The sequence below is a fragment of the Polyodon spathula genome, chromosome 16, assembly GCF_017654505.1.
Source record: "Polyodon spathula isolate WHYD16114869_AA chromosome 16, ASM1765450v1, whole genome shotgun sequence".
Classification (NCBI taxonomy): Eukaryota; Metazoa; Chordata; class Actinopteri; order Acipenseriformes; family Polyodontidae; genus Polyodon; species Polyodon spathula.
The window spans coordinates 29100263-29172351 of NC_054549.1; positions in this window are offsets into that span (position 1 = coordinate 29100263).

A 72089-nucleotide genomic window follows, 5' to 3' on the forward strand; every position below is an offset into this window, starting at 1 on the left:
CTAGCCCTGCATATATGAAAAAATAACCATTAAAACACCACGTCATTACTAGAAGTGGCAACACAGTGCATTTGGAATATATCTTGTACAGTAGGACTGATCTGTGAGTGTACTGATACGATACTGAGTATATTGTTGGTTCTACCTTTTGGGAATGCATTGGCATGCCAAACTATGAATATGCTAGTATAAGCGTCTATTTCACCACCATTTCCCCTTTGTACAAACCATTACATTGCTATTGTGCTTTGCCATTGAAAATCATTTGGTAAAGGAGTCTAAGACTGTGACTCTGGCTTTACAGTATTGCTAGTGACATCTTTATGTTACAGTTGACAGAGGCTATGCCATTATGGTGCTCAAGCAAGCAGCATCTTAAGCGTTGTTCCTTTTTTAAATTCTGAATGAAAACGTGGTATATTCATATGTTTCGATAAATGGTCATCTGTACTCCATTTTGGCACATTACAGAGAGAACTTGACTACATCTTCTCTGAGAGAATTTTTTTAAGTTAATGTTGCTCATTTTTTACTTTACCCTCCACAGGAAAAAAATAGGAAGCACATTGTCTACTTTTGTGGCTTTTTTAATGACAACCTTGTGTAAGCAATCGTATTGCGTTGCATTGAAATAGTAAAACCGGTAGTACATTTAATTTAAAAATTCTTACAGATGCTTTTTCCTGGGTCCTTAAAAGCTTTAGTATTCACTATGTGATGAATGTCGGAGCACTAAGTGTGGGATTGCCTGGGTACTAATCAAGGGTAGTTCTGTCAGGAGCTTGACAAGTAAAGATAATTTAGAACAACATTGTAAAAGCAGGCCTTGTAGGCATGTCACGAGCTGTTCTGTGGCTTGTCAGGCACTCTTATGCCATGCCATTAAGTTGCTAAAATTAGCCTTTGTATATAAGGGCCTTTACAGCCAAGGTTATTTAATCAGAGCCCTGTCTAAAATACCACCTTTTAGAAACAACCTCATTTACATTGATAAATACATGATGTACTAATTGGGGGAGATTCTCTGCCAACAAGTACCAGCAAGTATAATTTCATGTTTAATTATATATTAGCATTGTAATGTTCTATGTAAGGAGCCTTTGAATAGGGATGTATTTTTAATGTTGGAAAGCAGAGTCTGCAGTCATTGTTGTGGGATCTTGGTAGGCTTTCAGAAGACAAACAAGGTCAGGTCTGGTCAGTACTTCTGTAGGGGCCCTGACTACCCTTCACAGAAAATCAGGTACTGTACAAAGCAAATCTCTGTGTTGGTTCTTTTTTCATTGCATATGAGGAAGGGATATAGTAGGCTATTTATCTACCTCATCTAGACAGTCTATTATTAAACCACTTGTGTTTTATTTTGGTAAGTTTCAGCACAGAACAAGTGACTGAGAATGTATGTATTGAATTGATTCTACATGTTGCATTTGCACTTTTCCCTAACCAGACCATTTATTGCCTGCCAATGGACAAAACAGAAAATACATTTTAAAAATAAAACAAACAAGCAAACAAAAAATCCCAAAGTGGACACCATTGCCCTTATAGAATTAGGTCATACCTTTGTTTTTTTTTTTTTTTTTAAAGGAGAGCAGCCATGAGTTCCACTAACTGCAGTTCAGATAAGGCAAGTCATTTTAAAAACGGTGTTATGTTGATGCCTGCCTCAAATATATTGTTGTTAGTAACAGTAAAGAGGGAACCAAAAGTTACTGCACGGGATTTTGAAAGCAGGCCCCTTCATATGACCACTAACTTGAGTTTCAGACTGATAAATAAGAGCAATGTGCATAGTGTGCATAGAGCTGGCACTAACACACAATTAGATGTAATTATAGAACCTCCCTGGGCATTCCTCAGTTGATAGCAAGACGTATAATAATAATTTAAAGCTGAAACACCCTTAAAGCTAATTGGAGTGTTACCATCTGATGGCGGTAATTAGTTCTAGAAAGGTCATTTCAGGGAAGCATTTTATATGGAGCTGAAACTACAAAATAAAACCAGGATTTATTGGGTATTTGCTGAAAGGCCTTGAAAAGTTATTTTATTTTTCATACTACTAATTTGCTTAATTAGACCTTTTTACTTTTTAAACAGTTGTAGATTTCAAGTTGGCTATAACATTTTAGAAGCAACTTGATCTGCAACTTTTTAGGAGCTGAGGACATTTAAAAAGATCTAATTAAGCTAATTATTAGTTCAATTAAGGGTCTAGTTCAGTAATTGAGAGCTCAGTTGGAATGAAAACCAGAAGACACGGGGTCCCCAGAACTAGGGTTGGGAACCACTGCTCTAGAGAGTCTTTGATTTGTTCTTTTATTTTGAAACAGTTCCTCACAATATTAAAGAAATTAATAACTGATCATTAATTATATTCTTTCATTTTCATTTACTTATTAACTGTTAAGTCATTAATTTCACAGTATGAGAGTTTAGCAGTAGTGTGACGTTACTAGTTAGTACTCTGCTTGTCTGTTTCTTACTTGATGAAACTCAAAGTAGTTTTACATGAAACAAACATGATTATATTGAATTCGTGCAATGCATTGCTCTGTCTAAATTCTCCATGTTTACTGTAATTACTGTATTATCTTCTCTGATAGTCTTTAATTGGTTACCAAATGGGGGATAACAGGGAAACATGAAGGATATCATGGGTGAGTGTACAATTCATTACATTTAATATCCAAGCTCAGACAGTGTTGGTAGTCTGAGTTTAATCCCAGACAGGTAGATTCAGTTCCTTTCAAAATCCTTTGAGAATGAGACTGAGCATGTCCTTGTTATCCGGTATGAACATAACATATAGATATTTCTGAGGAGGCGTCTCGCTTCCCTAAAGCCACTCAGCTATCCGACCCACCATGATCTGAAACTCCACAGTTTGACAATGAAAATGTGTTGCTCAAAATGGTTTTGCTGTGGTGCCAGATACAAAGCATGGTCTTGGCATCGAATAACGGCAGAACATTAAAATTGTTTAAGATATACAGTAACCATAAAGAATGGCAGCTGCTGTGCGTAATACAATGGGGTGTAATGGTTTATGGGACCTGCTTTAGATTCACAGTATCAGTATTCAATTTGATGCCAGCCAGTGCTGGCAGGGTGTCTGCTTCTTATACTTAAGTTTAATTGTCTGCCTGTGGTGCCAACCCAAAATCAATTTCATGTTCCCAACTCCCAGATACTTAAGCTAATTTCTCAGAAGACTTTTATATTTTCAAAACACAAAAATGTTTTCAATCCCTGATCCAAACACTATTTTAGAAGCCAGTAGTTCCCAAAAGACGCCCCGTGACATTAGGCATCTCGACAGTGGACCCGAACGAATGATTCCATAGAAATGTTCAATTTGGTTCTCCTTACATTCACCACTTTTCGTTGTGCAGTATAAACGTGCCGACTGTTATCCTGGGCATTGGAAGTGAAGATTATAAATCATAGTACGGTAGAGCTGACATCAAGATGTTACATTGGAAAAAATCCCAAGCGCCTAACAGCAGTGTTAATGTAAATAAATTGATCCACTGGCCCATGGGAATTGGGTCAGAATTCTATATGTGCTTCAGACCTCCTTACACCAATCCATCAAGCCCCTGCTTTTGGGAACCGCTGCCCTACTGTATCACATTCATAGCACACTCACATTATATCTAATATTAGTGTTTTTTTTCTAATGGCTGTCATAGACTATTTATGCTATTACTTGAGGGGCATGCAATTATAATGTCTACCCCAAAGGCTTCGCAGCAAATCAGGAGGTGTACCTTTTTAGAGGCTTCTTGGCTTCACAGCTACAAAAGCATTGCTGTGTGTCAGGCTGCCACAGTAGACTCCTGTTGGGAGCAGCTGTTCTTATGACTCAGGTGTCTGGTATTTGCCCTTTCATAAAGCCCAGGTCTACAGAGGCACTGATATTTTAGCAGGAAACCTTATGTAAAAGTCTTTTTGTAAAAGAATCACTGGAAGGGCAGTGAAAGTGATGCACATGGGAAATTAATTCCACTCCTTCCGCTACTGTTCAAGTTGATCTGGCGCTCGGTGAACAGGACCCCGTGCTCAGCGGCATGCAGAAATGACCTGTTGTCAGGAGCTGTTAGCATTCCTAGTAAAATAAATAAATAAATAAATAATTTTTAACACTAAATGTATGGGGGAGCTGATAATTCTCATAGACAGGAATGGCATTACTTAATAGGTTACTATACTTTTGTGCAGGAGTTTAGTTTTCTTATACCTACTGAGGCATTAGAGTAAACATAAAGACACAATAGTTTAAACTATTGTTAAAATAATGATTTATGTGAATAGAAAACAGTAAAAACATTGATAAGTCATGCTCTTCACCCCTGAGAAGTCTACAGTTAAACAGGTGGGGGCAAGATGATGGGCCAGGCATATACCAAAGCAAGGCGTCCTCGTAGGGAAATGATACCCGATTTTAAAAACAATTAACAAAAATGCAACTACAATATTTAGCCACAAGGTTGTGCTAGGTGCTAAGGTGAAGAAAAACACAGTAAAGGGAACATTTTCGTTTTTTGTTTCCCTTTAGCATTTGCGATTTAAAATTAGTGGGGATGTCGTTGGTTTTTATACCTTTTGAAATGTAATGCCTGCCTGCAAATATAACATTTTGTAGGCAGTAATGTGCTGGATTGATTTAAAAGTGTTGCAAATTTTATTTCTGACAAAATGTGCCAATTTATTTGCCCTTATAGAGAGGAAAAAATTGTCTTTAATGGCAGTACCATTTTTTCATACAGTGCATACGACTGATATTTGATTCTGTTGCTGTGGCTAGAGGGAGAGCAACTGTTCACAGAGACCTCGGTAGATGGGGTTGACATTACAAATAGTTTCACTGTTTTTGCTTTAAAAGAAAGAATTACTATTGAACAAACTCAATTGCCTTAGTGACGGGACAGTTCCTTTTACTATTCAGTGTTCTCTTGTGTCCTACTTCTGTGAACTGGGATTATTAAATCCTGCTTACTCTATCTGAGCAGAGAAAGAATAGTTACTGCTTTTGTAATCATAACACAGCTCGGAAATTAACAAAGGTAAACTGGATCTTGTATGGATGTGCTGCAGACTTGCATTGAATAATTCTCTATGGGCTTTGTTTGGGAGTGGAGGGAGTTGTTGTTCCCTTCAATGGCTTGAATGTGACATTTAAATTAAAGAGAAAAGAAAAAAACACTCATAAACAATTGTTATTTGGCAGTCACAGAGACAAGCATATGTACTGAACAGAAAGGTTACTGGTGTTTTTAAATTCAGATTAAAAGGTCAATATAGTGCTTTTCTAATTATTTCCATTTGTTTCCGTAATTCACCCTCTCTCACACACACACACCTATATTCTAGTTCAATTCAATTGTCCTTGTTTGTAAAGAGACTTGAGATCACATATGCCTGTTCTACAGTAACAAACAGTAACCCCGAAGAGCATTATAAAATGTTTGTTTATATGTGTGCATTTTTACTTCTTTTAGGCTCACATTTACTAAGCTCCCATTCTTAATTCCTAAATAAAATAAATGAAAAAAAGCTACTCCAGTAATATCTCCCTAACTGAAAGTATAGAAACCTTTGATCATTTTGAACAGCAAATATTCCATTATTCAAAGCATAAGTTTGCATGAACAGCCCCACCAAACAAAAATCACCTTCTATCTCGATTTGTGGATACAGCAAATCCTCGATTATCTCAAGAGCTGAACAATCCCTTGTTAACCTGTCTTGTTGTGCTCTGTGCTCTGCTGCCCTGCTGTCAAAGAAAAAGCACTATTCAGCCTTCCCCCTCTGATATTTATAGTACAGCAGTACTGCATGTAATATGTTTAAAGGTTAATTAGTTGTATAATATCTTTTTAGGAGGTTTATTGGATGAGAAAGTTATATAAACAATTTTACAGATGTCATTTAATTATCCCAATTAATTTGAGTAACAGGTTATTACTGTATATTTAATCTGAGGTTACTGTTTTTCCAATTCTATCAGTGTAATTATTTAGACATTTTCCAGAACATTATCACCAAAAAATACCTTATTTTAGCAACAGATAAAAACACACCTTATTTCAGTTGAAGCTGATTCTAAAACTTTCTTCCTCTTGCTCTCTCTGAAGAACAATGGACATCAATTGAGTAAAACTCGAAAGTCACCCACTAATGGGCTTTTTATGTTTTATCGATGACTACTATCCCTGTAGTCATAGCAATCAAAACACACCTTCGACTGTGTGGTGTGGAACTTCTTATAAAGGCTGTAATGAGGGAAAATAGTTAAGCCCAAGCTGGATTAAGCATTCTGGAAGAAGAGTCTCCTATAATTTTCAGAATCTGGGTTCCGATAGTTGGGGTATTTTGATCCCCAGGTGAAGTGAAGTTCATATTGAAGGAATTTTATAAACAACTGAAAAGGGCACAGCTGACACTGTAAACTTGGATATGTCCGTGGTTAAACCTAAATTTGCCGGATCAACTTTAATCTTCTGGAATTTTGGAAAGTATTTAGAGAATTTGTTTGGAATTATGGAATGTGCTGCTCCAACCCAGTGTTGATTTGACTGGGGCCAACCAACCTGCTGCCTGTAAGACTGCTAAGCGTCATCCCTCCAGAGGAAGAATACTAGAGCAGGTGGACGATGCAGGCTGTCTCTTCCTCCACCTGTCAGTCTTGGAGCATAATGAGCTAGTCTAAGCAACTGCGTGACCTTAGAGTGCAGCAACCTAGGACGAAGATTAAGAGGAGTCATCTACCAAGGCAGAGGTGGCTGGAAGCCAGCATCTGACAGTTTTAGCCATCTGCAAAAACAACTATGTGAAATGTGCTGGTTTCGCTTGTACAGTGCTAATAAGTTGGTTCCGCTGTTGGGATTGTACTTTAAAGGACGAGGGTGTATAAGATGGGAATTCTGCCTACAAGTGACTGCCAAAAATGAATTATTTATTATGAAAGTTGTTCTCCCCTTTAATGGCACTACAATAGGTCTATATTTGCAGAAGTTAACTTGATATACATTCTTAATCTGAAACAGAAACATGCTGCTTCTGTGGAACACATGTCTGTAAATGCAATGGAATGGATGTATTACTGACAAATATGCTGTTTATGTAACCCATCCTTGACTGGTTGCAGGGATTTTACCTCACTAGGCTGAGACTATGAATAGAACATCATGTTCTCTTAACACCAGAATACTCAGAACTACACTGAAATGTAGAGAGCCTACCGTTTGAAGAACTAGTGTTAAGAGCTGTAATGCATGTTTGTTGATTTCCTATTTACCTGGTTGACTCCTTTTTTTATACTTTTTTTATCTCACAAACTGTTGGTAAATACACAACAGTGCCTGCCTATTGCACATTCTTATTTGCTTTTCTGTGTGTATTGAAACTTATGTATCACATGATTGCTCTTGCTGAAGAACATAATGAAGATCTACGTTTTTTAAGGCGATTACATAACAAAATGGATGCAAAGTAGGAACAGCTACCTTAGAATTAGTAAAGTTGTACAGGTGGGCCTACATAGAATTTGAAAAATGGAGCTCATGAACAATTGTAGGGTGTGAAAGTTCAACACTTTGAACTGTAGGAGCAAACCTATTACTCCCCGGGGACTTTTCTGTCTACACTGACGTGAAAAATGACAATACCTCATCACTTCTGGTAATCTAATAGGAACCTCTCTGGATATCTATGTATGTGTTTCCGTTAGCAAGCTGATTTACAAATGCTCCAGTGCAAAGTGGGTTTAAAAAAGTATGCTGAAATTGTAATTTCCATTTTTTTAATACAAACGACTGCACCAGGCTGTGCTATGCATGAACATCAGGGATGCCAAAAGAGAAATATGTATCTTTTAATAGTCCTAATTCTCCTTTTCATAAAAAGTGAAAGGTGTAGTTTATATTAAGAATAAATCTAGAAGCGTTTGTCTTTTTTTTTTTTTACCCAAATAGCACTGGCAGTTGTATTGGCTGTTGTTGTGTAAACATGCATTTAACACTCTGTCTGCCTCAACTGTCTTCTCTTTCGACATTTCAGATCTTACTGTATGACTTTGTTATAAAAGCTGTACTGTGCTTGGGCAAAATCACTTTTTCCTACCTGTCAATTGTTATGACATGTTATTAAGGTTTTATAGCATTTTGACAGTTTCATGCTACCTCAGAAAAAATCTACGTACAGTAATCCTTATGTATTGGGGAATTTTGTTTTTCACAGTTAATCAAATGGTAAGACTGTAATGGTTCTTATGCTTCTGTAATGTCAGCCACAATGACTAGTTTGCCTATAACTCTTGCCGAAGTGCTTTGCATTGACAAAATGCTTTCGTAAAAATGATAATCAATACTGCTATCAATTACATTTTTCTATTGCCAAAGATCAATGCTTTTCAGTCATCTGATTTTTCTCATTGAGCTGTGCTGCGTTCTCTCCACCTCAGGCCTCTAATAATGTGTAGTATGTCATTGAGGATAATGAGGTGCTGTTTTTGCTGTCAGTCTGACAAGCTGGATGGTCCTATGGGGGCTTTTTAAATCCTTACCATTTTATTTAACTAAACATATCAGTTATGGTATGGATTGGCCCAGAATGAACACCAGAATGTATCAAATGAGTATCTATTTGTACATCAGTGGAGTTATAACTAGTTTGACTTTATTAGGTCAGATTTCATTACCTCAGTCACGCTTTCACATAAACACCGAGTACATGTAATACTGCCATTGGATGCAAGATATTTGCATTATATTGGTGTAAGTATTTGGCGTTCCATAAAAGGTGAAGGTCAGTAAGGTCTGGTTTCATACAGACAGTCATGGAGTGGACAGGTATTAAGAACTTTCTTTGCAAACTCACCCTTTCTCTTTACCTTCTATGGACTGTTCTTTATTAAATGGAACAGAAAACAAACTCTTTGATAAGAAGTGTTTTTTTTTTTTTTTCACAGCCATTCTTAATACTGCTCACAGAAGTACTGTAACTAAACACCGTTTACAAGTCTCTTCCCTTGGGCAGATACTATGCTTTTTGACTCCAATATTGCTTTACTGAGTTCTGTTATTGCCTTGTAACACGCCCCAGAAACACCATTATCTATCTACTCTCTGAACCAATATATTATAGACACATTGATTCCTGACCCTATCATTTGGTAATCGACCAAAGGTAGAATAAAGAACTGATCAGCATCAAGGTACTTTATCCTTCCTAAAGGTAATTAAGCCATGAATCAGCAGACCTTTTTTCTAATTATAGTACAATGAAGATTAAGCTGAAACCGATTTGAATAAACCTATAAACATTTAGGTGACTTTTCATACTTTTTTTTCCCTATCTGAACAAAGTGGTGCTTCTAAACATAGGCAGAGCAGTGAGTATGTTTGTGATAATGAATCTGATATCATGTAGTTTGCAAGGCAATAGTCTATTTTTAGGTCCATTAATAGTCCTGGAGTTGTCCATTTGATACGGATGTTCTGAGGTAATAGCCATATTTTTTCTGTATATTGCAATATTTTATTACAGAAACTGATGCAGTTTTTGTATTATACTATTCCTATGCAATTCTTGGACTGCACATTCTGACAACTGTTTTTATGTTACAAGTAGTAGTGTGTAAACTAATTCATGGTAACTAAATGTAATAATGCACTTATCAACCTGTAGTGTTTGTTGTACGCTCATATAACTGAAATTCTCCACTTAATGTCTTCATCTCAATATGCAAAGAAGTTTTTTTTTTCAAATTCAGGGAGCTCTTTAAAACATATTCATACCTGTAAATGCAATAATTAAAAAACAAACAAAAAAAGTGAAGCATAGTGTAACTCAAGTACAGATCCCTATTAGTTTGGTAGCATAAATTATTATCCATTGAGTCACGGCTTGAATGGAGTAAGCACCCTTTTATTTTTGTGTTGAATGTCAAAGTTTCAAAGTATTGTCAATACTAGCCACATAATAAAGGCAATGGCACCCTGGTACACAGTGGGCACTCCATTTACAGTAGATAAGAACATCTATTTTGGAGGTTCAAAGCATTGGCAGAAACAATGCATTATTCAAATAAAGTAATAACCGATTAACTACTAATGGCTACAGATCTCATTGGATTTTAGCAGTTAACCTGCCCCTCATTGAAATGCGTGATGTCTCCTTTGGGTCTTTAGATTGTCTCTCTTTTGGTTTGGAAGCATGCAGTCATCTATAATAATTACAGGACTATTTCCTGGTTTAGTAGTGAAAACTGTAAATTTCCTAACACCACAGGGTGTGAACAGTGGAATCACAATAGAAACTTTAGCTATTGTACCAAAGCCACTATCTTTCCTGAAATGATGCTCAAACATATTAACAATTAACATGTTAAACAATTAAGTGTTTGCTTTTTACAGGACAACTTTTGATTGGTTTCATTGATACATATCGGTTGTGAATTTGAAGTCTGTGTGAGTATAAAATTCTAGTCACATGGGCAATATTGGAACCTCATTGCTAACAGCAGCATGCTGCTGAGAGTAGGGCAGGTTCATGTTGCTGTGTGCTGTGAGTCACATTCTATATCCAGGTCATGAATGCAAACTGCTTATGGTGCTTGTTTATAGCAACATTTATTTGTGACCTAACATTTATAACACTTTATTTAGGAACTTAACACCTTATTCCTCTCTATCCATGTACTGGAACCTAGGATATAATGAGATACTTTGAAAAGCAATTATAAACCTTTATAAGGACAATTTTCAGACCATTTACTCCAAATAGTAATTAATTTAGCTTTCAAGTTAAAGCATGAAAAATACACACCCATATCCTTTTAGGGTTGTAATATTTGAATGAGCTTTGGAGTAAAAAAAACCAAACAAACAAAAAAAGCCTTTAAAACACACACCAACATTCAGAGTAGTAAAACTGCTAATAAAGAGAAAGGTAAAAGGAAGGCAATGGCACGTTATCTTAGTAACAGAGCTAATGGCTAGAAAAGAAGAATTTGCAAGATCTGTGAGCCTTTTCATTATGTATCTCCTTAATAGGTGGCTTTTTCATTGTGTGTAGCCTACCCATTTCTTTTCTAACCAAGCACAGCATATTCCTGATTAATTGTGTATTATTACAGCATAATGAAATAGCGATAACTGTCCAGGTGCTGCATTCCCAGTTCCACTAAAGAGGCCTCCATCAAGTCTTGTACTCCTTATCACATTCCCACACAAGTCCATATTAACTTCCCACCAGTGTTTGTCGGCTGTTATATTTAATACGTTTTTCCCACTGTCCTCAGAAAGCAATTAATCTAGTTTACTATAAAATAGAGTCTGCCAATGTAATATTGTAATATATTTTCTTTTCTGTTGATTTGTATTTCTTCAGCAAAATCCTTTTTACTACATTCTGTTTAATGCAGTTTGCACTTTAAGACAATGGACACGCATTCATATTAATACCTATGCATTAGCTTCTATTCCTGTGGTGGTTATTATGACTGGGGACATTGTTTCACTTTAATACTAGAAAGATTATTTCACAATAACAGAAAATATGTTGCTCCAATGCAATTCAATGGAACTTGCAGCCTTTTTTTTAAAGAATATAACTACAATAAATTATAGAGTATTAATCTTGTCCATGTCTGTTCCAGTCCTGTTTTATTTCTCAGTATTTACCCTGTAGTGTGTGTGTGTGTTTTTTTTTTGTGTGTTCTTTAACTAACATGTTATAACCATATTAAAGTAGTTGTGATGCAATTGGTGAAAAGATGTCAAGCCCTTTCAAGCAATGGTTTGATTTTTGTCCATCCGTGCAAAACTAGTGCATGCTTGTTTCTCTTTTTTTTAGATTTTACCTTTGGTGTGGCACTTACACTGAACCCTGTGGTACAATATTCTCTGGCTACGAGAACACCCCTCGAGAAGTAAGCAAAGTGTTCTCTTAGGCAAAGTGTTCTGTAAGATGGAGTTGACCACCAGAAACAATATGAATCGATAAATAAATATATAAATATTTATTACTCGTCATGATGCATGTGCATCAGAACAAGTAAGAGAAAAGTAATAGTATGTTAATAAACTATAATGATAAAGTTACAGACAAACTAATGTTAATAAACTAACTTTCAAACTAAATTAACACAGCACCCCTACACACGTAAAAAAAATGCAGCAGCAGCTCTAGATTAATTATGAATACTGTACCTGTACAGGAGCAATATTTAAGACATGAACAAATTATTTAACAGAATGGTGAAGCAACTCATCAGAATGGAAAATACCAAATTGCTCGTCGACTTGTCAGAAATCTGTGAATGACATTTGAGAGGAAATATATGCTGCAAGTGACATTGTCAGTAAGGTACATATATAATTTGCTCATTTGGCAATTGTGTCCTATATTTAGCAAAAGCTCAACATTGTGTAAGTGATAACAGATTTTTAAAGTGCACCATTGCATGTGGCATTTCATATCAAACAGGCGACATAAATGGACTGCTCAGGGTTGCCTTAAGGACAGTGACTTGTTGTGGCTGTCTGAGCTGTCTATATCAGTAACTAGATGGCCAGTGAAGGCAAGTGCACTGGGTGTTTTAAAGTTACTAAAAGGAAATATTAACAGGTGAGCTTGTCTCAGCAAGGCAGGGGAGGGAGAATGGAAATTTCTCATAACTTTAAAAATCTTTGTCATATTCAAATCATTACCCAGAAATTTGGTAAACCATGGTACCATTTTTGATTGGTGCACATTAACCCAGGAAACGATGTTCTGAAATTCCACACTGAATGAAAATGTGTTAATTTAGCAGTAGTGTCTACTCTTAAAAATGCCCCCCCCCCTCCCCCAAGGCTCTCAGCATTGTTTACCTCCACCACATTGATTGGCTCATTTTAATGCTGCTGAAAAAACAAAGAATACATTGAAAATGATCACATTAAGTGGCAGAAGCTTGTTGAACAATGAACAAGTTTCAATGAAGAACCTCAGTCAGCTCAAAACAAACCGTTCCACTAGAATGGGAGTGATCTATTACAGTATGCTGGGTACATTGAAGCCCCAACTATAATATAAGAAACATTTCAGTTTAGACCTAGTTATACACTTTGATCACTGGACTAGATAGCTTAGAAATATAGTCATAAAGACAGTCCACTCTTATTCCCAAAGCATTTTTTGTATTTTTAGGTATTAAATACATTTCTGCTGATGATCTCAAATAACATGCACTGTATGCCTTCACTGATGAAATAAAGTTGAAGCTGCTTGATTGTATCTGTAGGCAGTGTTTGATCAGACTTGCCACGCATAGACACCCTATAAGCCTTGCGATTGTTGTGTCTGCCTGCATTATTTTGGTTTGGATAGCGTTGTCTGCAAACAAGTGAAGAGCTTTGTAGTTCCACTTGGGAAAGGTAAGTAGGTGGGGGTGCATTCTTTGTATTTCAAATTGCAATGGGGGGGAAGCCTGAGTAAAGAACCGACAAAGGGCAGTCCTTTAGATTTTCAAATGATTTGAGAGTAAGAAGGGGAGATTAAAACCCATGAAGAGAGATAAGTATCCAGACACTCGCATTTCCAGTTTGGCTAAATGAGCAGCCTATAGACATATCCATGACTTCAAAGATTTAGCATGTTTCTGTATGTCGCTGTGGGTTATATATTTTGTGGGTTTGGCAGGAATGGGATTAAAAACCCATCCTAAAACATTTACAAACACTCTGCACTCCCCTCCAATTGGGCATACATGTGAAAATAGTTTGATTAGGTGACCAGGGTTCATAATTAAGTCATGAGATCCCCAAGTATCAAATCCAAATAACACAGTAAGGTCATAGTGAAGACTGTTGTAATTCCATTGTATGTTTCACTACAGACAATGGCTCTCTACTATTATAAATGAAGGAATTTTCAGGACAATTTAAATATTTTTTTTTGGCATTTGAACAAACTAGAGAAAGTGTTTTGTTTGAAAAAGCTTATACAGTATATACTGATACTTGTAATTTTCCAGAAACGTCTGCTTAACTTGTCTGTATTTGAAAAAATGAAACGTTTTGTTCATATGTGTTCACCTTAAAAAGTAGAAACAAACCCAGTTTAAAAGTCCAATCAAATCCTGATAATAAACCAACTATGACATTTCAAATATAATCTTAACAACTAAAGCTGATGGTGGTTATCCTGAACTTTTGAACTTCTTATAATGAATAAAGCTGAACATTTTTTAGCTTGGAGACAGAAGCACTTCCTTACTGGATGATCCTGGGGGAATATTGAATGGCTCCTAAAATGGAAAAACCATGTAAAGTGAGATAGCTGGTACACATCTGAAATGAAAGATTTCATATTCATACAAAATAGTTTGGCATCCTAAAATTCAAATATAGATTAATTTGGAGAATGAGTGTGTTTTGTGTCAGTGTGGAATGTCTCATATGTGACAGGGTCCTTTAAATCAAGTCCTGAACCCATAATGCATGTTGAGGCATGGAAATTGTAAGGAATGTATGGAACATGCAGGTTCATAACCTTTTAAACTGTGCATAGCATAGCAGTGGGTTACATTTAGATAAGGAATTCTTCAATTCCAGGGAGCAAATGAATTGCATCTTGGTCCAATGCTTGTGAAATAAACAAACAAACCAGCTGGTTTTGTAGATTAATGTGGACTGTATTGCTATATCTATAAAATAAAATGTATTGGTACTGCTTCCGGAGGCTGGGCTTATTTCTGCTGCACCCGGCTGGTCTTTCCTTCCATTACCCAAAAGCAAGTGAAACGTTTTTTGTTTTTTCAGTCCCTTTTCTCAGGTCACTTCAAATCCCTTACAGACTGGACAACCGCTCTAGAAAAAGTACATTTTGCGTGAGTCACCTCAAGAAACTTTGCTAAATCAGCAGTTCCACTCAATTGCAAGGCTTATGAGTTCAGAAGATATCTCTTTCTTTTCAAGTTTAGAGGTTGACGGTCAAGGCAGAGAGAGTCACTTGCAGAGCTGATGAACATGTGGACTTTGTGTTTATGTATTCAGATCGTGGGCAACGTGCTGCAGTTGACTTCCACGAAAACTGTCCAGACAGGCCAGTGTCCTGTTTAGTTGTGACATTTGGTGTAAATTTCCATGTTATTCTAAAAGATTTGTACTGCCCCCCTTGCCTTTTCTGCTATTACTCTAAGTGGTTCTTATTGCTATTTACTTTTTTATATAATCTGTTAAGGTGGCAGATTTCTAGTTGTGGGTTTCTTGTCTTGTGAGTAAACGGGGTTACAGATGTCAGTGTACTGTATTCAACCTCTCCCAGGTGCATTAAAGGAACCTGCTAATGCAATAACATATTGGCTCGCACTTCATATTGCACCTATGTCAGTTTTTAACTGTTCTAAAGGGTTACTGCTAAAGGAGAAAATAAGTTAATTAACATAACAGGAAAGATGCACACTTCTTTTATGCAGCAGGTGCTAATTATTTGTATTTGAGAAAAGCTAAGTTCAAGACATTTCAATGCTGCTGCAATGATAAAATGACCCCCTAGATCAATGCAATTCATCACAATTCATTATAATGGCAGTGAGAAAATGACTCAAACTAGGGAGGTTAAATGCAAGAGAATTTCTTGTTTCAGCAGGAAGCAAATTATATACGTGGGTTACCTGTTCAAAACATTGTGGTTTTCCACGTATACCACTGAACAAATTACCTGGAAAATCCAATGCTAGTTTAAGTTAATTATTAACTGCATTAACTGAATTCAGTAGTACATATAGTTTATTGTTTCATGCAGTGTGCAGCTAACATAGCACCATGTGTTACTGCAAGGAGGGAATTGAAATGATTTCAGCAAAATGTTGCACTGGACAATGTTGCTGCAGGGAGAGAATGAACCTCGATTAGATCCAAGAGTAACAGTCTATACTTTACTTTTAAACTTCCTGTGGACCATTTTTTTTAAATATGTTTCTGATAATGTCAGGAGATAAAAACATGCATCTAATTCATTTCTCTGCACATTAGGTAAATTATTATGTGTCTTAGGAGATGTGAACAAACCCATAACTTTTTTAAGATTTGGGGCTTATTCAGGTTTTAAAGAGACCAATAAAATACAAGTACTGCAGCTCACACTTAGTTTTGCCAAGGCCATTAAGACCAATCTGTTCCATTTACACGTGAAAACATTGATAAAGTCTTCTCATCAAATCATTTTATTTTTATTTATCTCTCTAGTTTATCTCTCTATATATATATATATATATATATATATATATATATATATATATATATATATCTATATATATATATCTGATATATATATATAGATATGTATATACCCAAATACTATGTCAAACATATACTGGGGTTTATAAATATGTCTTAACTTGGTATTCCATTTATGGAAATTACATTAATTAAAATCATTGTGTTAAATCTTGAGTCAATAGAATGTTGTTGATCAATTTTGGGGAAAGGGTTAGGGTGGTGGTATAAACCTATGCAATCCTTTATCACTGTTCCATGTATATACATATTTTCTATAAAAGGCTATTCTTGTGTTTTGTAAATTATCTATCTATCTATCTATCTATCTATCTATCTATCTATCTATCTATCTATCTATCTATATATATATATATATATATATATATATATATATATATATATATATATATATATATATATATATTAGAACCAAACTCCCTGCTGCCCTATATATATATATATATATATATATATATATATTAGAACCAAACTCCCTGCTGCCCTAGTCCTCTATCGCTCCCTCCTCCTTCTCCTCTCTCCTCTGCTAAACGCTCCTATTTACAATCTTTTATCCAATCCTCCACTAACAACCCCCAGAAACTATTCTCTACCTTCTCCTCCCTCCTCACCCCCCCTTTGCCTTTCTTCTCCACTAAAATCTCTGAAATCTGCAAACTCCTCTCCCTCCCCCACCCGCTCCCCCTCCAACCCCAACAACTTCAGTCTCTCCTACTAACTCACCCTCCTTCTCCTCCGTAGACTCTGACCTCTCCTCCCTCCTCCAGGGCCACAAACTTACCACGTGCACCCTGAACCACCTCCCCACTCACCTCTTTCAAGAACTACTATCCCTTCTCCCTCTTACCCTTCCTCTCTATTCTCCTATCCTCTCTCGATGACCTGTGTTAATCTCTGGCACTGCTCTGGCCTGGTTCTCATTCTACCTCTCCGATCGCACCTACCAGGTAACCTGGCGCTGCTCAACCTCCACACCTCACCCTCTCTCAACAGGAGTCGCCCAAGGATCAGTCTTGGGTCCTCTCCTGTTCTCTCTCTACACCGGGTGCCTGGGCCCTCTCATTGCATCCTATGGTTTTTCATACCATTTCTATGCTGACGATGCTCAGATCTTTCTCTTCTTCCCCCCCTCTAACCCCACAACCCCATGTTATTAGGCTTGAAGTCATTGTATTTTGTGTCCTGCTCTTAATTGTACTGTCATTCTTGATATGTATTTTTTGTATACAACTGTAAGACGCCCTGGGTAAAGGCATCTGGTAAGAAAAAAAAAAAAAATTGTGTGTGTGTGTGTGTGTGTGTGTGTGTGTGTGTGTGTGTGTGTGTGTGTGTGTGTATAGATACAGATATATATAGATATAATATATATATATATATATATATATATATAGATATATACAATCTACAATGAAACTGTAATAAAATACACACAGTTATTTGAACACTTGATTAATAACTACAAACATGAGTTTTCATATAGATATAAGGGCAGAAATCTCTCTAAAGGTCAACAATGTTTGCTGATTGACTGATTCAGTGTAATTGCTTGTGATCATGCTTGTTTTTTAATGCATTTTTATTATGTTATGTTTTTTTCCGATGTCAAATGGAAACAGGATTGATTTGAAAAGGATTGAAATCAGTCCTGTTTGTTTCTATTAGTGCAGTCAAATTTGAATAAAGACCCAGTGTGACGCTAGTTAGGGTTGTGAGCTGGCAGAAAATGCTTTTTCCAAATCGCTTTGGAGGAAGTGACCCTGTTAGAATCCTTTTTGCAAATGAATACCAAACCTTGGAAAGCAGAAATAAACCCTAATGTTAATAGAAGTTAGAAACCAAGGACCACGGTGCTATAGGAAATGTTATACTTTTTAATCTAGTGGCAGATTGATTTGTAGAATGGAATTCTGGTTACATTAAGAGTGTTTTACACCAACAACACAAGCATCTGTACACAGCGGTCTTATTTGAAAACACTCATAACTGCTTGTGACATTAATGACCTCTATTCATGGTGCCACAGGACTTTAGAACGATAAGCTTAGAAATAGAAGGTTTATTGAATCAAAAGCCCCAGGGGTCAGAGAGAGACGAGTCTAACAATCTCAGGCTGTCAAAGTGCTCATGTAAATTACAGCTGAAGTCAGAATTTATTTTCAGACCAGTTGATAAAGGCAGCATAATTTTGCGTGTCACTCAGAACAAAATGAATTGGCATGACTATGACTGTAATTGAATTCCTCAGTGTTCCACAACTTTCCAATCGGCTTTGAAAAAGTTATGGCAGACATGCATTTTAATTTTGAACATACACATTCAAAAGTTATAGGACTCTGTTGTACAGTGGGTTTTTATCTGAGTTCAAAATATACTCTCTTAAAAAATCACTAGTTGTGCTGTTATACCAGCTTGAAGTGCTGGCACATAAGGTATAAAGTAAATGTGTTAAATAGTAATTGACCCCATATTTCATTTATAAAACTTCTTACCATGCTATTCTTTGATTCCCATGCTTGTTTTATTATGTTTTAAATATACTTTATTACACTCAACTGTGGTATCCCATGGTAAAAGCAAAGTAGACTTATTAGTTTCACCCAGAACTTACCATGTGCATGACCCTCAGAAGGTAACAGCTTTTGAGACCATGTTGGCAGGTTTCACTGGCCCACATATTACTTTCTACAAAATATGTTGTTTGACAAATGGAAATGAATGTAGCCCTGGTCATCCACATGTTAATTTACAGTATCACACCATTCTAACTCCATTAAAGCTGTTATGCCAAGCAACAAAATCACTTGACCTTACTGTTGAAGTCTAGAACATGTGACTCTAGATTGATCGAATGCGTGGGCGTTTGTTATGAGACACTGTGGTTGTAGGTCATAGTGATTTTGGAACTTCATTCACTCAGCTTTTGAATGTGGCGTCTTGAGAACTTGATTTCTAATTTTTATTAACTATTTTTCTTTCTATAAACATGTTGTGGATGAATGCAATGGTGGTATCAAGGATTACATTTTTTCTAAAAAAATACAAGTACAATTAGCAACCAATTTTGGAACTCAATTTGAATCCACATTTTTGCAGACAGTCACCATGTTCTTGCAGCAGTGGGTTCATTTGGTATGCGTTAGAACAGGTTTTATAATTACAAATGTAGTAAAAGATGTCTGGCCTTGGAACTACAAGACCTTCTTTGCTTTTTCTTTTTCTTTTTCTCAATTGTAGAATCTGACAACTAAAATATATTTAACATATAAAGACTTCTTTTTTAACCAATTTACTGTTAAGTTAATTTATTATGGAAGAAATTTATTCATGTTGCCTTAACATTTTAACAAGCTTTTTTTTTTCAATATATCTGTATAATGAATCAGACAATTCCATCACCTTCATGCAGGATTCTTTCAAAATGATTTTGAATTTATTACCTTTGCAAAATGATTCCTGTCTAGCTTGGTAATCGGGGCAGCTGTATTTTATGTTTGTTTTCTTTTCAGCATTTAATACTGGTTTAAATGAAGTGCAAGTTGTATATTAATCATTTTGTGCTTAGCTGTGCTGTTGAATAGCTGAACATTTCATTTAACTTAAGAACAAGACAGGACGAATACAACATTTCCTGTCTCTTGGGTATTTTTGGAAGGCTTGCGTGCCCTGGAACCTTAAGAAATGCACCAGGGGACTTCCAAGGTTGCTTTCTTCAAAACCTTGTGCTTCATGCCCTGGGTTATTAATCAGTCTGTGAACAGTAATGCGAGTTGATTTACTACTCCTCTGCTTTGATGCTGTGATGGGTGAAAGGAGTAGGCACTTATCAAGATGTACACTATCGTTCCTGTTTCTGTTCAGAGAGGCAGCTCAATCTCAAGCCATGCTTCAGCATTAATAGGGAATGAATATGAAGAAAGTGCTTGTGAACTGTCTTAGCCAGCTTTCCTGTTTGCTATTCTGGTGCATGATCCTAGATGCACAAAATGTCAGGATCTGCATTTTGTATTGTATTGTTTTTAATAAAATATGCTGTTTTTAATACTCATTGATGAAAGACAAAGACATGTTTGCTCCAGTCTTTGTCTGACCAATACTCAAGTCATGTACTTCACTAACATCTGGGTTCCTAACCATTTCCTGTACTGTCAGACCATGTGACTTACACAACAGGAAGGGATACGGTACCTGGAAGCAGCTGTCAAAATCATCTAAAATTATATGAAAATTAAAATTTAAAAAAAAAAAAGAACAGATTTTCAGTACAAAAATAAAGGAACCAGTGATAATAATGCTAATGCTAATAGGAGATAAAAGAAAATGATTTTAAAGCCTTTTAAAGCCTATCACAAATGCAAACACTCTTTTTAGCTTTCTCACTGTTTTAAGCTTCAGTGTTGACAGAGTTGCTAGGAGACCTATGAACCAATTGTCTCATCTTTCCATTTCCTGTAGCATGTAATTGTAATGGTCATGAAACAAAAAGTTAAATTTGGGCATGCCTCTTCTTAGATCACAGATCCATTAAAATGTCAAGGTATTTACTTCTGTATTAAACATTTATTGATACCAAAGCATGGGTGGGAGGAATCATTTAACGATATTTAATCTCAAACGGCTTCCCCTATTCTTTGAATGCACATTGATTGGACAATTAAAAAAATGACCAAGTCTACAATGTATTCAACTGCTACTATTCAGCATGATAATGGGTGCCTGTACAAGGTAGTGGCTGAACTAAGCAACATGCCCATTAAGTTCTTGGTATGGCAACATTTGCAGTAATCAGCACTTAATTTGTCATGCCCAAATAACAGGAAGCTTCCAAAGTGTAAACATCTTTCACTAAAACAATGTGCCATGAGTCATGCATTGTGGACTTTGGTAATAAGTCACTGCAACCATTTGTCCAGCCAAATTTTCTGGGATTCCTCAGTAAACAATTGGAAAATTACAGTTTTAAATAATATTTTACACATTTGTTCTCTCTGCTTTCTCCTAAACTACATACAAATCACCATCATGTCAAGTGAAACTAAAAAGTCAATGGTAACAAATATAACAGAATAAGTAAAAAATCATATTTTTTTTATTTTTTATTTTTTATGCTTCAAGCTTTGAAAGTCAAGATGTGATTCGATAGGCTTAGATAATTAAGTAAAGATGACAGAAAATCAGCAACATTCATAAATCAACACCCTTTCCATCTGACCTGAAGAGGTTGGCTGTGGATGTCTATATTTATTACTGCATCTTCTTCATTTGCATATACTGTACATTTTATATTTTACAATAAGTAACAAACAAACAACCAACAAACCCAACCAGAAGGGGGAAAAAAATGAATATACGAATAAACATGTAAACAAATGCACAAAAAGGAAAGCTCAACTTAAACATATATAAGATAGTGTCACATAATTTCAGTTCATCCACAGCAGCTGCTGCAGCCATCCAGGCTGTAATCTCCAGCCTTAGAATTTGGTTTTCATGAATTGAAAATGTTAGAAAAGTAAATTTAAAATGTTAAAATAAAAAAAAAAGGCTTTGTGAAACAGGGCTGACAGATTCTATCAAGATGAATAACGAGGTGTAATAGTATTGCATAACACAGCTTCCTCCTTCATTTATTATTGAAGCTTAGAGACTGCATTATCCTGGCACCAGTGAACGTGAAAGCATGGAAATCTTACCTTATAACCAGCCACTGTGGGAGAATTGCTTTACACAAGAGACTTTAGACACTGGTCCCTTTTACCTCATTACTAGGCTATAGAAAAGGGTCTGTCCAGTTTAACTGGGAATGTAGGGCAAATTTTGTCACTTTAGTCTGAACTGCCTGTGGGCACTACTTTCGGGGCTCTGGTTGCTGCCTTGATATTGTGATTAAGATAGGCAGAGAGACAGGCCACAAATGCTCCTCCACCACAGATTCCTCTAGTTTCACCCAGCCCAGGCATAATTCACCATCTTTCAGAACGTAGACCAGTTTTATCAACCAAATATATATACAATGTTCCACAATATAGCTATTTGTCCATGAATAAATGCTATTGGAAATATTGTTAGTATGGTTAAGGCTATCAGAACCAGATGCATTTTTTTCTGTCAGTTTTGGAATGTTATCTAAGGGCTGTGAAAAGCAGATTATGTTTGGTCACCACCAAGTCCTTTTAAAATGATTCTGTTAATAATGGCCAATACAAGTCATGTGTTATTTATAATATATTACGACCATGTTACTCTGGGGTTTAACATATTACAGACATTTCTTGGAACCCCACACTAAAAAAAAACCCCAAAAAACTGTCAACATAATAGAGCAATTAAAAACAGAATTAAATTGAGAAATTCAATAATAAAATAGCACTTGGCAGCTATACACTGTACTATTTCAGCTTGAGGCTGAGAGGCTGAATTGGCCTTACAGTATCACAAAAAAACATTTGATAGAGAAAAAAAAAAAAAAAAGCTGTCAAAATATTTGAGTCTCCTGTGTGCCAAGTTTAAATTACATTGCAGGTAACAATTCCTGTCTGGCCCTCTGCTTTGCAATAACAATTGTGCACCCTGCTCACCTCTTTCCTAACCCCAGTGTTGCCAGCCTCTGCCTCGGATGCATTAGTATTCTGAGCCACTGCTGTGGGGGACTCCGACCAGATAAACTAACGTCAACGGTCATTTACCGGTCCGCTCAAGGCAGATGGCCAAATCTAAACTGACAGTCAGGCTGAATTACTTCCTCTAGCTGCAGTTGGTCTGCTTTTCCTGACAACCCTGTTCCATTTGAGTGGGGACGAAGGAGAGACTGGTTTAGTGGGGTGAGCTGAGTGTAGCTATGTTGTCAACTGGAGGCAAATGCAGTTCTAATATTTTTGAGGTGTATACATTATGTGCCTAAAAATTAGAAATATTTCTAACGTGTAGCCTATTATAGGCAGGTAACAAAACACATTTCTGTGTAAGGGGGCTGCCCCTCATTCAAATGGAATCCCTGTCATTTATTTTGTAATATACAGAACTGCATCTCTCTCTCTCAAGTCAGTTTCAGTCACAATGAGCAGACCTTGATCAAGGGCTTTTTCTATATGCACGAAGCAAAACATTCCAAATGTTTCACAAGGGACAGTTTCAAAAGTGAAGACTGTCATGCTTTATATTAAATTGGTACAAATTAAATAATAACAGTTGAAATTATTAGGTTATGGTTAGGGCTGGGCCAAGGGCAATAAAAGTAAATTATACAAAATGACATATAATAACATTAATGATGTAAATTATTGCCTGGTTAAGTTACCAGATGAGATAGACTGGAGTTAGTAAGAGGTGAGCTGCTCATCATTTCCATAATTTATTTTTACTTTTGGACAAAGGAATTACAGAATTAAGTGTTTCTAATGTTTGCATCATAGCTTCATTCTTTACATGCGCTTTATCGCAGTAAAATGCAGATATCATCTTATTCATTTTGCTAGAATGTTAAAAAGGTGAGTAGAATGATATGTGTTGGATTTTTTTACATTGAATGACAGGAAATTCATTGAAGAAATGTAGAGTTGGAAGGTACTTCAGGGATCGGTGCAGTCTGAGTGTAAAGTCTACATACATGAATGAGTGTAGATTTCCTTTGTATGTAAATTAGTACATGACTAATATGATATATATATATATATATATATATATATATATATATATATATATATATATATATATATATATATATATATATATATATATATACACTGTGAAGGGCAATAATTGCACAAAACGTACTGGGAACAGCCCACTAAAAGAGATGATGCAGCAATCCATTTTTAGTATTTTCATGAAAAGAACAATTGAGGAGACGTGCAGTGTAATTGATGATAACTCATCTTTACAAATAACCCCAATAGATTCAGACTCATTGAGCAAATGGTGTGAACAAGAAGAGCAGAATGTTATGGACATTTTTTGTGTTGATCAGTGGCAAAAACTCCTAATTAAATTCATTTTGATTCCATGTTGTAACACAATAATGTGTGGAAAAGTCCAAGGGGGGTGAATAGTTTTGAGAGCCACCATACTTTCCATCACTTTCATATACTGCCCCTCTTTTCTGACTGTTAAGCCCTGACGCTCTTGCCCTGTCACATTTCTTTCTCTGATATGTGTCTCCAGGTTAGGGCATTGTTTCTTTACTTCCTCGACTACAATTTAAATAAAAAGTATATGATTGTAATAACCTATACTGCACAAAATCCACATTTTCATGTTTTATAATACATATCATTCATGCCCAAGTCCACGGCAATGTCTTTCTATATGTGTTCTTTTTTTACAAAGTCTTTGTAACCTTTGTTGGATTTATCATAAAATAATTTTTGTTTGGCGGCACACACAATTAAATTTTCAACTTTGTTAAGGGTACTGCATAAATCCACATGTCTTCCCGGTCGTTTTTCATTGGTCAATGTCATTTTTAATGCACATCAAGTTGGATCAAATCGAACTTGCTTTGATTCCAAAATTGACACATCATCGTTGTATGACAATTATGGACTCAGTGTGAAGGTGCAATAGGGAATGCTTGTGAATGTTTTTTTTTTTTTTTTCTGTTTAATTCAGATGCATTATTGAATCCAGTGTGCAGTGGCCTTTAGTTGATGGTCAAAAGAGCAAGGAAAGTATTTTAAAATGTCAGAAGGCGGCAGGAAAGGTCCTTGTCCAAGCCAGGGAGGAAATTCTTGACATACAGAAACAAAGTGCTGAATCTTCAGAACAGCCTACATGATTAGTAAGCAGAACCATCCATTCTCAGGCATGTCTGTTGTAGATTTGCAGGAGGCAAATGGAATTAAGATGGGAAGAGGTGATGCGATGAAGAAGAAAATGACAAAGTACTTGACTGAGAAAGATGTAAAATTTAGGGTTTTGACTGATGAGTGTACTATTGTCAGCCACCTGACTGGGTTATCGGTGTCCTATGACGATTTTCTTTGAGTTGATTGAATCAAAAACCTTTAGATTACCTCAATCAACACATTCCTATTGAAGATCAAAAAAGAGTTAGTCAGGAAAAAGCAAAATGGTCTTCTAGAAAGGCTAACCTGTATAGTACAGTATGTGTTAAAAACTCTAAAGAGAGAAGCTAGCTAGAGTGAGCTAGCTGGATTATCTCTAAAACTGCAAACATACTCTACCACTCTCCCAGAACCCCATAGTTTAATCTGCTGTAATATTAACATTTTTGATTGGCTGGTGAAAGAGAAGCATAATTTACAATCATTGTAGTCATTGTATTATTTTCAAATAGTGCAGAAGGTACTATTTTAGCTGGATCTGTAAGCCCCAAAGTCTTGGCAAGGTAAAATACAATCCAGGTCAACACTTCTGATCTGACTTAATGTCTCAGCCAAGGTTCATTTATTTCAAAAGTTTTCAAATCTATAAATAGGGAAAGGGCAACCCTAGAAACCTTGCATTGCAGCGGATCTCTCATTTAGAATTATCTTCAAACATGATGCCTTAATCTAGCCTGCAGAAAAGCACAATTCTTCAGTCTCCAATGTTATCAGTGCGACAACCATTACAATCACACTGCTTATGGAAAAAGGGAAATTCCTTTGAATCTGCCTGCTTCACATGATTCCACAGTGAGACTATCCTGTACGTTTTCATTTTTAGCTACTGAGTAGTGTACAATGTTAGGAATAAGTTAGCTATTACAAAAGTGCGGCTTGCAAATGCAGATTTGCCTGGCTCATTTGCATAGTGGGTAAGAAGCTCACCTGCTCTTACATGTTAGCAACAAACTACTTATAATATGCATGCTTCCCAAAATTATCCTTTTGGGTTTTACAAAACTAGCATTAAACAAGATTAAGAGAAGTTTATTCTTTTAGAATAATGCTGCTCGTGCTTCTGTAAAAAAGTGAAGGCTTCGAAAAGCCTGGCCTTAATTTTATATATTGTGGTATGCGTCTTCACACTATGATTTAAAATGACTCCCATCACTATAACTACAAAGGCCCTTGTATATGTTAGACTAGTGTGGGATTGGCACAGGTAAAGGCCTGATCATACACTTGTGGGTCTAGCTGAGAGGTCTTACATTTTCAACAATCGTCCGAATGAAGGCACACAAGGACTGAGATTAGAAACACACTGGAATCTGAGTAAGATTCTTCCTCAAATGATGTATGGAAAAGCTGAAGAATTAGGTTTAATGAGTCTTGCACAGAGTTTACCTAACAGGGGCAAATAAATCAATGTGGATCATTGGTCCTGTATGTTCAATTATGAGTGGCAAGAAGTAATAAAATAAGGTTGTGTGATCCGTGCCGACACTGGGATTTACTGGGCCCTGGTGCAAGATTGTGAAGTATGCCCCCCCCGCCTCCCCCCAAAAGAAAAAAAATAAATAAACGCACGCCACTGCTGCAGCATAACCGAAAGAAAACCTTTTGAAAGTAAATACATCAGCAGCAAAATCTGTATCGGTTAAAAACTTATTTTCTTTCAACAAAACACATTCTAACATTATGTGAACAAGACAGTAATCAATCAAGTAACAGCATATCCCAGCATTTTAATAAATCAATTATGTAACAAGATTAACTCAGCTTGATTGCGTTAATATTGAAACATATTAATAGCATCAAATTAGTCACAAAACAAATTAATAATTGGGTTTTTAAATTAATGTTATCAAGTACAAAAGTTAGTATGAAAACTCTTCTATAAAAAAAAAAAAAACACACGTGCATCTCAAAACCTAGCCCCACAGTACAAATGCATTTGTTACAACTCATAAGTGAAAACATCATTTTATGATGACCTCTAACAACCCAAAAGCATGTATACTGAATTTTGACCACCTGTTAGTTAAGGCGGAATTTCGTGATGCAAGCAGACTCTAACATGTTCAGCTTGTTCGATGTGGAACAGGAACACGTTATAGCCTTTTTTCTAAATCATTTAGTTCCATTTCTGTTCTAGCATCATGGCTGAGAGCATTTGAGGATGCTGTTTGTGTATTTAGATGATTTTAGTTTAGACAGAGTTCCAAGCAGTAGTTATATCATATGTAATAAACTATAACATTAATATAATGGGTCAGTATAAATAAAAAATCTCACTATACAGTACAGAACACCATAAATCGAGGCTCCGTTTACTGTAAGTATTGCATGTACAGTTGTAATTTATCTATAAGAATACAATAAAATAGCAGTACAGCTATGGTGTCAAAACTTTTATATCTCCCTATGTAATTAAATAATTTTGCTTCACAGTGTCGAGTGAACTCTGTGAATGCTACGTTAACATATTGAATTATATACAACTATTAAAAAATGTGACATTTCAAAATCCAACACGAAATACTACTGTATAACTATTATGGTTTCTGGTAGACTTTTGTGTTATCATTCTGTAGTTTCTTTGATTACATGTTAAATAAAAGATCAAAATTATGTTAATTAGGTTTTTTTTTTTGTTTGGGTTTTTTTTCTCAATTATGTCTCAATCCAAAAAGAAAAATGTAGGTGATGCAAAACTTTTGGCCATTACTATGCATTCGGGGCTCCACCATTTCATCGTGTGTAACTGCTCCTTGTGCAGACCAAGCTGTTCGACTGAACAAGCAGAAGGTGGAACGGTTTCGTCAAATCAGGTTGTTCAGTGGTGGTCTGTTTGGTCTCACAGAATTAGGCCTTTAGTATCACATCTACCAGCAGAGCAATCACGTGACCTTAACACTGACCTATTGCTAAAGTGCTTTCTCTGCGTCCCGCCTCCAGATAGACGACCTGTCAACTGTGATTTGTTAATTTGTGTTTTGACTGACAGTCTGTCAATACTACCTTGCTATCTTTTTTTCTCATCCCAGTGGAGTAGACGACAGCTATATATTTTTTAGTCAATTAAAGTGGAAATAAATAAGGAAATGGACTTGTGACTGCCCCCCCACAGAGTACTATAGGTAGGAGTAGCCTACTATAAGTCGAAAGTCAGAGTTAAAGAAACATGGGAAGCAATTATTTTTTATTGTAAAACATGACATCTAGTACTTCAGTTTGCTTGCCTTGCTTTCCAAGAAATCAAAAACATCTTTACTTCCTAGGTTATTTCCCCCAGCAGTTGCTTTGGGTTTGAGGCTTCTTACGGCTGCAAAGCAAGTCAGTTTGGTCCTGAAGGGGTGGGCTGAAATGACCAAGGAAGTACATGACTATTTCAAAGCTAAGCCAGCAACATATATTTCTTTCACCAAGTGTAGTACCAGATATCATGACATTTGGAATTACAGTGCAGTTTTTATACCTATATACAATAGGATGTACATGATGTCAAGATTATGGAATTTTTTTGTTACTTAACGACCAGCTATACATTTTACAGAAACTTTTATATATTAAAAAAAAAAAAAAAACATTACAGAAATTGACACACAATTGGTAGTGAATAATGTTTTCCAGTTTGAATTTGATGAGCATGAATGACAGATGTTAATAGACGTTAAAAACAGCAATTATATGCAGGTCTTATTTAAATTCAATAAAACTGAAGAGCACTCCTGAAGAGTATTTTGAAAGAGCGCTGAACCATGGGAAACTTAAAGGTTGAATTTCAAACAATTCAATTGTGCGTGTTCATTTAGGCGAGACCATCTTTCCATTATCAAAAAAAACTAAAGCAAACTCTATAAAATATCTTCAACAAATGTCAGCAGCAATTATACTTTGCAGCTGCTATTATTGTAACAAAAGGTCCTTTATGTATAAAATAAATATGACGGTCTGTGTGACAGGGTAGGGTAGTGTCATGGCCCAGGCTGGTTATCAGCAGGAATTGGACGCAGAGACAGAAAGCTTCAGCTTTAAAGCGCTGTTGCGCACTTTATTAAACCAATTCACAAACAGGAACAAATAAAACATGGCACAAGGGCCAAAATAAAAGGTTCAAACAAAAGAACAAAACACATTGTCTGGGTTAGCCTTACCTATCAAGTTGCAAAGCAGCACTCAACTCCTCCCTCCCCCTCCTCCATCCTCCTTCTTCTGGACTAGCAAATTGTCAAGATTCTTCACACATGTATTTTTCATTTTGAGTCCTGGTATCTCGATCAATATTATGTTATTTATTTATTATTTTATTTATTTAGTTTTCAAGAAGAGATAAAATGCCTTTCACAACTGTTGACCATCCTTCCTGTTTTGTAGAATAAATATTGTGTGTGGATGAGTTGAAAGGGAAAATCAATTAGAAGATTATCTTGGGAGACTTTGATATGGCCTTGAAGACAATTTCGCTGTTATGAAATATGCAGCTGTATTCACTTGTGTGTACCTGAACCACATTGTGTATTTGCAGCTATGTGTATTGGATTGTAAAGGAGTAATTGCCTCAAGATTCAATGTTTGTACAAAAAGAAATGGATGCACTGGATTTTACCTAAATAGTGCAACGATGTTATTTCCATGTTCTTCGATTGGAAGCTTCCATAAACCTGTGAGACAGTTTCCTGATAGTTCCTGAAGTTTATTAGCATTCAAAAAGCTTTTATTTGAAAATAACACATGAATCACACCAAATTTTGATAGAACCACAAACAACAGACAAGCAGTCACTATTATCCCCTTGTTTTTGTATGGACATAGCCAGGATAAAGAATTATTGTCATTCGCTTGTGGAAGAAATGAACCATGGCGATAGATCTGCTAATGCTTCAGAACTTTTGACAGGCAGTTTATTTAGCAGTGCAATAAATATGATTTTGAGCTACAGCCCTCTTGGTTTTCACAATGATTTTTTTTTTTTTTTTTTTAACTCAATAAGAAATTTTTTTTTTTTTTTTTAAATACTTGCTTTGCAGTAGAAAACATATGGAGCTGAGTCTGGAACCAGATATTGGTCCATTAAGCAGCACTAATGTCAAAAGCCCCATTTTAATGACAGTTTCTAAGTTAAATCAGATGCAAATCATTAGACAACATGTATCATGGCACTTCATCTGCGAGATGCAATTTGTATAAAATGCATGTTGACTAAAAAATGAGATTTCCTGATCCATTCTCAGTGACAGAATTAATCATACTGTTATAATTGTAATAACTTACTTTGACTTGGGGATTAGCTGGAAAAACAAAGAGAGTTAGAAATTGATTTTGAACCCTCTAGTATGGCATAGCAATGTATAGTGTGTTACATATGAACCCACAATGATGGTTGTCTGAACTCCTAGCATTCTCAAAAACAAACTAAAAATACAATTATTACTTCAATGATCTATTATTAAAGCTGCAATGTCCCATAATCCTGTTCAGTTTTACACTGCAATACAATTCCTTTGTGTTCTTTGGACAACTTCTGGTTTTCCAGATTAACAAGTAAAGGAAGAAGATAGTAATTCAATATTTTGTAGTAATCTTTATCTGACTGGTTTGAATATTTAATTGTATCTATACTGTAGTGAATGTTTTGTAGAATCATATACTGAATCTGTTTACATGAAGATATTCTGAAAGTATTTACCGTTAACTGTTCAGTGTCCCTCAGCAATGTATTTATCTTTTGATTCTACTTCATAAACAAAGTCCAGTTCACATGCCTAGTGGTGGTTTTATCTTCCACTGTTTAAACCTGTTGTGCTGCATAGGCTTGGTCCTGTTACTATAGTCTACTGACGCAGATGAGGTTATAACAACACACACTTAAAAGGGATTCAACTCTTTTGTTATACTGTTTTTGTTATACTGCTAACAATGTGCAGGAAACACTACACCTAGACAGATCATATGCTGTGTCGTTAGCAGTGAGACCATATTTTGGATGCTGGCCATGATGCAGGGTAGACTTAGCTGCCCTGCTGATTGTGATCCATACTATCACTGCTAGGCCATCTAGGACCAGGTCATGTTGTGATGCAATGTACATGTGATACTGCTGCAATGTTTTGTTCAATTCGAGCCTGGGCAAAATGTTTTCCTTATTTTAAACCATCTGTACAGAACACAACATGTTTTTGCAACACTTTGTAATGAGAGACATAGAGATAAGGGTTGCAGTAAGGCTGCCCAAGAATTGTAGGAATTCACCATTAATTGATTGCAGGCCAGGCCAAATTGCCAAGGGGGGGGGGGGGGGGGGGGGCGGGGTGACAGGAGGTGACTCAGCTCAGAATAAATCATGACCAGTACAGTTGAATATCCTTCTAATTATATACGATTAGCTACTGTCAGAGTCATTGACTCTGGAGACAATCATCTGTGTAAGAACGTTAATTGATACAATTAACAGCACTGTCAAAAGCCCCCACTAGGAACTGAAGTCAATTGCTCTTCCCAGTATCTATGTGATGTAATACAGTTATTCACTTAAACAACAGCAAGCTTTACCAAGGGAGAGAGTGATACACCAACAAAAGCACCCATTCATTTCAACATTTTTTTCTTTGGTTGAAATGTCATCCCATTAATTTTGACAAGCTATGTCGCGCTTGCGGGAGAAAGAACACCATTGAATCAAACAAAATATGCTTAATTTGGAAGTTGTTACTGTATTAAAGTATCTTATTTACTGTACCCACAGGCCTGTGGTGCACTGTTGCCCATTGTATCTCAACCAAGGTAATTATAAGAACTCTCTTTAATGAAGTTTGCTGAGTAATTTTGATTTCTTAGATAAGGCGCCTATTCATGTAGCAGCAATAGAGGTCACAATATACAAGCACTGTGCTTTCCGTGTCACCATATCAGAGTGCTTCACAAAAACAGCAACCAGCATTTACCAATCAAAGCCAATGTTGTATGAGACACAACCACGGCTACAACTACAGATATGGGAGGATGGATAAAAAGCATTGTAACCCCTGGAATGTAACCTAGTGCAAATAAACTACCAGTGCTGTAGTATAGGGGAGTTAAGTGTACAAGATAGGCAAGCAGCTCTGAAAGATACTTGGTTCTTGTATCTTTTGTATGATAGTAGAACTTTAGAGTCATAGATTTGTATAATATTAAATTGCTTAATATCTATTGTTGCTTCTGCTTATATTATTTTTTGCTAAGTTTACCAGTTGTTACAGAAAAATATGTTTCTGAAACGATCCCCCAAAGATTGTAAGGAAGCATATTAGCTCTGCACTGTGTACTGAAGCCTATAGGTGAAGCATTGTGTAACACAAATATGTCTTGTCCCAACCTTGCTTAGCTTCAAAGATGAGATCAGTCTTTAAGCTACATTTAACATAAACACAAAATCTCGCATGTTAGTCTAAACAGGGAGGAATGTTATGCTTTTTCTGGTAAGAGCATGCAGATGGTAGAAGAACGTGCAGATGGTAGAAGGCATAATAAGGTTGTTTGAAAGCACAGTCCATAGTTACTCAAGGTTTCACATAAGAGACTAAAACTCAATAGTAGAGGCACCTTGGACCCGAGGCAGTCAAATCTCCTCGGCATAGATCAATCTCCAAGTAAGGACAGATGAGTTATAAAGACTTTTAAAGAGAGACAATTTGCAGACATCCAAGAACGCATAGCCATGAAATACTGCTGGATGTCTGCAATCGTATCATCCACAAGGCAGAGGTAGCTTATCCCAAAGCTAGCAATAATGTAATCCAGATGAAGCATGCGGATTAACAACAGCAACGTGTCCTAGACAGAACCTTGGACTCCACAACCAGTGAAGATAATAGTGAATAACAGGAATCCTTACCAAACGATATTCATTGGCATTGCAGTGTTACTGCTATGCATTTTGAAATACTACCATTAATGGTATCACAATAGAGTGACACAATACACACTGTTAATCTATTGACTATTGGGAGGACTGGTTCTAATAGCAATGATTTGGCTATGCCAAGTGAGAACATTTTTTTAGAACTATTTCACTTTATTCTTAGTAAAGCATCTGTTTTACAAATCCCTTTCAATTCTTTTAGCTGGACCTTATCTTGCTAAAATATGTTTTAATTAAATTTAAGATTCAATTTAAAATGAAATTATCTGCTAGTTAATTGCTTTTAACTTTAAAAATGACTTCTACTGAAATTTCTTTGTAGAACACAGTAGCATTGGTGACCCAAAGTTGTAATTGCAGTGTCTTGAAGTGGGTTTTTTATCATTGCACACTTTGCACTTTAAACTGTGGCAAGAATGAAAAATGATCTTTTCTCTATGTTTCTCTTATGGTGATGAGATTTCTCTCTGTTAACTGAGCTAATGAAAAGGGCTCCCCATCTCACATTGAAACAGCTGTTTGCAACTGTATTAGAGACTGAAGCCTTCTTGACTTTATATCAGCCATCAGCAGATTTTGCTTCAGTTTTGTCAGAATTGTGAAAGCACAGTGGTCTGGTCTTAATGGTTTAAAAAGGCATATCAATGATAGGGAAGTTCTTCTGGCTATATATGAGTAGACTCTCAATACATTGGGTACACCAGAGTGTATCCATTGACCTGTGGTCCTGCTGCACATACCACATACAACAACCAACTAAGCAAATTGTGAGTGTTGCAGAGTGTTGCAGACAGACAGGTTAATGATCACATTCTGCAGTACCAGATGCAGAACATTAAACTTCAGAGTTCTGAAAAGTCATCAAGATGTGATGACTGAAACAGAAGATGAATCGTAGTAAATCTGAACAACAAGAAGATTGCATTTAATAAAAATATGATTTCTCCTATCCATACTAAGTGTTTCTGAAGGCATTTTCCATTTAGCTGTGTTCCCATTTTCAACAGCATCACTGACTGAGTGGGGTTTTTATTCAGACAGAAGAAATTACATGCCAACATGGCAATTTTTCACCTCACCTTATTAAGTTGTGTCGAAAATGCCCTTCCTTTTATGTTAATTATTCCAGTTTAAGAGCCATCAGATATAGTACCCCGGATGTATTAAAATATCAATACATCAAAAGGTGTAACAGTTAGAAGAGGCATTAGTAGAAAAAGTTAAACCCCTCCTGGCCAGTCTCTCTAGATCACCTCCTATCAGTCCCTGGTGTTTCTCCAGTGACAACAGCTTCTGTGATCCTTCATGGTCTCGCTTGCTGGGTGACAGCTTCCTCGTCACAGCAGTCTGGTCCCTCATCAGGCCGGTAATGCAACACCCAGAGCACTCCAGAGAGTGGAAGCATGGCTTCCAGGAGAACATTCCCTGTCAGCCTTAAAAGAAGAGTGGTGGTTAGAGGAGAATGAGGAATGTAAAAGCCGGTATTGATTATGTGTTGATATGCTGTATAATTTAATAATCATCCATAAGACTGGGAGGTTCTCTGCATAACTGCATAAATAGTCTGCATATGTTCATAACATCAGTTGACAGGTCAAACCCTGAAAAAAAGGAAAAGTTAACAAAGGTTGTGTTGAACTGAAATTGTAACATCTCACTGAGTAAACCCAATTTTCCAAGCTGGGGATGAATGAATGATATCTACAGTGTACAGTAGCTTTGTTTTCTCTATGGCTATTCCTGCTGTCAGGTTAACACTGAAGTCATTCACAGTATCGACAGTTGAAAATCCCATGTAGAATAGGCATACAAGACCAAATATGATGTTTAATCAAGGCACTGTATATTGTTTTCTTATTCTTGTTTGGTAAGTTATATTGATATTAACCCTCATAATGTAACCTGGGGTCCAGTCGGACCCCATGGTGCTTTAGTATCAGTTAAGTGGCTCTAGTGACTTGATTTTTGTTTACTTTTAGGTAGTTGTTAGGCACCCATCCTGTTACACTATGCAAAGTAAAATTCTAGTCCAGGTAGCCTGGTTGAATTTCTCAAATTGTTTTAGGTTTGGGGTCCATATAGACCCCAGGTGCAGTGTATCGACGGGCCCAACCTTGTCACATGAATATCTCATGCACCTTAATAGCTAGCTCAAGCATTGTTTCAAAGTAGATATTTGGAGCTTTCCAATGATGTATCATGTCCTGAACACACGTTCCTAAGCGAAATTACGGTGAACCGAAACTAAGGCTTGAGTCATGTGACATGAGTCGGCTCCGAAGTTTTGTTTGTTGCCTATTACGTCCGGTTTCAATGTCATTTAAAAGCACAGGCTTTGCACTTTCCATTGATGTCAGGCATGCCTGTATGTGTACTTTCTACCACTCCCTCATTCAGTGTTCCAGTGCTGTGATGCACAGTAAATCGGTAGGTGTGTTCAAATACCTGTAAAAAATGGAGAGACATAGGAATACATTTTACCAAATGAAAGAGGAGGCTTGGGGCTTTCCAATGATATTTCCAGTGCCTGGATAACATGTTCCTAGAATAAACCACAGCATCTAGAATGCAGTGGTGCCTTCACTTACTAGGAGACAGCTGTGCACATTGGGCGTCTTATCCATTTTGCATAGCATAAACAACACATTATACTAAACAATGGCTAGAAGTAAAGGAAAAACAAAATAAACTGTTCATGCTGTATACACATGTTCATTCGTTCATTTACTTCAGTTGTTAGTTATATGTTGTTTTATTGCTGGGGTCTGGTTGGACCCCAGGTTACCAGGAAAGTCAGTTTTCCGAAGTGTCCTTATGAGGGTTTGTGGCAAGTTGGCTTTGTGGTGACGTTAGGCCAGGATATGAGTGGAATACACAACAGACAAAAACTAGGGGGCAAGACACAAATGCGCTTGTTTCTTATTAAATAAAATATTTAAACAAAAACAAAACATGTTCTGCTTGTTGGCCAAACCAAAACACAAAACAAAGTGAACACTAAACCAAACAACTATCATACTGGTTTAAAGCCAGCACAAGTAGCAATTGTTTGCTTTCAGTGTCTGTTCTTACTTATCTCTTTCCTCCCCTGGACAACCCATCCCGTTCATCCAAAGCTGCACGTCTTTTATATTGTGGCCGAGGGGGTCAACTGGCTATCAATTACCTCATTTACCCCTCAACCACGTTCGGCATGTATTTTCTCATATGTGTGGTCAGCAGCTAGTTTATCAGTAATCATTCGCTGTTGACCACGCATTCTCATGATTTTATCTGGATGGGACATTTTAACCCTATCCAGACTGTAAACAATAATAACAAAACATTGTGTTTTATACAAATTAAACAATAAGTTTTAAATATTAATACAACAAATACAAAATAATACAAACACACAGGGGCAGGGTGTACCCCATCACACGATTAATACTTATTGAAAAATTGATATTTATACTTGACAGTAATGGTGCACTGTACCGTAATAAATGGAGTAATCAATTAAAATACAGCCTCGGGACTAAAAAGTTACAATGTTGGACATCCTTGAATGTGAGGTTAAACATCTGAAGGATCTTCCAGAGTTTGGACATTTTAAATACATTTATCTTAACAAACACTTAGTAAAGAAATGTGTTACATCACTGACTAAAATTAGTACAAGTAGCAGGTTTAAGTATGAGAATTACGCGGTACTTTAAACTGTAAAATCATAAAAGATTTTTTTTTAAATCAATACTCTACCCATATTAAAACACTGAATGTCTAGTTATACAAAATGACTCATTTGAAAGTGAGATCAAGAGGGATGCTTTACAGCTCAGGAGGCTTGTTAAAGAAACAACGGCAACTGCCAGATCCGTTCTCACCTTTCAGAGGTGGGGGGGCTAATAAAAGAGACACGCTGACTAATAGTATTTATTAGGTCTTAAATAACCACTCCTGAGGGACAGTGATTTGTAGCCCCCTCTCTAAATTACAATGAAACTTGTATTATTGTGTTATCAACGCCTCTGCCTTGTTCTCAGGCTCAGCCCCTCATGGGGTTATCTGCTGTCACTTATCCTTTATATTCAACCAATCAATCAAACTCTTTATTGAAACAGATTCTTATTGCAGGTTTGACCTCAGGAAATAGATACTTGTTTTTCTGGGTCATCGGAATTTAGCCTGACCAGAGCTGTGTTGACCTGTATTAGTGATTTGGAAGGACACTAGGGATAAACACGCCTTTTCTTTTTGGATAAAGTGCCAATGGACCTGGTTTAATCTGTTTTCCAGCAGAATTCAGCACTTGCAGCTCAGTGCATCAATGCTGGGTTAGGGTTAGGGTTAGGGGATGCATTTCTTGACATTGTATAGGGATATTTTATAATGTTTGTTTTTTGATGGACTAGTTAGTAAGCCTGGCAATACATGATTTAAGCAGAAACAACTGATTCATACACAACACACATACTATATAATAAACCGGTATGAAACAACACATGATGATTCTCGTGGTGCATACAAAAGTAAGACGCACTGAAACTCTGCATATAACTCCCTCGGTATTAAGCACTTCCACAGAAGCAGCGAAATAAGTGAAAGGTGTTAGTACTTAAAACATAATTTTGGGGCAAACATAACTGAGATCTAGGGCTGGATGAACTTACAAATTTCACAGAATTTTCAGTTGCAGATTTAAAAAAAAAAAAAAAAAAAAAAAAAAAAAGTGTGGTTGTTGGTAAACTGCAAAATTACTGGGTATATTTCAAATTGGAAAAGTGAATTGGTTTTGACATATCTGGCCTGCCTGGCTCATGTAAATAGTGGCTTTTTATAGCAACCTTTTGTAAGAGGAATCATTAATAAATAGTATTTCAGTTTCATTCTAAACCTTGCCTACCAGAACAGATACATTAATGCATGCCTGTTTCTGCAGTGCATTTGTTGACCATGTTCTAGGCATATTATTTTCACTGCACCAGAGATAACAATGGTTAATGACACTGCCAGAACAGTGCCGTAAGTAAATTCCAGAAAGGGAAAATTCATTCTAGCGCAGACGTCACTGGTAGTTTAATACACAACACGATCAACAACTCTGAGATTTTGACACTAAGAAAACAATTTATCTAGGTTGGGAATAAAAAGAATTGTTAGATGCAATAGGTAGATATTTTTAGGGTTCTCTTGTGTAAAATTGTGTTTTCTTTGTCTATTGGAATAATACTCACGCACGTTGTTTATTTAACACATTAATTTAGGAATGTAATGGGTGTATATGAGTGAGACAGCTAAGTGGGGAAGTGAGGTTCTTGTTTGAATCTACAGCTGAGTCACACAATTTATTAATCAACATCACTGTAAGTGATGGGTTCACATATAGCAGCTATCAACTGTCTCATCAACACATGCATGATTGGATGTATGTTGGCCCCTTAACCTCCAGAATCTTCAGTAACTGGGATCTCCAGTGTGTCTGTCTTCATCTATGGCATTGTTTAACAGTATAGTAAGTTTTAAACTTCTTTGAACAAGCAAACTGTTATACCTGACAGGGGAGAGCACATCATTTTCGACAGGGTTATTCCAGAAATGTTCTTGTTTTGTCCAATAATTGGCAGAAAATATGTATTTCTAATTAAATGACAGTTGTTTTTGTTTTGGTATTTGAATAAATGCTCATGGATGTGGTAGTATTAAAATTACACTGATGATTGTATTTATTAATAGCAATGCAATATTGCTTGTGATCTGATATATAGCTTGAGTGACTACAGGGGACACAATCTACATGACCTTTCCTGGTACTCTGTCAAAACTTGACCCCAAGTTTAATAGATGGGTGTGCTTTTGGTAGGACTGTTTACTGTAGAACTGTGACAGAAATATAATGTGTTCTGGTTGTAAATCTCCCTCCCGACCTGTTAGGACGTCAAGTAGCGAAAGGGGAAGTCTTTGGACAAAGTGGCCTGTCAATTCATTTCCAGGATCGAGAAGTCATCAGCTTGGAAGAAGGCAAGACTCCGATGCAGGAATGTATTGACCCGGAAGGTAAACGATGTAGCAGCTGTAGGCAATAGAGACAGCTGCAATCGTTTATCAAGGGGTCATGTGTGATAGTATAAAGGGGACGGAGAATAGTAAATCTTTTCCTTCGCTTGGTTTTTATTGAGAGACTGGAAGGACTGTGAGAGACACAGAGTTGTGTGTTAAGAGATATTCGTGAGTGTTTGTTTTGTTTGTAATTGTTAGTAACTGTCTATGTTTCTTGAAACACCAGACGGCTAACACGAATCTGGAGCTGTCGACTTGGGCCAGCACAAAACTGGATCACCATTACACTAGAACTGTCAAGAACTATAATAAATTGTTATCACCCACTACGAGCATTACTGTACGCACCGGGACGGGTGACTGTGGCAAGTATTATTGTTGGGCAGATAACGTGTCTTTATTATTTAGGGCTGTAATCCCTGTTTTCTGTTCTCCGTGTTTTACACATTGCTGTGGATTACCAGAGCTTATTATTTGGTCACCAGACCCAGATTATAAATCAAAATAAATCTTTCCAAACCAGATTACAATTGTCTGTGATTATTCCTGCACTGCATCAGCTCTGCACCTGTTCACAATCAGCAGCCACTTAGCCACAAGAACTCATAAATGTCACAAGCTACTCAAACTTAGCTGACAGAATATGTTTTCCAGGTCTAAGTTTTATTGACAGGCTCGAATTTAGAAAATAGTTTTTGGTAAAATTGTCTGCTTTCTGTGGGTAGCAATTTATTGCTATTTCAGTCTACACTTCTCATAAGGTTTGTTTCAACCAAGTTTGGCGCACTCTTACCTTTTGTCTTTGCTTCCTAAATATCACCTTCACGGTATTTAACCGAACCTAGCTTTCTCACCTGCTGCTAACACAAAGCCAGTTTACTTTTACCTTTGAATGAGTCATTAAAGCAAGGCCCTTTCTGTTTTGAAGAAAGAAATAGCTAAATTGACAATGTCCTAGCAACATTTTATGAAACATAATTATATTTCAGATATATAAAATGTGATATATGCATTTTTTTTTACATTGATATATTTTTAATATACATTATATTAATTAGAGAGATGACTAAAGAGTACATTGTATATTCTGTGAAGTTTATATACAAGGAATTAAACATATTTAATATATTGTGTTTAATGCTGCATTTCTGTCAGTTGTAACTTCAATTAATAAATAAAGCAATATTAAATCAAAATAAGAGTAGTTCAGTTCTCCCCCACTATAAGCTAAATGAGATGGGCTTGCTCTAAACTAGCATGTCAAAAGTATGATTTAATATATAGTGAAACTGCTAGGAAAAGTACAAACAAATTGAAAACAGCAAACAACCATTCAGTCACGACAATAAGTGTGTTCATTGTTTCACATCTTAATAGGATTTCATAATATTGCCTTAACAAATATTTGAAAGAGAGGGACGTGATAAGACACAGTACTTCTTTTGTGCCCAGGTCCTGCTGGTTTTACTGGGGACAGAGGTGTTGCAACAAGTTTGAGATTCCAATCACATTCCGTTTCACTGGAGGGTCACAGGACATGTCAGTGCTGGTCACGAGAGGGGGTGGGGTGGGGGGCTTTTCTGTGTCGGGTATTGAATGGAATTTGACCATAGTTTGATAATGACCAGTAATACTCTGGAATTGGAAAATACTGTTACTGGTTTCAATCTGATGGTAATACTACTACTACTACTAATAATAATAATAATAATAATAATAATAATAATAATAATAATAATAATAATAATAATAATCATTCAAACGTTTTTGCTGACATGTAAATTGAGAGAGTGCTTGTTCAAGTGACTTGCTGTATCAATGTCACTGAAAAACAGAGATGGAATTGCAGCATTAAATGTACTGTATATGTAATAATTAGATGTAAACAATTTGATGAAAGTTTCTCCACTTACCGCTCAAAGTTTTTTTCATTGTTATGGCATTTTCCTGAATACATTTCTTCTTCCTCCTCTGTACCTGGATGTCATTTGGATCTGCTGATTTTTGCAGGTTGGTTTGTGCAGCTATTTTGAGGCTAAACAAATTTGTGTTTATTATTTACAGGTGGCACGTGCAACAATTTAAATAAAGGTAATAAGGCTGAAAACTCCTGTAGTTTATAGAGATGTAAGCATTTAATACTACAACTACAAATGTCATGACTATGACTGTTACTAAATAATAATATTAATGTTGCATTTTTTGGACAAATAGTATTGTGCTGTGCCTTGTGCCATACATTTTAAAAGGTGGGAAATAAATTACTCTGTTTTATAATACTGTATTTGTAAGTAGTGGGTTTCTAAGTTAATTGGGGAAAAGGAGGCATTGATCCATAAATACATTTCTCATAGTCTTTGACCAGAGACAAGAGGTAGCGTACCCATTCCTGAGCAGAATGTAAAGTGTGTTGCTGAGAGTAAACCAAGGAAGTGAAGTGAATCCAGTGACAGAGAGATAGTGGAGTTGTCACATCAATTAGACATGCTGAAGGAAAATGCATAAAGATACAATGGGGGTGGTCGATAAAGTCACGGTACAACGATACAGTTTTACATCAAGTCATTTATTAAAATGCATCACTGTTGTTGCAGAGAGGTGCCTGTGAGATGCTGTTTCATGCTTCCCAGTTGAAGGAAATTCACTACATGTACTCACAGTACATAGGAGCGAAATTGAAAGCTCTGCTTTATTTTATGAACAAATGTTAATGTTTAGTATCTTCAAAAAACAAAAAGAATAACAGCACCCTGCTCCACCCACCCACCCACACACACACATACACACACACAGGCACTCTTACAAACTTATTCTTTTATACAGTTTTTTTTTTCTTTATATTTAATCAATTACATGTACCTTTACCCTACATTCCATTCTGGAATGTAATCAAGCTCCTTCATTCCTTATCGGAATGTGCTTTTCTCATAACTAAGGCTGCTAATGATAACCATTCTAATGTTTTTATTTTGACAGAGTTTGAATAAATAACTGGACATATACTTTTGTGTAAGTGGGCTGTTCTCCAATGATTCATTTGTTATGCTAACCGAATCCCTGGCATGCAACCATTAATACATAAAAGCTGTATCTCCACCTGGCAAGTCAGTTTCGGTCCTGATGGGCAAGACAGCAGACTTTGATAGACGACTTGTAGCAGTTGCTCCCATATGCAGTCTTGCACAAATTATTAAAATTTAAAGAAGACTATAAAGAACTCAAATGGACTTCAGTTTTCAAGAAAACATTTCAGCTACTGCCTTCAGCCTTGTAAAAACAATCTACAAATTGACAACCCTAAGGGTATTTCTTGAGAACATTCCACCCAACTTTCCACCCAAGGAATTTGAGGCAGTAGTCACTGGATAGTTGCTAATTACAAGTCCCTTGTTTAACATTGGAGTCTGCTATATATAATATCAACCCTGTAGGTAGAGACTGTATGGCGTTCGTGTTTAAGTAGCTAACTCCTGTATTTATCGGAAGGGGCAATGGAATGCACAGTTAAGTGTCTCAGAGCAGAACAGTCATGAACTCTGAGAGTTGCAAATCTCAGTTTATCATTTAAAAGCCAATAAAGCCTTGATGTAAGTGGAAAGTGAGAAAACATGGGTCTGGGTTTTTAAAAGTCAATAAGATTTTAAGAACTGGAGCCACTTGAAATAATAAGACAGACACTGTACTGTGCAAATGGATATATGGTTGGATACTTTTTGTTGTGTTGAGAGTTATTGTTCTAGCAAGATAATACCCATCTATCCAAATTATGTTAAGATAATACAGCCCAACCAGATGGCAGTGGTATATGTACACATCAACTTTCTAGGAATATAACTTGCTATTATTAAGCATAACCCTCTTTTTAATGTGTTTTAAATGTACAGCTCCACTCTATATGATGTGGACTGTACACAGTGTCATATGTTCTGTATCATTTTAGTAAACTTGCTATGCCATCAAGGCTATCCTCTCCACAAGGCCTTTATGTTCAGATATTCTGAAAAACAAATCTTTAACAAGAATCAGGTAAAAGAATGTTTAAGAAGTCTGCCTGCTCATCTCATAATCTAAATTTCATGAAAACCAAATCTGAGGAGCCTGCCTGCCTTTCTTTCTTTCTTTCTTTCTTTCTTTCTTTTTCTTTCTTTCTTTCTTTCTTTCTTTCTTTCTTTCTTTCTTTCACATTTCCTTGTACAGATACCCATTAAATCTGCATTTACCTATTTTTGGAAAAAAAGGAAAACACCTGTTCAGTTTACAAATTTGAACCCAACAGCTAAGCAAAATCTTTTCAACTCTATGAAGTTATTTTAGTTTTTTTATTTTATTTTGTAATTTTTCAATAAACTTTTTTCCTTTCATAAAATAGGAGTTACAGAAAGACTGGAAAATGTGGCCCTCTGTTCCTCAATACTTGATGGAGGTGTAAGTAGAGATAAAATACAGTAGTAGGTTGGTACTTGATGCACTGATACCGACCAAACATCGAATTCAAAGGAGCCTTGCAGTTCAGTGGTGCAGCACAGTTTGTTTGACTAACAAAAGTAATACTTGAGTGCTCAGTTACAAGTGACGGATTGCAAGCAGTGCCTATTTTGAATGACTGAAGCTGTCTGTTTCATTACAGCACAGCAAGGCCAGCTCATATGGTGCCTTTAACCAACAGAAATACTGTGGCTTTATATTTACAGATAATTCTGTAAGTTAAATTGACAGTGATGCTTGCTCCGTTTAATAGGATTCAGGAGAAAGCTTGATAAAAAGAATTGCTGCCAGACTTGGTTCCCCATGCGGAGTGAACCCTGAAGTTCTGTTGGAGATCAGGTCCTGTTGGAGGCTCATTGATAAACATTACTGGAAATAGCAGAAAAACAGTATGTTATCATATGCTAATCGGCATAGTTGAAAGTCAAAGTGGCATGAGGCAGGTAACTAATAATTTGCATGTTAAACTCTCCCAGTGTTTTAACATGGAAGTCAATGTTTTAAGCCCCCCACCCACTTACTGCTTGCATTTCAATCTGCTGCTGATTTGAAAAGAAATAACATTTTTTAATTATTTTTGGCACCCTCCTACGGTTGAGTCACCATTCTTTTTTTATATTATTAATACAGGTTGGTTATTAAGAAACTCTGCCGCTCTGACCTGCTGTCGTTATAAAAAGATACACTGCAATGACCACCATGGGTCATAGAGGGCGCTGTAGCCAGGTATATTTGTTAATAGCATCCTTCCCAATGGAGAGATTCCCTTGGAATGGATGTTTCTTTTCAGATTGTATTACAAGCTTAGCACATTAATAAGCTAAACAAACAGGGAGTTTTATATGTTTGCTTTTGTGAGTGGTTGCAGAAACAGTTTTAAAAGCTAGTAACCTTCATTTGTCATCTAAGAAAGTACTAGGATTGACTAATAAAATCGAGGTGCGGGGACTGAAACCGGTTCTGCTCACAGCTCCAAATATAATGAGCGACTTCATCTATATTCAGAAGTCATTTGTAAGTCAATGTGTACAGTTGACCTTGTATCTTATTGTATAAAAGGGGTCTTCTTCTTAGCACTTGGTGGGTAACATGACCACAAAGTGAAATGAGAATAATCTTATAAGAGACAGGGTCAACTGCACAGTTTGTAATAACTTTGTGTGTGTGTGTGCATGTATGTAATATTTGATAAACAACATCAGTAACAGCTCTGGGCAATCTGACAGCAAGACATTGCATCTCAAACAGAAGGACAGAAAATGTATTTTTGGGGTGTTTCTTTCCACTTTTTGTTGGACAGCTTTATCTTTGATGGGCTGGAGATCTGAATCATCCACTGAGATAGTACTGCTTGAGCATGCCAACCATATATATATATATATATATATATATATATATATATATATATATATATATATATATATATATATATATATATATATATATATATATATATTTGTACACATTCTGTCCTGTGATGGTCTTCTAAGATCAAGGATGAGATCCAGCTGCTCATTTAACAGACAACCCCCCACCCACAAACTTTTTTAAACCAATAAATCATTCAGTAAATTCATTAATTTGCTATATTACCTTTAAATGCAATGATAGTCACTATCATAAAACACATTTACCCCACCACCCACGATCCCTGGGAACTCTTGCTAATTATTACTGTCCTCCTGTGAATACTGTGGCCAGTATTCTACTCATTAATTTAATAAGAAATGCATAGATTACCACCTTCTCTTGGGAGAGATGTGCTGTGCTGAGTTGGGCACTTGTTGTGTACTGGTAAACATTATATTAGCAATTCCTTTGGGAACACTTCTGTACTTCTGTTTATATTTAGATTAAATGAAGAACATTGGCCTTGAAATGGTTTTAAACAACATTTGGATCAGCATTGTAACGTGATCAGCTTTAGGCCTCCTGTAAACACAGACGGGCTTGTCTGGGAAGCAAGCTGTGTCTGGCACTGCAAGCATTAACTGTGGACACATGTTGTTTTATATGTAGATCTTATTTCAGCCTCCAGAGGTCTAGAATTCTATGAAATCATGGATCCTGTGCAATGCAACAAGCCTGTAATGCATACAGTAGGTCTCCACACCTATGCTGACCAATTCCTTCTCGAAAGGGATTGCTTAAGAGATGTTTACACCTAAATACCAATCCCAAACATATAAGAGTTGTCACAAACTACATTATACCATATGAAGACATTGATAAAGACGTCTTGTCGAAATGTTTGTCAAATAATTGTAGTTCTTTTTTTTGTGTGTGTGTTTCTGCAGAAATGATTCAGATGATTCAGGGTTAAACACACAGGGGACTTTGGAAATCTTAGGAAACTTGATATGACATTTCTATACACTAGATACATGGCAATGCTATAAATATTTCCCTTTCATATCCTTTGTATGATGTATCATTGTTTGTCTACAGGCATTATTTTGAAGTGTGATATTGATTTTGTTTTTTTTTCGTTCAAACCTCCCAAAATCAACTGTGTTTATTAATAAGATGAGGTTATAGAAAAGTTTACTCTATTCACATCCTGCAATACTATAGTCACAAATACAGCTGAAAGACAAGGCCCTCTATATACTGTAGATAATTAACAGTTGTTTCTTCTCCCGGGTCTATATTTATAATCCATTAAAACAGTGACAACAATACTTGTGTTTTCTCACACAAAGCACCCGCCCCCAACTCAAACAAAGAGGGCCGAATACAAATGGATTTGTTTTGGATTAAGTGTGCAGAACCTTCAGAAATGTTCCTCTCTTATCTTGGATTGAGGGATTAGTGTAACATTGGCCCCAAACAATTCCTGTCTCCAGTCAAATAAAGTCAATTTTCAGCCACATGTGTGAAAAGCAGCATGTTTAGAACTGGATTGAAAGTTTGTTTTAAGGATAACCTTCCAAATCACAGCCGCTATCCTTGTGGTGTTGAGAAGAAAGTTGAGAGCAAACTTGTCCTGTTATAGCTGGGCTGCTCCGCATGAAGAGCGATATATAAAAGCAAATTATTTTGTCTTGTTTATTATAATATTTATTATAATTATTTATCATTCTCTAGCTGTTTTTTTTTATATATTTAAGAAGATTGTTACCTTATACAATCACATTGTGGTCTACTTTAATGATCGAAACAGAGGAGGATTTAAGTACAGCCAACCTTTAATCCTACTGGTGCCCTCCCCCCTCTTATTAACATTACTACATACCATAAAAACACAGCGAATACAGGTGGTCAGGATTATACATTTTTAGGGTAGTGGTCCATCACTGTTTAACTCATTAAAATAGACCCAATTTTCTCATAATTATCTAATTCTTTAGAAGAACAGTATTCAAGACTACTAAGCTCTATTTCACACACAATAACCCCTTTTTACATGATTTTGTATGGATCCAGCTGATACATAGCTCTCTCTCCTAAACAGACTACGAAGACAATGGAAATTAACGGGAAGTGTATTAAAATAAGCTTCTTCCACGATTTAGACTCTTCATCTGTGTATTGAATGTGCTTGTTCTCAGAATCCTGTTTCTGTTCAATGTTCCACAAAGCTGATCATCTGCCATACTGTCCACTACTACTCTGTACTGAAAAGGCTTATTTTATGTGATTTGCTCTTGTTTATTCAGACTATTTGGATTAAGGCTCAGTCCTACTGTGAACTGCATGGAAATGTACTTTTATTGTAACTTAAATCATGTAGATAGAAAGGAAAAAAGGTTACCATTTCTCTAAAAAGCAAAGGAACACATAACATGGCTAAAATTTCAGTCAAATTCTCTGTAGATTTTGCATAAAAACAAAAAAATCAGTTGTGATCTGTGTGTTTTTCATGACTGCTGCATATTTTCTGAATCCTCAGATCATTGTAATATATATATATATTATAGTAGCGATCTCGGTTCCCGCAGGCAGGCGCATCACCAGGGTAAGGCAATCCACTGGGCTCGAACCCAGGACCTCTCTTACTAAAGCATAGCGCCAATACCGCTGTAGAAAAGAGACAGCTCCTTTGCAGGGAGCATATGTAAGAAGGGCTTATGTCTTTGTATGTGAGTACGTCACTTACCAGCCCTATTGCTGCCTTCCCCATGCACGCTACTATATATATAAATATATAAATATATATATATATATACATACATACATACATACATACATACATACATACATACATACACACACACACACAGATTTTGAGAAGCCAGACAACTGAGCTGTTGCAAAGCCTGGTATAATAGTTGTGTAGAAACTGGTGGATTTCAAAAAGTGGTTTCATACAAAGCCAAAACTGAAGCAAAACTGTAATTCTGCTATGAGTACTCTGGAGAAGGCTGCCAAACTGCCTGGAGATTAGGAGGAATCATCTTCCCCTGAAAAACAGTCATGGGGTCCAGAGATAGCCCTCTGTCATGTGTTAAAGAGGCAACTTAGCTGAGACCCAGCGTTACCAGGCAACACAGAGGGAAAAACAACAACACAGACCACTGACAGAATTATTTAAACTCCATGCTTTTACTGTGGCTGCTGTACTGGTTAGCATGACGTCCAAGGGATTATTGAGGTTCAATATCAAAAACTTGGTCCAGTCCATTAGCTGTCTAGTTAACCTGCTTTATAGTAAGGAAAAACAAGATCAATTCTAGGTCTTCTGTATGAAATAGTAATCCTTTATTTGTGTATTTGCAGAGTGCTTTGTCATTTTAGAATCAAAATATAATTCTTTACAAGTAACATTGGTTTGGCTAAATGTGTTTTTTTTTTCTTTTTTCTTTTTTCCAGTCAAAGCTGATGAATCATTTTGTAATAAAAGTGTATTCATTTAACATTGAAGCTAGTTGGCACAATTCGATTCCCTGGTAAGAATCTCAGATGCATTACAAAAAAAAAAAAAAATAGAATTTAAGTGGCTACTGTTTATTAGATTGACGATCATGTACAAACAAATACATTGAATGGTTTAAGTTCCAATCTATTATAACTATTGGCTTAATTAACACAGCAAAAAAATAAATTCATATGTTTTTTACTTCTGTAAAAAGCAAGCTGTGGCTGTGATTCATATAATCATCAGCATTTTGTTTGACAGCTTTCACATCTAAAAGCAGCTAGCAGACTATGGGCACAATCACACCTGCTGTGTGTGCTTTGATACTCCTGCGTTGAATCACCCTGATTCAGAATCAAGGAGATCATTTAAATGCAATGAAAGTGAAGATCACCTTATCTTACTTTCTAATGCTTGCCTGGATGGAGAATCACAGGGTCACTGTTTGTGGTGCTTATTCAATAAATGGGCTTTTGTGAGGGATCGCATACCTCCCCCAAACCACCTTTAACAGAAATCAACTGGGTCAAGCTTAGCACTAAATAGTATTCATGAGCAGAATTCATCTAATCCAGATACAGCTTTGGACTTCAGTCCAAATAAGTTTTTTTTTGTAATCATTTTACATTCCCTATTGTAGCATTTTCACAACACTCCTGTTTTACAGTTTGTTTCATTAACAGCTGCTCATCTTTCCCTGTAGCTGTATAATGTATAGTTGTAATATGCCTTGCATTGGTCATATCACAGGATGAAAAGTATATCACAATCCTGATATAGCCGGTGGTTTTATCTTCCTCCAATCACAGTCACCCAAGCTGCACCAGATGTCATATTATAGTAAATCTAAGTATTTATAGTATAAATTTAAAAAAAATTCTAAAACTAAAATCTAAATCCCTCCTGACATGGCTGTTGGGTGGGAGGGACTCCAGATTAATATGTAGTAGGTGGGTGAGACCCTGCAGAGAAATGTAGAAGGGAAAGGGGATTCTGCCAGGTTGGAGGAGTGAAGACAAGCAAAGGTGGGAAGTTGCTTAATGTATAAACTTGTCATTAACTTAAGCCAATTTTCTACTATTGTCATGTTGGCTTTTCTTTTAGCTATTAGCTTGCAATATATCTCCGCGATTGTGAATGTATGTCTATTGTAGACATTCTTGAATGATCTAAAGGTAACTTTCAGATTACGAAAATGATACTGCCATCAGTGTCCGTAACTCCTAGTGGGTACTGATGTACGATCTGCAGTCTGCCACAGACATGTTTTTTTTTTTATTTCTTAAAACAGAAAGCATTGATTGCACGCTTGATTATTTTATCAGCTCAGTTTGTATGCCCATATTTACATATTTACTCATTAGATCAGTTTAAGTGGAGCCATCTTTAGTTATGTGCATATCTGGAGGCTATAGGACTGATTTGCAGGTAAGTCAGTTTGTATAAAATCTCCTGTGAAGTTCACCAGGAAGATAAACAAAGAGCCACGGTATCTCTAGTAAAAGTAGTTCTGAAGCCCTGGTAAGGACCCATTATCTGTAATCCAATCACCCTAACTGTATCTGTGGAGTATGTATGCACATCAGTGACTTTTAATATCATAAATGCTTGCATTTTTTAAATATATTTAACTGTGTTAACACAGGATGAAAATAAAATGCCGCCTGTCTGTTCCTTTATGTCTTTAACTGGACCTCTTCCTAGTAAACTATCCTGGGAGATGTCTAAAAAGAAGCAGTTGACCAATATGCACAATGTGCTACTCAGGCATGCAGGTTTATGTAAGCTTTTATAACATGCATCATTATAGTTTAGAACCTGCTGTAAGATTAGCAACAAGATATTTTGTGCACCTCTGGCAATCCTATTGGAGGAGTATGGTCATTATAGTCTGGGAAAGCTGAAATTTGGTTAAGGAAAGATGGAAACCGTGTTCAGTCTTGCAGCCAATATTTATGTAAACACAACCCAGTTCAAGGATGATGAACAACAAATTCACATTGTACTTTTTTGCTTATTTTTATATATTCACTTAAAATATTTTGCCAGGATAGGTGAAATCACAGTTGTGAAATGGGAAGTCATGGGACGACCCTGATTTTTAATAATAATAATAATAATAATAATAATAATAATAATAATAATAATAATAATAATAATAATAAAATGCATGAACACACATCAAAATCAGTGTGCCCTACTTTACTCTCTGCACAGCTGTTACTGAAAAATCATTATGATAAAATCTTAGAACACAGCAAAAAGATATAATGGGCTCCTCTTTGACCCATCAGTTAGAAGAAGTGTTTTGAAATAAAACAGAAATGGCCATCAAAATATATCTTGAGTTCAAATCCTATTTAGGCATACGTTTTTATCTGTAAACACTTAACCAGTAGGCCACTAATTTGCGATTTGCCTAATAGAACGATTAGAAACCACTACAGCTTTTAGACTTGCATAATACATTCAAGCTTTTCAATATATTTTATTTGTTGCTGTTACATTTATCTACATCTGTGTAGCAAAATTGATTAATTAACTGCACACAATTCACAGTGTATGTACAGACCACAGTAATACAAATAACAATAGAAACATTGTGAGGTTTGAAGAATGGTCTGATGAAATGAATAAGTTTGAAAATAAAACATTTCATTAGCTTGGGATTGGAGACCTTTGCTCCAACCACTTGCCCCTCTGCCCCTTCATGTGTAATCTTGTACAATTTTTACATAACAAGGCTGGTGTTGAAAATTATTCTGTTTGTTTAGTTGATGTTAACAACACAGGGCTTTTTTTCTGGTTCCCTGGCCTTAGGGACTAAGGAACCTAAAGTAAACAAGGCCCCAGGCAGATTTGGATGTAATTGGACACACTTTCCTGTCAAAACATGACTCTATGTGACCAGACTACAAGGTTTAATGTATACATATTTTAAATGTTTAATATGTAAAATGTATGATAAAGATAAGATAGGGTGATTGTAGTTACAACATTTAGAAATACCTTATACATATTTATAGTTGTTGTTGGGTATTAGGTGGATAAATGTACATTTATTTTTGAACTCCGTGAGTCACACTAAAACACTTCTGCTTAAGCTTCCATTCATGAGTATAGATCATGACCTTCTTTTGTCAGGAAGGCCAGGACACTTGCCTTCTGTTAAAATCTTGTGTTGCTATTCACCAAACTGGTTAGGTAGACAGAGATATAAGAGTGGCTAATGATTCTGGGTCTCAGTAAAACAACATAATATACATTGATCTGATTTCATCCTTGGCGGCTTCTCTCCTGAATTTAGAGTGGAAATGAAAAACGTAGGAGTGATCTTTGACTCAGATCTTTCTTTTGAACAACACATTAGAAATAGTACCAAAATCTCTTTCATTCATCTAAGAAATATCGCCAAATCGAAAAGTATTCTTTCATGACCAGATGCTGAGAAACATGCATGCTTTTGTATCTTCAAAGATTAATTACTGCAATGTCTTATTCTCTGGTATTCTCGTCTTCAACTTTATACAAAATGCTGCTGCTAGAGTTTTAACAGGGACTAAGAGACAAGAACACATTACCCCTTGTAATATTTATTAATGTTTTTATCCTTATAAACCGCTTTGCAGCGATCTACTGTGAAAGGCATTATATAAAAATAAAGATTGATTGATTGATTGAACTTGCCAAGGACAGACTTCTACCTATTAGTTGCTGGGCAGGTTTTTAATGGGTGACTAGGGATGCAGATTGAGTTATTGTCTAAAGCTTGTATGATTTTTTAAATTTTATTTTTAAAAAGTCAGCCAAGGCTGATCTCAATATTAATAATAATAATAATAATAATAATAATAATAATAATAATAATAATAATAATAATAATAATAATACCAACAAGTGTTCTGTGGTATAACATAACAAAGTGTAAAACATAGTGAAGAATAAACTGTAACATGACTGTAAATTTACCTTTGTAAACTATTATGTGGGTTTTTGTAAATTATGCAAAGAAATGAAAATAAACTAATTAAAGGTAAGTACATGTTTGAAGACGTTGGTAAACTCAACTTACAGAAGTTTACTGTGAAATCCAATGCTAAACGCATGGTACAGTGTGCTAAAACAAAATGAACCTGTGATAAATCGTTGGCAAACGTGATAAAGAAGAGATGCTTACAAATTGCATTGCACGTTTTCTTATGCAAACTTTCACTAGGGACACCTCGCTGAAACGTTTAACTTCCTTAACTTCTTATACCAGTACAGACCATGTTATGATTTGATGTATTAAGTTATGGATGATGTTGAGACATCGTGTGGTACTCCAATAGGAATAACAATGATTTCATTGGATATGAAGTCAGTATTGAGCCACTTCATTCTTCTGCTGCTGATGGTGTGCGACATCATTCGGCATAGTGCAATGAACCCAGTAAGGGACCACAGCTAATGGGCAACCAGAACAATGTACTTATTTTGATCTTATCCCAAAGGTGCAATCCCTCTTAAAGAGAAATTCTGGACATACTGAGTGATGAACGCAATACTACTAACATTTCTAGGTGTCAGTTACAGCACCCCATATGACCCGTAGTGATAGCCTCAGGATCTTATTGCCCATATATAAAAATGAGTGCAGATTGTTGGCTATTAAAGAAAATCAGAAAAAAATGTGTCTGCTTTGCACAAAAAAAGGAGCAAGTGTACTGGTGTGAAAAGGTCACAAGCTCTTAAAGTGGCTACCACTGATGTGATGTTGGATGAGCTTCAGATACAGATTCCCAGCACCTTCTTCAGCTGCAGGTACGACAAATCACCCCAATCACTTTCAATGTAATTCCTTAGTATCTGATGCTTTCTAAAATATGCTAAATAAACTTTAAAACAATTGGAATACCATTATAATACCATTTTTTTAATGTGTAAGCCAGCGAAATAAAATCACTGCACGATGGACTTTGAACAAATATTTCCCAGTGATCCTGATATAGAAGTACACAGCTTAAATGGTTCCATGGTGTTGCAATAGATAACCTGTAGGGATTCAGACCATTGCAATATCATAGTTCTGTCAAAATAGACTGTGGTACCATTCTAGGATCCCATTGTAAAAGGGGTGGGGGGAATCAGGTGTCTTTTATTTCAGCTGTAAGTTTAGGAAGGGAATGAAACATTTACTATACAATGAAGACTTTCAATAGAGCACATCTCTGGCCAAATTTCAAATAGTTAATCTTGGGAAATGGCAACCAAGGAGGTGGTGAATTTAAGCACGATGCTGTTTGTATGTTTCTTTCCCTAACAACTTTAAATATATTCTGCATTTCAGAAAAAAAGGAGTGGTTTCATTGTGATTGTCGTATGCTAAGATTTTGCTGAAATTGGTGGCTCTTGATAGCATGCATTTTCAGAGCATAAAATGAAGCCATTTTTTAAACGTCAGCTGAATGTAAGTGGTTTCAGCCCAGCAGTCAACATAGAAATCTATGTTTATTAATACCTTTTTTTTTTTAACGTAATAATTTACATATTGTAAATGCAGTTTTTTCTGTCCTGTCAAGATTATATTCACTGTGCAGTTCCCTGTATATATATAATTTGAATTATCTTGCTCGTCAGCTAAACTTGGTGACAGGTCATTCATTTCCTTGCTTATTCACCAGTCCTAGTGCAGCCATTAAAATGTACCTTTGCCTGAGTTTCTTTAGTCATTTGACATTAACATGTAAAGGAACCCCCCCCCCCCCCCCCCCCCCCCAGACGTTTAAAGCATTATTAATATTCTCTTTCCTGCATATGTATTGTAGTAAAATGTTCTTTTTTATACACACTTATTTAATGTTTATATTAGGGGATATCTCCAGGTCCCTCTCAGTTGCACTGTCTTCTGTGAACTCATAATATTGCAGCATGCTTTTTTGTAATTAATAATCCCTGTTTAGCATGTACTAGCATGTCTTCCTTTGCCGTATTATGCATCTTAAAATATGTAAAAGTTAAAGCACGACGAAAATAATAAATAGTGCAGTAGCAGTGAGTCTTTAAAAATAAATACATTCACAATTATGAAGGAGTTCAGAAATTATTTAATTTAATTCTACTGGGATTGCTGTATGAGCACTTTCAAACATGCCGTGTACAGCATATATGCATATACACATCGACAGATGGAAGGAAATGGCTGAATAGGAACGCAATTCAGTAAGAGCCGTGGAGCTAAGCCGGCACTGTGATCAAACTAACCATTGCCTGCCCGTTCGTCAGTGAAAAAGTAGCAGTCTGCCTTTTAAAGTCAATGGGAGGAAGTTAATACCACAGCCCCCTTTTTAATCTCATCAGGGGGGGGGGTGGGGGGGGGGGTATTTGTCTTTTTTAAGAAACTGCTTACGATACCCTTATGCCAAAATATTCCACAGGCAGGATAAGAAAGCGTAATTGTAAGTTGAATCTTGTTCTTAAAGTGGGGAGTCACTTGACTAAAGCCCTACCTGCCCTGAACTGGATGGACTGAGGTTTAAGATTCCTCCCAAGCGAGGTCAGGCAATTTATTTGAGAGTCTTGGTAACTCTGTAAGAAGGGCTTTGCTGTCTCAGGCTCCCTGAAAACAGCCCAGAGATCATTTTAAAATGCCGTCTTTGTGCTCTGCTTTGGCTCTATGCTTTGCTTGGATTTGTGACATTTCTAGTTATGAAATATGCTCCTCACTTTAAACCCCCTACTGTGTAAGGGATCCTATAGTGAATTAAAAAATTAGGTGAACACTTAAGTTGGCAGACTGTTACAGCCAGTTAAAGGTCTAGAATCAGTACACCATTAAAATATGCTCATTTTGATGAGTAATGAATCTGATACTGTACTAACCTGCCTAATTGCAACGAAGATGGAGAGAAAGTACCAGGTTTGTGGCAGTTTCAATACTGCATTGCCACATCAAAAAGTTATTCATAGGGAGACGTTTTGAAGAATTTTCATTGGGCTCATACTAGTATCTTTAATTGTCTAAAATACCTTCAGTTGCTTTTGATCAGGTGCCAGAGAATTTTTCATATTGAGGTCAGGATAGCACCAAAGTGAACGCTTTGCATTGAACGCAACACTTCTGGCAATTTTAACCATGTGCTTAATCAGAACTGAGAACTGTAACCCGTGCAAAGGCTGACATTGTAAAAATGACCAAAAAACGACATTCTCTAATTATGTCCATCATCTGGATTCTGAACCCCTGTGGTAAGCTGGAAAATTCGACCTGTTCTCACTATTCCCTGTGCTCAGCTGTTATTGTATAGCCTTGTTTTCTGCACCCCTTGTTTTATGTCCCCTGACTAAAAGTTCACTTCGGCACACAAGGTACAGTATAACACAATATGCAATAGTAAAAGTATGGCATCGTGAAGCACAAGGACAAATGATACCATCCAAACACCAATAAATGTCATTTTGCGTTCACTATACCTGTTTGCACCCTTCCATTTTTGTCCTACATGAAGAAGAACAATGGGGTATTAACTGGTCAGTAATTAACAGGAATTACAGAGTAATTGATAAGGTACTTACATATAATTCTTTCTGTTTCAGAGTGATAACTGGTAATACTAATTATTTCAAGGTTTTGTTGGAGGCTCCAGTTTCTGTAATAAAAATGAAATTATGCAAAGTTTTGTTGATTCATGTAATTGCTGGTAATTATTGCCTGATTAACAAAGTGTTAATGATTAGCATCCTGAAACTGTCTAGGTCGTTGACATTAACCTTGCTTTTTTCATTCACCTTGTTTCTTCCCTGTGAAAACTGTTACAGGGGTTGTTCTCACTGTGTAGACAATCTCAACTGCCATATTAAGATATTACCCATTTCCTCCCTGAAGTCATTGCTAGCATGGGCAGTATATTACACAACTGTTTCCTTCATAATACTTGGAGAGCTGCTGCTTCCTCTGTTCAAGGTACTGTACAAATATGCATGTAATGTAGAAAGCCTGGTACTTTGTGCAATTAGTAGAGTGATTTAGTGTTGAACAAAGTACTGTAGACTGCTTGTGCAAAGCCCATCTCTCTCTACAGCCCTCCCTTGCTGAAGTGTGCTCCTTCTACTCCACTGTTCATGGTTTTCCCTGAATCTGCCCTCCAGGGATGTGGTGGTCCTAACCCCTGAAGCCATCAGCCTTGTGTTTGTGTAAGCAAATACAGATGGATTCGGCAGCAAGTCTCCACAGTAGGGGTAGGGGTTACTGTTTGAAATGCCACCTTTACGACATCTCAAACATGTTATTTAACTGTTTTTTTTTTCTTTATCTTTGTCAGTTGCTTGCTCTTTTCACCTAAGCATCTGCTCTGGAGTGTCCTGCAGTTAATGGCAGCAATTTACACACACAACAAAAAGAATCAGGCAAGAGCAGCCGCATTCAACTATTCACACTTTTAGTCTCGTTTAGTCATATGGAGTAAATTAATGAGCATAGGCAGAGAGTGAACAGTAGGTAGGTAGCTTTACCAAGTGCTTTCACTGATGCTTGTGCTCCACCATGGCAAAAGGGGCTGGCGGTCTATATAGAGATTCACATTTTCCAGTTTAGAAAAGACTAAACCATTTTTGTATATCTGCAGGGTCAATGTGGCCACGTGAATATCCTTTGGCACCCTGTATCTCAGAGACTATATTTCAGTAAGCAGCACCATATTGAAGGTCATTCTTAATAAAAATCAAAAAGGGCTGTTATTCGGAGAGGCCAGTCACAATGAAATAGAACAAGAACAGTTGACTTATATTATAGTGCTCGTAGGTTTTCTTTTACCTTGAGAGGGCAGAGTTTAGCCACTTTAGTAGGTCAATTGTCATTAAACATGGTCAGGTATGTTGGCATCCATAGGTATGTACTATACTTGGAGTTGTTCGTATTCATAGGTACAGTCTATACTGTATCTCACTCTACCCTCTACCATTGCCGAAGTATTAATGGCTGAAAAAACGTTTATCATGGATAAGAAGTCGAAACCGTAACTATTGTGCTGCTAAATCTCTCAGGTAACATTTTAAGAAATTAAGTTAGTTACAATGAAGCCGCTAGCTGAAATGTTTTTGAAGTTATGTAGGAATAAACTTAATCAAACACTAGAGAGGTCCAAAATTATAATACTTAATCTTGTTTAATTTTATGAAGTCTATATTCTAATCAGTGGCAATTTTATCAAATAACAAGAATACCACTAGCTTGTAAAGGGAGATGGATAAGTTGCCTTAAAGAGGGATATTTAAATATTCATAAAGCAGTTCGTCAAGCTGTCTGAAAAGTCATTATCAAGAGACATCTTTGTATTCTGTTCACTGCCACCATAACAGCAAATCTATGTGCGAGCCATCAAAATATATACTGTATGTGTATATGTGCACACAAATGAAGGTATGCACAGTAAAATAGTTTCAAAAAGCATTTCGTAGTGTGTTATGTAATGCCTGTGTGTTGTTGTTATTATGAGCAGTTCACAGGCAGCATGTGAGATATTGTTGAGGGTGACCAATTTATTTAATAATTAAGTTAAAAAAACAAAGGATTTGTTTTTTTTCTTCTCGGTTTGGGGTCCTGTGTAATTACGGAATATGCATAGTTTAGCTGCTGAAAATAACCACTCCAATCTATTCACAGCAGTGCATAGCGCAGTTAGAAATTGTTCCATTTGGCTAACCTGATCATTGTACTAACACATGCACAAATACATATAGAGACACAAATTAATTTAAAGTGTAAATGCAGGACGTAATAGGTATACTATAGGTAGTATGCTTCACAGGAAATTTTACAACACAGTTTTAGGGTTTTTGCTGCTTTTTTTGCCCGCTTTAAAGGGAAACTACTGTATACAGGCTTGAACATGTACTGAACTTCAGTCAGGTCAAGATGTCCAAGAAACCATGTCAGAGGGATGCAGATTACCGTCACAGTTCTTACTTGATGAGAGAATTGTTTAGGTAAAAAGGGGAAGGGAAGAAGAAGCAGTTGTAACGCCTGCTATCTTGTGTTGTTATCGATCTGTGGCTCGGGGCAGGGAGGGATTGCGCTTTTTTTCTAACGCAGATTGATAAGGCCTCTATCAGCATTCCAATCTCCACTGCTGGGCCTCTCATCAAAGCTCTCCTGAGCCCAAGGCTGCATGTCTCTCTTTCTCCCCCATCTCTCTCTTCACCTGCCGCATCAGAATGCATGGAGAAGGGGGAAAGAATGTATGCTTTTAACTGCTACTGTATTTAATACCGCAGGGATGAGGTCTGCTGGATAGCCGTCTGCATCTCTCTTTCTCTCTCTCTCTCTCTCTCTCTATCTTTGTGTCTCCGATAGTGACAGCACCGGGCTGTTTATGTGTTGCTAAACACAGCTATTCTAGAGTCAATGCTACAAAATGGTACATCAAATAATATGCAAACGACGCCTTCATTATCTTGATTTCAGATTTAGTCAGTACTGCTGATTGGAAAGCGGGCTGCAGAGATGAGGCATAATCTCGAATTGGGTAGAAACATGGGATCAAAAATGAACAATAAAATGTAAAAAAAAAAAAAAAAAAAAAAAGAAAAAAGAAAACTTAAGTGAAGTGCTTTGACAAACTGTATTTTTCAATATCTTTCTGATTTTTTTTTTCCATTTTGTTTTTCAATGTTTGACGATGTTGCCATTGCCGTTTTGCCTTTTGTCAATGTGCCTTTTTACCTTCAGCCTTTGACACAAAATGTTTCTGTTCTGAAAGAAAATATACCTGTCAGGAATGGACCATATGGTCAGCCTCTGTAACTCACACACGGTTGTTATCGAACTATGAATTACAGCTGATTGACTAGTGGAATGCGCCAACAAAACACACCCTGCATCATCTGCACTTGTAACATTTTTAATAACCATATATCCAATACATATAGGATTAAAGAAAAAAATTAATAAATTAAAAATTAAAAACCAAAAAGTAATATTTTTAAATCTGGTGTTAGGTTTACTATATACAGTACAATACGTTCACAAAGGATTGTGGTGGAATTGGGTTGAGGAATGCTGAAAAATTCAGTTCATTTAGCTTTTCTTATGAATAAAACATCTACAGTTGCCTGTCCTATTTCAGAACATTATTCTGTTTAAGTACCAGTTTAATTTAGATTGATTTATTTTTGTTTCTGTGTTGTACTGAATTAATAGTTGAGAACGGTAAGAAAAAAAAAAAAAAATTATGAAGCAGTAGGCAGAAAAATGATCTTTGGGGGGGAAAGGTAGCAGAAGGCATTTCAAAAGGAGTTGAAAACAAATGTAAAAGTACAGGCCATGTGTTTTTTGTGGCTTTGTGTTTTGATTACAATGTGCTTCGTGGTTTTTCACATATAGACATTGGGAGACAGTCTCGAGAGCCCTTGCCTTACCAGTATTATTGAACAATATCTTGTAAGCCAGTCTTTCAGATAATTTTTTACTTAAGCCCTTTCTATTTACAGATTGAATGAGCGCCCCAGGGAGCTCATCAAAACATCTTCAACATTGTTGGCATGTGGCCTGCTGGGATTGAAAATCTTCTTTTTGGAATTTGAAGGCATTCTCTTTTTAAAAAGACAGAGCTTTGCTCTAAATCATCACAGCATTGCAGGCTTATCCCTATTTCATCTTTCAAACTTAGAAGCTGTGGGGTGCGACCCTGAAACAGAGTTCCAATTAAAATGGCCTTTCAGACTTGTCACATTGGTTTATAACTGCAGTTGAACTCCGTTTATCCACACGCTTGGGGGGACACAGGTCCACAGATGTGTCAAATCTGTGAAAAAATTAGGTAAACCAATTAGTGTTTATTTGAGATATATGTAATACAATATATTGCAAAGACAGAAGGATGTATTAAAATGACTGTGTTACTCCTAGCAAAATCTAAATGAGATACACCCCAACTCCGTTTACCCAGCTTTTTCTGGTACCAAAAAAAAAAAAAAAAATACTACAAAGCTACAAGATCATAAATAATGCATTTTATGACGTGAATAAACTATTCAGCCCATCAGAGCTCACAATTTTCCTGTACACGCATTAATATTAAACAATTAGATAACTGTAGTAAGGGTTGCTAGTTTCTGCCCCTATATATATATATATATATATATAAACTAACTTATAAAACTAACTTTAAAACTAAATAAACAAGCCTGCTGTGTAATTTTAACTTTTCTTACATTTCAGCAAAATACGTACCATTCTTCTGCTGAAATTAATCCTCCCATCTGCTGTCTTTGCGTCGATTTCACATGTTTTTGACTGAAGCGTGTGTCATTATGTATGTGCACACCGTGGGCGGTGAGTCTACATTGGCAATAACGTAGTGTATTTCAGAAAGACTTGCCGGGGAGCCACGGATAATTGATGTCGTGGATAAATGGGGTGCAGATGAATTAGGTTCTACTGCATACAATATACTTTTATTAGACAAAACATTTAAAAGTGCATTTGCCCTCCCAGTAGGTTATAGGGCACCATGAATGGTCACAGCACAATGGGACAAGTCTCATTGGCGTTACTTTTTTTGAGGGAGGATATGTGACTATTCCTGAATGATTACTGCCACCAAGCTCTACTAAAGTTTGAAATGCTTCTGTACTGTATCAATCTTGCTTACTGTAATCTTACAAGATTTGAAAAAGAGGGATTGTATTGAAAATGCAACATGTTTTCCAAACACAAACATTAAGTCTCTCTCATAAATTAAAACACATATTTGAGCCTCAAAACATGCTGCGTTAATGTTTACCTGGATTGTCACATCAGTGTAGCATTGGAAATTTTGCCACAGTGTGTGTTCTGTGACAACTATAGCAAGACAGTCTTGAATACTCACCAATATAAAGCGTGCAGCTAATAGAGGAACTCTCAGGTAATCTCGATGATCCATTCTATTCATTAAAATTCTTAATACTTTTGTGTTGTCAAATGTTGCTCTCAGACAGGAAAACAACAAAAAAAAAACATTAATTGATAGAAGAGTACAGATATTTAAAATCCTTGTTGCTAGTTGAAAATAACACTGCATACAATGTTTCTGCAGAGAGGGTGCAGTTGAGAATCAATGTAAATTATGTAGCAGAGAACATAATGTACAGGTGCCTTTTGGTATGGCAATATATCTTCTACATACTGTATCATACTGTTGTACCACAGTAAGTTAATACTCATCCATTCTGTCTCCTATGGTAAAATACATCTTTTTCATACACTTCTGGAGATAGAGCTGCTCAATTGATGTGCTGTATTGTGGTTACCTTGGTCACCCAAGGTGCACACAAAATGATCTGTACATGTGATATATTTGACATTTGCCTAAGCTGAATATGGCTGCTGTTTAAAAACCCACAACCTGACAGTCTATGGCACCTCTGCTAACCACTACAGTGGGTCAATACCTTGATTAGGTGCAATATAATAAAGAACCCATCATCAGCTTCACAGCAAAATGAAATGCCTGAGTGAGGTAATGGTTAGTAAACAAAAGCTCTGAGTGACTTCAATGAGTTTAGAGGCCTGAGGCAGCAGGATTTAGTTTCACCCGTCTGGGTTGAGTGTGTCTGAAGGCAGTGCAGGTAAACCAGGTGCTACAGACAAGAGTGTACTATCTAGGTTACAGCGTCATGACAGAACTATGTGTAGCCTGGAGCAACAACTTCTCAATGCTCTTTAATCACAGTGATTTCTAGGCCCTTCTCTAAACTCCCCAGGGATAGGGGCAGGTAGCTGCGATTTGTGGCTTCCCTCCTTTCCGCTTCTTGGAAAATTGCCCTTTGGAGAGAGAGAAGAGCCTGGACGATTTCTTCCTCTTTTGCAGGTTTTCATTGCAGGCAGACAGTAGTAGAAAGTTGTCGTGATATTTAGAGATTTCAGGTTGCGTACCAGTAAATCTCCAACGCTCGTATCAGTTTACAGTCATAATTACAAAAAGTTATTTATTTTAATATACCACTAAAAAAAGGAAAAGAAAGATCATAGACAGTCTCTTTTAGTGTAAATGCCACACCTCACTGATTTAATATAATTGGCTTTTGTAATAACAGTCAGCTAAAAAAAAAAAAAAAACATGTATGTTTTTATGAAATAAATGCATATGTGTCTACATACTTTAATATGCTATAGATCTTATTTTAAAAGTACCCATGTATAGCTACAAATGCTATTAAATCAAAAAATATATATGCTATTCATGTTATCTGTATTACATTTAAATTGCTTTTAAAATTCTGAGCATAGAAATTTGATTTTCATAAATTCTACTGTAGTTATCAAGTGTATCTTGTCACTGTTCTTATTTTTTTTTATATACATTTTTTTTTAAATACATTTTTACAACAAACAGATTCCAGGAATTGGTGAGTTTTTCAACAATATGTCCCAGAGCTATTACATTATACCTATTGCAGATAGAGAAAACATCTGTGAATGATGGGATATTGTGAGTGTTTGTTCTGGTGCCCAGTGATAATGTAGGTAGATTGTGCATTATTTAAATCATAAGTGATACAGTAGCACTAAAAAAGAAATGTATCTATAATATTAGACAAACACTTCAATGAGAAGTCTTTGTCAATGTCTTTTGTGTTTAATGATGATACTATATCAAGCTTGACATTATGATGGGGAGAATAGAGAAACTCATTTTGTATCTGAAAGCACTTCATTTTGGCAGCCATTATTTTGTTAGAGCATAATTTAGAGAGCTGCTGGATTATATGAGCTGAGCTGAGCTGAGCTGAGCTTCAGGCCTTTTGGTTTTGCTGCAGATCTTTTGGGCATTGGTGTGGGAGCATCTTGATCAATCAAGACCCTAACCCTGGCCCAGAATCATCAGTGACAAAGCAGATTAGACCTCATCTTGATGTAGGGATGATAGAGCCTTTTCTTTTTTTCTTATCTTTGGGCTTGTTCAAATGCCTCTAGGCTTTCAAGTCCTCCAGGGCTCACTTGCTCTCTCTCTCTCTCTCTCTCTCTCTCTCTCTCTCTCTCTCTCTCTCTCTCTCTCTCTCTCTCTCTCTCTCTCTCATCAGCTTAGAAAACAGATTGAAGTGTAGTGATAGTGTGTATGCCTGCCAGGCTTCTGATGAGGGAATAAACTAATGATGTAGAGTAAAAATCAACCAAACACAACAGACAAAAAAAGTGTCGTATCTGGTACTTCAGTAAATAAGTGTTTCTGAATACAACTATGAATAAGTGTGGATATCTGTACAGTCCTTAGTTTAGAAGCCTTGAACAGTTAATGTTTGCTTTGCTTTTACCGTTGTTGTTTTTAAATAGTATTTGAATATATTTTTTTAATATATTGTATATTTTGCATATGATATGCTTTGGTAATCGACAATATCAAAGATACAATATATGGTATATTTTAATAAATAAGGGGGAATAGTACCTGCACATTAAAACTCAATGCAGATTGAAATATAGTGGAGAAAAAAAAGTGCAAATTTGTAGTGCAAATTACATGTACCTTGGAATCGCACTTACCTTAGATGACCCTGTGAGTAATTATCAGTGTACCGGTATCTTTATCAAACTGTGAGTGACAGTCAGTTTATTTAACACATACATGGTTACTCTGGATTGTTACTTTAACAGCTCTGACTTTCACTTCTTTGAAACAGCAAACGCGTTTGAATATGGCACCGATCCTAGGCTATCACCCAAAAGACTGTGCTCTGTGTCAATCAGCATAGCATATATTTAAAAGATGATCTGTGTTGAGTGAGCACCATGGCTGAATTATCTACTGTCCACAATGTAAAAGTGGGTTTTGGTAATAAAGGACGGGTCGTGGCTGGTGGACCTGATCCAACCTCAGACCATAGATCTTCTGCATACAGGATTCCCTTTCATGAATCTGTTAAATCCTCAGATTTTTAAATAACCAACACAAAACTTAAAAAAAAAAAAACATGCTATGACAAATAAAAAACTGAGATAAATCCATATTAAGTTGGACCAAATTTTAATAAAGACAAACCTGTGTCTATACTTACAAACGCAACGTGCACTAAACATATCAGTGTATATTTTTAAGTTGGACTGATGCTAAAAAAAATATTTATTAAAACTGTTTCAATAAGTAGCAACAGTACATTCAGCTAAATGACTGATTATCTGAAACTACAGGGTGTCAATACTTGGTCATCACTGTATAAATATTTGTACTGCACTGAGGTATAACACAACTCTTGGCTCCCAGTCCCTTTGAGGTGACCGCAAGGTCACAGTTCCCCACTGGCTCGTTCAGACAGGTCCCTGTCTGTGCTGAATGTGTACTGGGGCTGCAGAAATGTGACTTTTCTTATCATTTACGTAAGTACATATAAGCTCTAATTCACTTTATTTTCTATAAGCTTTATTTTATTTGTAGCCCCAGACAAGTGCCGAGCTAGTTGGGCTACAGTTCTTGCCAGGTCATTGGAAAAGAACCGTTTAAACAACTAGTTAGCAGCTGAAAAAGCTAAGGGAGTGATCAGTGTTCTGTGTATTGAGATAAATCTTCAATACAATTTTGGATAAAAAAAAAAAAAAAAAAGGCGTGAGGGCTGCAATAACAAATACTGCAGGATGTCACACAGCTTGGATGGCTCCGGTTCGTGTCCAGACTGTGTAAACAGGTCAAACTTTGCTGAGGACTCTGAAGGGGACATCACATTGGGTTTGACGCTCCGCAGAGACTCCTTCTCCTTATCGTACAACAACGAGCTCTACTGGCCTCTCACAGAGTGAATAAAAGTAGGGCTGGTCTCTGTTCTCCGGGATCGGTAGCCCACCCACCTCTGCTCTAAATTGCTTGGCATAAAAAAGTGATTCTGGCTTTAGGCATGTAAGATCTGAGGAAGCTCACACACCCTCAGAATGTCTGTGTGGCGAACCGCTGCAGTGAGGAGAAAAAACATAATTGGACATTCAAAATTGGGGGGGGGAATGAAATTAAAAATTTAAAAAAATAATAAAATAAATAACCATTACTACCCTGAAGAATGTTTATCAGCATATGAATGAGAACAATGGGTTTTGCCACACTGGTTGAGAAACATATTGATGTGCCTTACCTTGGTTGTGCTACATGTAGACAAAGCAATACTTTACAGTAATTATTATGATTGTTATAAGGCATGAACAGGCAAGTAATTTTTATATCACTTAATTTCCTAGTACTAACTTATCCTTGACTATACCCGAATTGCTAGTAAGCATTAAGTACAGAGTAACAGAGAGCATTATACTGTATATAATTATACTTCATTTGTTAATCTTTAAATTATATTAGTTATTTTCTAACTGTTAACAAGTTCAAACTCTTAAAAGAAGTGTAGTGTTGTGTTCCAGAGACTAATTTCAGTATGGCGTCAGGAAGTGGATTACGTGTAATCCCACAATACTACTCCAAGACAGTCAGATAGCCTGACCATGCACACCCTCACTGCTGTGTTAAAATCCACCAGTACTGCATCTGCATTTGGAGTATGGGTTTTTGTGCATATTGATCATGCCTTCCTGTCCTGTTTTTTGTATTTGGCTTCTTTAGTTTTGTAAATAGAGTTTGTTTAATTTGCCAGGGTTGTGGTTAGAAACACCACCCCCCACACACACACACACCTCCCTGATGAGAACTGTATGGAATGTGGCCAGGTGTTGTTTGATTTACTGACCTTCAATTAGCCCTGGCCACATGCTATAAAGAAGACATTGCAAGCCATTTCCTTTGTTCTACAAGCAGGGATACAAATGATCTGGGCAAGGCGAGTTTGGCTCTAGGATCCTCATGACCTGTGTGTGTTACTAGGGTGAGAATAACACAAAAGGAAAAGCATATTGTTATTTTGATCACCGCATGTATGCTGGGATCATTAGAACTAGTGTATATACAAGGATCTCTAGTATTCCTTTGCCGCAAGTTGCTATCTTTTTTCTTTTAAGGAAATAGTGTGGAATTGTTATCCTATCAGTTCTAGACTCATGGACACCAACAAACACATTCACCTGTGCAGACCTGTCGAGACACTGCGTAAGGCTTGTGAAAAAACCTCAGTTATGAAAAGACAACAACAACTGCCAACATGCTCAGCAGTTCCAATGAATTTTGCATGTAAAGGGTACACATTAAAAGTGTTGTTTAACTAAAGTTTAAATGCCATTTTTTCTCACGGAAATGTACATCCACAACTTATGGAGTTCCCTCTTTTCACAACAAAGTACATACCAACACCAGCAGTCAGCCTCCTTGGTGTCTAAGATTTCATCACAAGGTAAACTGCGTGACAAAACTTGTTTTGACATTTGATAAGCTTTTATTTTAAAACAGACATATACTACACCTCCTCTGGAACGTTGGACTGGATGTTGTCTTTGATAATGCTGCGGCTGTATTTTTCATTAGCTCCAGTCCCTTTTGCTGTTTTGCACTTTAACTCCGAACTAGAGATACTTTTGCCTATGGTTCAAATAAACAGATGCTTCAATGGCAGTGTTAAAACATTTACCGTAATCGACTTTTATTGCTTCCATTGAAATAATATTAAAATGAATACTTAAGGACAGCTAATGTTCTAGCAATGCCACTTCATCCCAGTGGAAATGAATTTTGTATCTTAGATCAGTGCTGAGTGAATATTAGACACTGTACTCTGAGAGCTGCTTCAATTGGTATTGCACTTGGAATCACAGGCACTCCACTGATACACTGATTGGGTTTATTACTGAACAGCTCATCAGCTAATACTTGAAAATGCTTATTGGATACTTGTAATCAGAGACTTATGTTTTATTTAATTTTGTTTTACACTTGTGGCAATCTCAGATATACACTACTGTTTCTATACTTTATAGAAAAGCATGAAAAATTAGAGGACCTAAAATGACAGCCTGGGAAGTTCACATTTACCATTGTGTAGCATCTGGTGATTGATTTAATGCACCGAGTTTTGCTAATGCCAATGCAAATGAAGCCACTCCAAGACAAGATTGTGAAGTTATAGCGATTTTTCTGTCTTTTGTGTCAAGTAACACACCCTGTAGTGACAACTGAAATAAATAAATAAATTAATTTAATTAAATGTTCTTCATTCAAAATACATATGCAGACAAAGTTTCTTCACAGCCTAAACTATCACCACAAGCAAACATAAATCTACCCCTGCTTATAACTAAAAAATAATAACTAAATTATGATTTCATCTTCCAGATATTTATTATCTTCAGTTACTGCCATGTGGTGATGTTGTAAACATGACTACACACAAACGCTTGACGTTGTTACATTTTCATTTTGCAAACGTGGTCTGGAAACTCCAATCAATCCCATGCAAAAATCAATTCAAACGGAGGAATTATGAGCCTGTAGTGTTTGAATGAGCGTGTCTTTGTGTGCGAAGAAAGACAACATTCATGATTGCAGTTATAACTCAGCGGATAGCAGTGGACTTTGGCCAATGGCACAGCCAGTCCATCGCTTGTCATTAGTGCCGAATGCTACACAATCGAAAAGGATTGAGCTCTTTTCCCTCTGAGAATAACATTTCTGTTTGTTTTCCAGTTTTTGTAGCAAAACAAAAAGCACATGTCTGCTTAATCCCCTTGGGAGAAAGAGGACTTGAATTATTATGTATCACTGTGAAAAATCCTGGACTTTTGACAAAGAGAGCAGGCTCAGTGAGTGACGAGCTTGTCAGCACTCTACAGGGAATGGAATCCTACACAGGCTGGACTCCTAGCCTACCATATCATAGTTTGTTACTTTAATTCTCTCCCTATCTAACAAAGTAATATTTATATAGAAGTTTAGACAGTTTTAGCTGCATGGACACAGACTTCCTATCTTCTTGAAGCCATCTACCAACTCTATCTTTCGGCAAACTAAACAATACTACCTTCAGCAGCAGTGAGCGAGGTTTTGTGCCTTTAATAAGTACTGTAAGCTCAGCTCAGGAAAGCAAAATTAAAATGTAATCAAAGGTACAGCGGTACACCCTTTTCCCCCCTCTGTTAAAAGTTGAAATTCTGATAACTCTTTATAAGAAGGACCTGCAAAACTATATGGGGCACTGCACTGTTGAGTTAATTTGTAATTGAAATGGAGATATTATTTTAATCTAACATCCTCATGTTAAAGTGTACTACCAAACAGTAAGAATTAAATTTCTACAGTATCTGCTTTCGATTTCAGACTTTCCCTGAATGATTTGTTGACCAAGATACATACAGGTTTTCAGTAGGGTGTTATTGGTTAGAACCTTAAAGTAATCTGTGTTATTTCAAGATGCTGTTCAAAGAGTCATTATTTGCAGCCATGGTTATTTTCCTGATAATATCCCCCAAAAAAAGGCAGAGCAAAACACCTTACAACATGTAGATAAGTATAAAATCAGCGCAATTATTTATTTCCCATTTTAAGTGCTTCACATAATTTGCTGACAGTGTCATACTGAATTCTTGAAAAATGTGAGGAATGCTTTTAAACGTACTGTGTTTATTCAATGGGGAATTGAGGAAGGAGCTCAATTTTTTTTTTTTTTTTATGATTACAATCATGATATTATGTTGAAGTTTAGAATACTAACAGCCATATGACATTCAGTAGTTGCAGCTATTGTCCTTTTTGTCTTTTTCAAATCCACAATCCATTTGATTACAATACTCAAGCATTTTCCATCTGGAGGCGTGGGTTTAAATCTTCCTTAGAGCCCAGCTAAAATAATTTTGATGGTGTTACCTTTGTTCTTGGTTGTATATCCAAGAATCAGTGCTTTATTATAGTTTTTGTTGCTCAAACAAATTAAATTAAGAGTTCAGATGGGAATCACAGGCAGGGAATGGGGCATATATGTTTATCATGGAAAGTCTGAAATCAGAAAAACCAAAATATGAATTAGTTGTGTTAAACAAAAAAGAAAAACCACAAACTGAAAACTTTAACTGCATCACAAATGAACACAGATTTCTTTTGAGCTCTGTAAGAGGACACTCCTCAGCTTTAAAAGGGAAGACACAAGAACAAGCTTGATATCAAGCAATGCATTTCTATTGCGGACGAGACATCAGTGAGCAATTACAAACAGCTGCGGTGGGTACAATTTTATTTCTTAAATGAAAGCTAAAGGCTGTTAAACAAAAATTGGTATCTGTGGAATTTGGGAGCTTTGCCAAGTGTAATAAGAATCCAGCAACAACAGGAGCTTAGAATTGTTGGGGTGAATTTTCTCAAAGGGTCACGTTTTAAGTAAATGTGCTTCTAATTTTGTGAAAAGGAATGGAATCTTCTGTGCCTGTAGTTTAGAGAACTCCCTCACAGCAGATCAATAGGGCAGGTGACTGTAGACAAGGTTAAGAAAAAAACTCTAAATAATATGGTCATCTGAGTCTGCATTGTTTAAAAAATAAATAAGACAAGTTGTTTATTATTGAATTTCATTCCCCTGCATCTCAAGATGCTAAGATCCTTTTGACAGTCACAATAATATTTTGCTAGGAGATTGTTCGTGCATTTGTGAGAAATGCCCACCAGGTCAAATTTACCAGGTTTGTTTTTATGATTAGGATAGCGTTTATTAAATTATAGTTACATCACAACGTTAGATGGACTGTATAAAAACATAAACTAAAATACTTTGTTAAAGATACAACACAGCTTAGTAAATGTGCCTTTTAGTTTCCATTAAATACTAAAAAGATGCTCTAAAGTAGCAATAAAGAAGATGGGTGTACAGTATATGTTGCCTAATTATTTACACAAAAGTTACTGAGGGTTTTATAATATACATTAGGGTTGAAAGGTGTGGTATAGCATAGGGTTTGTTTTTAACCAAATTTACATTTACAATAGGAAATTGTAAATGTTTTTTTCTACCTTTTTTTGAGCAGTCTCTGTGTTATTCTAGGTATACAAGTTCTATTACTGCACATATCAGTATGTTCACCATGGCTGCAATGCTAAACACTGCTGCATGCTGAACTGTAAGTCATCAGCTGGAAAATATCTGTCCTATTCTCTACTTCTAATAATAAACTACACAGATCATATCGACCACTCACCTTCAGACCTCTCCACAATCACTGTCCTCCATGTTAAAGCCTTCACTGTGAGAATAGCTATATATTTTAAATTGTCAGAGCTGTAACACCCTCTAGTTTAATGCAATTGCACTGCAGAAAGAAATACTGTACAGTATGAGTATCTGGGGGGGGGGGGGGGGGGGGGAATATTGGCACCCAACTTGAATTAGATTGTCTCATGTCCTGCTATAGGAGTACAGTGCTGAAAGCTGAACTGCCAACATTAGAACATATCCGTCATACTTGATACACAAAGAAGGAACTTTATCATATATTTGGCTAATGGAGAACTGTGACAGAGAGCAAATGAATCCTAGTCAACAGTCTCCCTCGCGATCTGTGAGGGCGCTGTTTAACAGGGACAGAGTGCCCTGTATTGATTGGTCTGGCAGTTTATTCCAGGGTCAGTCGGAAGCCAGCCAGCCAGGAAGGGGGCGGAGTCACAATGTCCGAAGTAATCGTCCTAAAGAGGTATGCGATGTGTCAGTCATGGATTGGAGGAGACGTGACTAAGGGTATAAATGGGGATGTGACAATGTAATCTGTTCCTTTTGAGGTGGATACATCTTGGGCTGAGAAAGGAAGAAACCTATTAATAATCATGAGTGAAGTGTTTTGTTTGTTTTGTAACTGTCTGTATTTATCTTTTATCAGACAACTAATATGAACCTGGGAGCTGCCGCTTCAAGCCAGCACTAAAACCCGGACTGCACTGTACCTGTGCTTACAACCCTACTGTTAAATCACCACAGCTGCACCTGGAGCACTCACTGTCAGGAGATGTGTTTATCTGTGTTGTGTGCCTGTGTTTTGTATTATTATTTTGGGACTGAAACCCCTTGATTTATACGCAATACCCGTAGTTGGGTAGAACAGGCGTTATTATTTCAACGGTCAAGCTGACCACAAAGAAAATAAAAGAATTGTTTGAACCGCGAACAACAAGTGTTTAGTTGGAAGGTAAAATGCATTTCTGGTAATAATTGATAATAAGCATGATCTCTGGGCACACACAGAGCATTTGCCCACAGTACTTACTACAGCCCTCGCTGTTATGCAGCCTGTTTTCGAAATGCTATCTCCAGAAACAATGTTTGAACAAGTGTCTGTCTTTCGTGATGTGATTCTTTCATCCCTTAGAGAATAATAAGTGGGTACATAGAAATGTGAAGCGACTGGATGTTTCACACTTTTTACTACCAGTTTTGATGATATTGTGTGCATGCAGACAAGTTCATTCTAAAGTAAAATGCCAGTTTAAAGGACTCTTTTTTTTTTATCCTCGATGTAGCTGCATTTGTATTCTGAGAAAAAAATAAAACCTGAGAAATCATATTCCCATGTCTAACTTTTTTTTAATTTGCTTGAGGCATTTATCATCATCTTTTCTTCTACTTTTAAGAATAGATAAAGAACTACAAATTATGCAGTGGCCAAATACATCGTATGTAGTTCTTGAGGGAACCTTTACCCAGTAAGTTAGCAGTTTGCAACGTAGTTTATTTATTAGGCTTAAAACTTTCACATAAAGCTTTCACATATGGTGAGATTTAAATACAAATAAAAACAGGTTGTTTTGTATCAGACCTAGGGTGTAAAGGGTGTTTAGGTA